Genomic DNA, 70,336 nt, shown 5'->3' with positions numbered 1-70,336 from the left:
AATTTGAAAGCTTGTAAGAATGTAAATACTCAAATTAAATTACGGAATAGTAAAGAGATGGATAAGAGAATACGGATTTTTTTTTCAAGGTATCGAGGAGTTGGTACTCTACTCTAGTCCTTGTTGGAGCATCCACCAAAGATATCGCTCCCTCTTAAGTAGTGACTCAAGTGTTCTCTCATTATTGCTACTTCTTCATCTCTGAATTGATAGACATCAAACCAAATGTATAGCTCTTTCTGAGGCTCCTATAAGAACTTCAAGAGCTCATCGAGAACACTTTCGATCACTAAGATCGGCTATGTGTTGTCAACAACTAAGAGTAATAAGCAATAGTTTCACTTAACCAAAATCAAGTCTAGATTATAACTAGATGCACACTTGCTACTCTTCAAGCATTAATAAAGTCCTTAATCTTCAATTAGGGACTTAAAAATCAACTCAAATGCTCTCTTTTGTTTCTGGATGATACACACAGTGTATGAGCTTCTCTGTGTCGTTAGCTAGACGAATGAAACTAAGTGGAGGGGTATTTATAGGTTAGAGAACCAAAATTAACCGTTACCTAACAACTTAACTTTTCTGTTAATACTGGATGATCGGATGAGTATCCTCTTACTCACACCGAACAGTCCGATGAGTTCAAACTTCAATCCTCCATTGCGCCAGCTGTCAATAACTGTTGTACTGTTAATAGTCTGGTGTATCCATCCGGTGAATACATACTCAACACCGGACTATCCTGTTAGTGTATCTCGGCCAAAACTACCCGTTACAACCCTCTCTAAAATATTAGTTGAGTGACTCATCAAACCAACACCGGACTATCTGATAGGTTGAGCTGCTTCTATCATCAAAGACTCCTCTGGAGAAAATACTCCGATGTCATCCGGTGAGTAGTTCCAATTTAAAACACCCGAAACACCCCTCTCTGAAAATATTACTCTGGTGTAGTCTCCAATCAACTCACCGAACCATCTGGTGAGTGTACAATCTTCAATTTGCCTCTAAAAAAATTAGTCCGGTGATCCCACACTTTCATCATCGGATCATCCGGTGAGTTCAACTTCATTTTCCTGAGCAAGTTCGCTTCTGCTGAAATTAGTCCGGTGATTTCACCACACTAACACTGGACCATCCGATGTAATACTTCTTAAAATATTTGGACATGTGTCAGCAAAAAATAATCGTTCGGTGATACAGGCTTTGAACACCGGATCATACTGAACATATAAGATGTTTATCTGATTTGTGCAAATAAAGCTCCGGTGAGATCACTTCTAGCAGGATCAGATCATCCGGTGCATTGAAAATACCTTGAGCTCATTCAAATTCAACTTGATCTTGAGCTCTACCTTCTCCACATCTCAACCATGAGCTTATATGAGCTACCTAGTGTTAAAGTTTTACAAGTGTGCATCAAACCAAATCTAAACTTAACTAGATCAAACTACCCATTTTAACCCCTCTTTATAGTATGGTAAAAAAAACTAAGTAAAAAAGAACCTATACTACTTTAAGTATTCTTCATCTCCTTTCCGATACTTAAAACTAGAAGATTTTCAATATTGATACACGTCCTTTGATTGATTATTTAATCGTCTTAGGGACAAGAATATCCACATATCATTATGAACTAATTTTTTTGATATTTACAGTAGGAAAACAGTTGAAAGGGGGAACCGGTGTACGAGGTTGGACAAAGACTATAATTGTCATATTTGTTGGTACTTTGTTCAAAGGCTACAAAAGACCATCGTTTCTAAGTGGAACGTTGGTATATCAATGAAAACATCCCACATATAAACGACTTCTATGCTCGATGAGTAGAAGAAAATTTATTATTAGTACCTCAGTTGTATTCTTTTTACAAGATTAAATTACAACAACAACAACAACAACAAAATCTTTCAGTCCCAAACAAGTTGGGGTAGGCTAGAGATGAAACCCATAAGATCTTGCAAGTCTAGTCATGGCTCTGACACGTGGATAGCTAACTTTCACGCACCCCCGTCCATGGCTAGTTCTTTGGTGATATTCCAGTCTTTCAGATTCCTCTTTACAGACTCCTCCCATGTCAAGTTTGGTCTATCTCGACCTCTCTTGACATTATCCGCATGCTTTATTCTTTCGCTATGTACAGGCGCTTCTGAGGGCCTGTGTTGTATATGCCTAAACCATCTCAAACGATATTGGACAAGCTTCTCTTCAATTGGTGCTACACCAACTCTATCACGTATGTCATCATTCCGAACCCGATCTTTTCTTGTGTGGCCACACATCCATCTCAGCATGCGCATCTCCGCTACACTCAACCGTTGGACATGTCGCCTTTTAGTTGGCTAACATTCTGCGCCATACAACATCGCAGGTCTAATTGCCGTCCTATAGAACCTGCCTTTTAGCTTCTGTGGTACTCTCTTGTCGCAGAGGACACCGGAAGCTTGGCGCCACTTCATCCATCCGGTTTTGATTCGATGGCTCACATCTTCATCGATTTCACCATCCTTCTGCAGCATCGACCCCAAATATCGAAAGGTATCCTTTTGAGGTATCACCTGCCCGTCAAGGCAAACCTCATCCTCCTCGTGCCTAGTAGTACTAAAATCGCACCTCATGTACTCAGTTTTAGTTCTACTAAGCCTAAAACCCTTCGACTCCAAGGTCTGTCTCCACAGCTCCAACTTTTCATTTACCCCCGTCCGACTATCGTCGACTAGCACCACATCATCTGCAAAGAGCATACACCATGGGATATCACCTTGTATATCCCTTGTGACTTCATCCATCACCAAAGCAAAAAGATAAGGGCTCAAAGCTGACCCTTGGTGTAGTCCTATTCTAATTGGAAAATCATTGGTGTCACCATCGCTTGTCCGAACACTTGTCACAACATTATCGTACATATCCTTGATAAGGGTAATATACTTTGTTGGGACTTTGTGCTTCTCCAAGGCCCACCACATAACATTTCGCGGTATCTTATCGTAGGCCTTCTCTAAGTCAATGAACACCATATGCAAGTCCTTCTTTTGCTCCCTATATCTCTCCATAAGTTATCGTACCAGGAAGATAGCTTCCATAGTCGACCTCCCAGGCATGAAACCAAACTGATTTTTGGTCACGCTTGTCATTCTTCGTAAGCGGTGTTCAATGACTCTCTCCCATAGCTTCATCGTATGGCTCATTAGCTTAATCCCACGGTAATTAGTACAACTTTGAATATCCCCCTTATTCTTGAAGATTGGTACTAATATACTCCGCCTCCATTCTTCGAGCATCTTGTTTGCCCAAAAAATGAGGTTGAAAAGCTTAGTTAGCCATACAATTGCTATGCCTCCAAGGCATCTCCACACCTCAATAGGGATATCATCAGGGCCCATTGCCTTGCCTCCTTTCATCCTTTTTAAAGCTTCCTTGACCTCAAACTCCTGAATCCTTCGTACAAAACGCCTGTTGGCATCATCAAAGGAGTCGTCCAGCTCAATAGAAGAGCTCTCACCTCCTCCATTGAACAGCTGGTCGAAGTACTCTCGTCATCTATTCTTAATCTCATCTTCCTTCACCAGAAGTCGATCTGTCCCATCCTTGATGCATTTGACTTGGTTGACATCCCTCGTCTTCCTCTCACGGATCTTGGCCATCTTATAGATGTCCCTTTCCCCTTCCTTCGTGTTTAACCGCTGGTAGAGGTCCTCATACGCCCGACTTCTTGCTTCACTCACTGCTCGCTTTGCGGTCTTCTTCGCCACCTTGTACTTCTTTACGTTGTCAACACTCCTATCCAAGTGTAGGCGTTTGAAACATTCTCTCTTCTCCTTGATAGCCTTCTGGACATCCTCGTTCCACCACCAGGTATCTTTCGCTTCGCTTCTACTTCCCCTCGTCACCCCAAACTCCTCGAAAGCCACCTTCCGAATGCAAGTCGCCATCTTTATCCACATATTGTTTGCATCACCTCCTTCCTCCCAAGAGCCCTCCTTAATTACCCTCTCCTTGAAAGCTTGAGCCGCTTCCCCCCTGAGCTTCCACCACTTCGTTCTAGCGACTTTAGCGCGCTTATCCCGCTGGACACGTATCCGGAAGCGGAAGTCAGCCACCAAAAGCTTATGTTGAGGGACAACACTCTCTCCAGATATCACCTTACAATCTAGGCAAGCACGCCTGTCTTCTCTTCTCGAGAGGACGAAATCGATCTGGCTAGAGTGTTGGCTACTACTAAAGGTCACTAGATGAGATTCTCTTTTTTTAAAGAGGGTGTTAGCTACGATCATGTCGTAGGCTAGAGCAAAGCTTAAGACATCCTCTCCTTCTTGATTCCTGCTTCCATAACCAAAGCCCCCATGCACCCCCTCGAAACCTGTGTTAGATGTACCCACGTGGCCATTGAGGTCTCCTCCTATGAAGAGCTTCTCGCCAATAGGTACACTCCTAACCATGTCCTCCAGGCCTTCCCAGAACTCCCTCTTGGTGCTCTCATTGTGGCCTACTTGAGGGGCATACGCGCTGATAACATTGAGAACTAAGTCCCCAACGACTAGCTTGACCAGGATAATCCGGTCCCCTTGCCTCTTGACGTCTACCACTCCATACTTGAGGCTCTTGTCGATCAAGATGCCTACTCCATTTTTATTTGTAGTTGTCCCCGTGTACCACAGCTTGAAGCCGGTATCCTCTACCTCCTTCGCCTTCTGTCCTTTCCATTTGGTTTCTTGGACGCATAGGATATTAACCCGTCTCCTCACCGATGTATCAACTAACTCCCGTAGCTTACCCGTTAGGGACCCTACGTTCCAGCTACCTAAGCGGATCCTACTTGGCTCGGCTAGCTTCCTTACCCTTCGCACTCGTCGAGTCAAATGCGAAGATCCTTGCTCATTTTTCACTACACCCGGGCGCCGATGTAGCGCGCCACTAAGGATGCGACGACCCGATCCTTGCCCACTTATCACCGTATCCAGATCAAGATACGGCGCGCCACCAAGGGGGTGATGGCCTGGCCCTTGCTCATTTAACACCACATCCGGGTTCCAATGTGGCGCGTCGCTAAGAGGGTTACGTCCCAACGATTTTCTTTCGGGTTTCATCTCCATAAGAGTGGCTGAGTTTTGTGTTGGCTCGCCAAGCCTATCACAACCCTCCTCCTTTACCTGGGCTTGGGACCGGCTATGTCGAGACAACATAGGCGGAGTTTTTTACAAGATCAAATTATTGAATTATAAATTATATTACAGCCTTCCAGATCAAGTAGAACCTTTGGAAAAATTGGAATTACATGGTGACCACAACATGCAACATAAGTCCAAAAGAAAACTTCATTGCAATTGAAAAATGTATCTTTTTGACAAAGCGGTAATTTACTTGCTGTTCCCTTTACTTCATTCCCCTTTGCATTTCCCACCTCATTCAAATCAAGATAAACAACAAATATTAATCAATTTCAGGGATTGAGATTTGAATGCATAATAACAGTCACAAGGCTTTCACTACATAAATGTACAAAGATGACTGTGTTTGCACTGAAATAGATTACAGGTATATCTTCATTTAGAATTGGTATTTATTTTCTTCCCTATATAATAACAACATATTCACTGATATAGAGCCATGTTATATCACTTAAGAATACGAACATTTTTCAGCATGTCATACAATTCTAATATTATGTTCTTTTTATAGGTACAAACTGTGTCTAATAGCCAGTGACAACTCCTATGAACTTGGGTTTGTTCTTTTTTATCACGTAGCACAGAAACTTATTGGGAAGGCCACACAAAAATTTCAAAGTATGTATGAAAAGTATGAGACTCCAAACGAAATATCTATCTTAGTGGGCCAAAAGTTCAGATTTATTGTTAAAATTTCACTTAAGAAGAGTGTCAAGAGTGTTTACATTGCTGAACAATTTGGAAAACAAGCAAAAACACCATCGTTCAGGATTGAAGCGCTAGCAACTCAGCGTCTTCAGCTTTCAATTTAGCTGGATGCTCAGAATCAGCCACAGTTAAAAATCGTATGGCCCTGTTGTTTGGACCTCTGTCGTATAAACATGTTGGTTATAATTATTATATGTTCCTACTTTTTTGCAACCTTCCAAATACCTAAGCAATATCAGTTGTTTGGTACTATGTACTATAAACCTGTTCATTACAATTCACTGCTGTTTGATCCCAAACAAACAACATAGGACTCTGCATAAGAAACATGATAGAAACTAAAGGTGGCAGGTCAATATTGTTTCTATCATGTCAATAATTGGTACTACCTTTAGGACTCTGCCACCAAGTTTTGAGCCAACACCGGGGATAAACAACAGCGCACATAACAATGGGGCTATCAGGCGCCACGCCATCTTTCTAGTATAATCCATACTCTGCATATATAATATTGTTTTCCACCAGGATCTGAGCAGACCTAAATTGATATTGTGGAATGAATTGGTACCTCATCTTATCAATATCAACCTCTCACACGAGCCCGACGTATTCCGGTGGAATTTGTACAAATTTAGAAAATTCTCAATTCAATCTCTATACCAGGCACTTACAAATAACGAAGAATCGAACAAAAAAATTTGGAAGATAAAAATACCGTTTAAGATAAAGATCTTCTAACAAATAATAATCTAATTAAAAGACAATGATAAGGTGGTTAAAAATGTTATTTGTGTCAAAAAATGAGACGATTAAGCATATCCTTTTTAACTATCGTTTTGCGAAATCTGTATGATTTATCATTCAAATGACTTCCAATCTTTATCCACTCAAAATATTCCAAACATGTTTAGTAACTAGTTTTATGGGATTAGTAAATAATAGAAAGACAAAATAATGGTAACAACGGTAGCATTTTGTTGATCATTGTAGTTGTGCAAAAATAATATAGTCCTTAATAAAAAGAATATTAATTCTCGTTTGCAGGTTACCTGTACATGTATGCATTTACTCTATACATAGGTTATGTTGTATCAATAAGAGAATTATATAGTCCTTAATAAAAAGAATATTAATTCTCGTTTGCGGGTTATCTATACATATATGTATTTGCTCTATACATAGGTTATGTTGCATCAATAGGAGCATTAGCAGATGATAACAACAACATGTACGCTTATGGTACAAACGATCAAGAAGATCTTTACCTGATTTGAATAGCAATCTAAATTTCAGATCGAAGATCCACCATAGACCGCGAGTTGGCCCGTTTTCTTTTGTTTCCTTTCTTTTGTTGTACTTTTTTTTTTTACCATGTACATCCATACTATACAAAATCCAAAAGTAAACTCTACGTGTTTATATCATCTTGATATAACGTTAAGAGTCAATAAAGCTTTTTTTATCGAAAAAAAAACCATTTGCTTAGTGATGGACATGACCAAAAATTTACACCCAAATAAAATCTGCCGTGCACTTGTGCTCAAGCCTCAAACATGTAAGTGCTAGTACCCACGTTCGCCGCTACGAACGTCTCATCTCTGTTGAACTTTGAAAACCATTTAACCTTGTAATGACGTGTTTTATCAACTATTGTTATAATTTTCACTGCTAAGGAACAAGGGAGAACAGGTGCTGATTGTCAGGATTGATTCTTATTTGGAGCTCAGCAGACTCTCCAAATACCTCTCAACATTGTCCAAACCGCACAGCTCCTTCACCACGGGCATGATGGCAGGGACTTTCAGGTCAAAATGTGAAGGTGAAGAACCAGATACAGAGCAGTGGAGTTCCTTCCTCGCTGCTCTGATTGCTTCTCTTGTTGCACAGTGCACTGAAGCTGCAAGAAGCAAAGGTGGCTCTCCAGATGCTGTAACAAAGGACTTACGTCAGCTACGCAGAAAATTGGGAAAAAAAACTGTAGTCATGCACAGGTGTGAGCACACATTAACGATAAAGCGTATAATGCGTGTACTTTATGCAATGTTCCAGTGAGCAGGTATCCCCAGCTGCAAGAAGTGCATGATACAGTAAAGCTACAAAGTTTTAACAATCCGTCCTGGTGTACAGAACAAATAAGAGAAGTAGCCAATCATACTATTCACATGCACTGAAGTATTGCATGTCGTTTGGTTCTTGATAACAAGGATGAATTTCATATGAAATTTTGATGGTTCGCACAACTCTACACAAATCCATGAAATTTTTTAGTACCTCTGCAACAAAGTCATGCACTTCCTGCAGATGGGGAAACCAGATTCCCCTGGGAACCATATCCTAAATATACTGCTTGATCTTTAAAGCGATTTAATCAATATGTTGAATCTATAGCCTGGCAGCCAACTACAACCTAGAAATCAAAGCAGAACTAGGTGATATGGTACATGCTCATAGATGCCCATATATTTGAAAAAAATGAATACCTTTTGAAGAGAGCACACGCTTTTTATGGAATCCACTGTTAAATAACTCAACATTGAACTGTTTTGGGATGGTGTCCACAGTTGGTATCTTGTATGTCCAAGTCCCATCCGAGACAACTAACCCATTCGAGTTGGTGACATACTCCTCGCTCATGAAATAACCAATTCCCTGAACAAATGCCCCTTCAACCTGAAAAAAAGAAATGGACGAAGTTAACTAAAACGAAAGTAGTCCGACAATGAGATTTCACAAGATACTTAAATTATCATGGCTCTGCTGTCCCTGAAGATAATTAGCATTTTTCAAGTTGGAAAAAAAGAAAAGAAACTTGAAGATTATTTAAAGTGCAACACTAATTATAATACAGTCAAACACATAATACCCACCTGCCCCAAGTCCACGGCAGGGTTTAAGCTCTGGCCACAGTCGTATAAAAGATCACTTCGCAAAATTGTGGTGGCTCCAGTGAGAAGATCAATCTCTACCTGCAATGTTAAACATGAATATCTTAACTTAGAGCCATATTAATTACAATTGTCTACTGCTACCATTCTACTGTGTATAGCTGTGCATCTTAAACCAGACTTAAGTGTAAAACAAGGATACCTCACTAGCAGCAGCTCCATAGTTTAGATAAGAACCCGAAGGGCCAGGAACGTAGTATTCTCTTGCTGATAAATCCACACCAACCATTATTGCCTGCATATCGACGATAGCAACATTTCATATGTTTAATAAATTAATTTATGGATGTGCAATGGCATTTGAAATGCTAGAAGCAGGCAATGTGTGATTTCCTGAGCATACAAAATTTTCATATCACAAAGACAGAGATGATCAGATTCATTTACATTAAGAGGAAAAGGTAACAAGATAATTCCCTACAATTGAGTAAGGAAAATCACCCCAAAACACAATGTTCCATCCGATAATAGTTGCTAAGAAAGGAAGTAGTCAATAACCTTGGAAATAAGTTCATCCCATGAAATGTTGCCTTGCTTTTCTTCAAATTGCTCCTTGACTGGTTTCAGCCTGTCCACCAAGATATTGCAGGCGCAACGAACTGCTTCACAGCTAGATTCTGATGTGGTACTCCCTGTGGTCCATCCTCCCTGTACCACACTTAACGTATCAGCTTGAATAACTCTTATTCTCTCAAACAGGTCTTGACTTTTATCAGCCCACAGTTGTCCAAGACCAAACGCTGCCATCTGCTTCACCTTTGTCCAAAGCCCCTGGCCTAACTCAATGCCTCCAACTTCAACAGCAATTGATCCATCATTAAAAATAGACACTTTTCCAGGTGTTGGTCGAGATAACACTTTGTGTACTATTGGCACAAAAGAGAGGCCTCTCTTTTTCCATTTGTTGTTCCCGTTGAAAGACTGGACCATTTCAAGACGGTGCTGGTAGTTTTCTGATGCTGTTAATTGATCACAGATAGAGGGAAGCGTATAACCAATGGCATCTTCCGCACACTCACTGTGAAACAAAGCAAGGCTCTCAACTGTGTGAAGATTTCTCTGTCTAACCAAATTAGCATCAGTAGAGAGCGCGGAAGCAACATGCTCAATAATAGCTTCAGCAACATAAGAACCTTGTACTTCTCCAGGCCCCCGCATTGCAGACTTCGTTGAAATGTTTGTTTTACAGACCTTTGCATCATAAGAAAAGGCACCCCAATTATATTTCTTCAGTGCCTCAATGAAATTATGAGGGATTATTGGGCTAACATCTTTCGTCATTCCTGCGTTTATGAACAGATCTATATGCAGTGCAGTGATCTTTCCATCTGATTTGAATCCCACCGAATAGCATATTTTCATGGGATGACGACCTCCAGTCATTATAATGTCAGTCTTGCGTTCAAGATACATTCGAATAGGACGATGCAACTTGAATGCTGCAAGTGCACAAGCAGTCGCCACCTATAAGTAACAAACATTTAATAGGATGAGTGTTCCTTTGGGAAAAAAAAGTTAGATATATCGTACAGAGCAGGCCATTCAGTTCTACTATTCAGTGTAACAGTCATGGATGACAAAAGGTGAGCATCTGGTTTTATTATTTACCACTCAGTGTGATTCCTGAACATCTTTGTTTGTATGCCTACAAGGCGAAAATATGTACAGATATTTTTCCATATTCAGGTACGAGGATACTCATACTTTTGGATTGTTGTGTTAATGACAGTAACTTCTACAGTTTAAAAGGTATGTAATAGTCGTCTACTGCTGATATGTTAGCCAACTATCAAACATAGTAGACACGAACATGCAACTTACTTAGTTTAATCACCATTATACTCCATAATAACTCAAAACGTAGACTGGTAAAATGAAAACCTTGTTTCCAGTGTTTTAAGTATAAATGATTATGGATTGACACTTACAGGTAGTGATCTAACAGCCTTTCCTCCAAAGCCACCACCAACTCTTCTAGTAATAACACGAACGTTGTGACATGGTATGCCAAGGCACTTTGCAATGACGTTCTGTGCTGTCTCAGGGCATTGGCTTGAGCTATACACTACCATGCAGTTATCCTCATCAGGTATGGCCAGAGCAGTTTGTGTTTCCATGTAAAAGTAGTACTGCGAATTAAGCTTCACCTGCATAAAGTGTTTGTCAGCTGGAGCACAGAATAGAGATATCAGAGATATATCAAAAGGGGATGAGTACTCCATTATTAGGAGCAATTGTCGGGACCAATTACATATGCCACAGAAAAGTTAGCGAGGTAGGGCAGCATTAAATAAAAAGAAAAGGGCATAAAGGCACAAGTATTCCAGAAAAGTAGCTTAGGCTAAATCACTTTAGGCATCAATGGTGGCCAGCACAAATGTAAAATACTATATTATAAATCTGTCAGATGGCATGCTGCGTGGGGCCAATGCCAAGTGGAAAATCACCGGAAGATATTCATGTGACCAATGGTTATGAAATGTTAGTCTCAAGCTCATAGTCTTTCTACCTTACATTAAAATTAATTCATTCACAGATCAAATTGATGAAGTGTACCTCAGCTGAGTAGATTTTCTGATCTGCTTCTGCCATCCCTTTTGAGAAATCACCAATCTTTTGGGGAAGAAGAAATGGCAGGGTTTCAAAATAACTGCATCTTTTAACAGCCTCCTCTATCGATAAAACTGGTGTATCCAAGTTCTCTGTGCTGTAGTTAATTACAGCTCGTTTTGCAGCTATATTGGCAAGTCTTTGTGTTTCTGCAATCTATTTAAAAAAATTCAGTAATAGTTCAATTCAACCATACCACACATTGTCATTACTAGAGGAAAAGAAATATTGCAAATTTCTTTAAATCCAAAACCATCATACAAAAAGCATACCACAACACCAAGAGGCTCCCCAGCACACTGAGTAATTGGATCACCAAACAGAGGTTCAGGTCCAAATACAGTGTTGGCCCCAACGTTGCTGCCGCCTTCAGGAATATCATTAACAGTGACAACTGCCACCGTTTTTAGCTGCTTGAGAGATGGGTCGAGTTCTATGCCCTTCACATGAGCTAAAGGTTTTGTGCTATATATAAATGCTCCATAAAGGCAGTCCTTGGGAGAAGGGATGTCATCCACAAACACAGCCTCACCTATATATGTTGGTTTTGTATCAGCACTGCAGTTTACTTTCCAAAAGAACAGATAATGAAATCCACTGCTAATATTAAATAAGGCACATAACTGAACCTTGAAAAGAGACATTAAAATATTACTCATTCTTGGCTCTTCAATATATAATTCAATCTGGGAGAAAGGAGGATAAACCAAGCAAATAAGTAGCATAAACTAGAGTGCAAGAAAATATAGCATGCTACATAATGCAATAGCTTATTAAATAAATAACTACCAATCATATCCAACATAAAAGTACTCCCACAAGAATTAGTCACGTTTTGGGATGCAGCAGCCAAACTTTTAAATTCGAATATTTGGATTGGACATCCGAAAACGATATGTGAAGATTTGTCACGGAAAGTACTTTAATAATAATTTTATAACGTTATTAGGTCTTATACATATACTTATAGTATAAATTAGTGACGGAAGTTGCATTTCAAGAAAGTATGTATGTCCAAATGTCACTTTTATGAATGGAGGGATTAAATGATTGCTAATTATTAAATAGCACTGCAAAGTGCATACCGGAGGCTTGGAGCTCCGCTCCGACTTTCTTAGCTGGTATGCCAACTGGGAGATAGTCTTTATTGATTTCAATAATCTGTTTTGAGGACTCAAGTATGCGATCATTGCTATATAAACTAGATTTCACACTATTGATCTCCATAAGTGAAGCATCAACATGTGTATCAGGTTCACAATTTGGATTTCCATTGGAGCCAGAAGTTACACAGCCATTAAAATGAACTGCCTTTACCGGCTTCAAAGTTCCTCTGGTTACTGGGTAAAGAAAACTAAACAGAAAGGAAACAGCCAAGCTTGATCTATAAGCAGCATGCCTTGTGCCTTCTTTAGGAACAATTGTATTCTTGAGAACTTTACATGCTTCAAGTAGTACTGATGCAGTAATGGGTTTACCGACCAAGAATTTCTCAACATTTTTAGCCCTGATGGCATGTTGGGTTCCATATGCACCAAAAGCCAAACATAGCTTGTCCAATATTAAGATGCCTGAAGTTTCATCTAAAGCGGCTTGAGCCGAGAAAGCAGAATTAAGATATGCAACCGCATTGCCAAGAGGGCGTGGAGCAGCTCGGCACGTCTCAAATAGCACATAAGTTCCTCTTGTACTTCCTGTCCTATTCAAGGTTCTATCACCAGATAAGACACCGGTGGGAGTCCAATGAGGAATGTGAATGCTTAATAGCAGTGTCTTGTAATCACAAGGTGGCATCTCCAGGAATTCCTCCAATGTGACAGCCAACCTTTCCGATGACACCTGCATGCATATCGACGAACCAGCAGCAAGAAGAATCGTTGCAATGTCAGAGGCAAACTGGTCCCTTTGCGCCATTATCAGATTTCCACCCAAGCTCGCTGTATTCCGGATAAACGGAGAAGCCACCTTCTCCATGTGATCAGCAATCTTACCAGAAACAACATCTTTGCAGCCACCACCTTCTCCTCTTAAAATCTCAATTACTCTAGAAATTGATACTGCAGCCCCAATTTCAACACCCCTAGCATCCTTGTTAACCGAATTCAGCTCCGGGATGTCTCTCAGGTCAATGTACCTATCGTACACCCCTGCCTCCCTGTAAACACCAGAAGCAGTGTTGCCCACAACCACCTTCGTCCTACTTTCGCCAAACAACTCAGAACCTACTAGCTTATAGTACTCGTCCACACTCCGAGGCCGATGCCAAGAGCTCTCACTCCTGACCAATGCCGCCGGCGTACACCCGTCAATCCCCAAAGAAACTCTGATCTCGGCCTTCAGGAACTCCGGGAAGGCACCGATGCTCCCCTCATTGTACCGTGGCAACTTGGAAGCATCAGCGTCCCCCTTCCTCCAGAAGGAGTTGAGGCCCAGGTCCTCCAAATCCACGTCCGCCGCGAAGCTCTTGCAGGCGTCGGCGATCGGGCGGTACCCCGTGCAGCGGCAGAGGTTGCCCGCCACCGCCCGCTCCGCCTCGGCCGCCGTGAGCCTCGAGAACCCCTCGGGCGGCTCCGGCCTCCCCGCCGCAGACTCCGCGGCGGCGAGTGCAGCGGCGAGGGACATGCACACCCCGGGCGTGCAGAAGCCGCACTGCGAGGCGTGGAACCCCGCGAGGCGCGCGTGCACCGCGTGGAGTCCACCGCCACGGACGCGGCCGCTGCTCCCGAGCCCCTCGGTGGTGGTCACCGCGCGGTGGTGGAGGCCGTGCACCAGCGTCAGGCAGGAGCTCGCCGCAGCGTGCGACACCGCGCCCGACGCCGCGTCGTAGGTGGAGAGCAGCACCACGCACGCGCCGCAGCCGCCTGCAGAGTCAATCAACCGCACCTGTCAAGCTCATGCCCCGCACCAAAACCGAGCAGGAAGGGGGGGGGGGAGCGGGTGTAAGGGTTTCGGCGCGTGCCTTCGCCGCAGCCGAGCTTGGGGCCGGTGAAGCGGGTGCGGGTGCGGAGGAACTCGAGGAGGGTGGCGCCGGGATCCACGTCGCCGCCGCGGAGCTCCACGCGCTCGCCGTTGACCGCGAAGACAACCGCCCCCGACGCCGCCGAGGAGGAGGAGGGCGAGGAAGAAGCCATCGCGACGCGGAGACGAGGCGAGGCGCGTGTCGGAATCCGATTCCCATCTGGGCGGCGCCTGCGGCTTGCTTATCTACTACCACTACTACCGCCGCCACTCTCGCTCACTGGCAGGCAGGGTCGCGGTCGCGGCCACGCCGCGAAATTCCAAGCGGAGACAGCGACCGACGCTGGCGCGAGCTCTGTGTCGGCGTGTCGCTCGCTCACCGGGAGCTACTGGGCAGGCAGGCGGAACGAGTGACACGGCGGGTTGCTCGAAGGCGACGGGCGGCTACCTCCTGTCGCTGCAGAGTGGGCCCCGTGGGTGCATGGGTTGGAGTGAATGGGTTGCTTACGCGATGAGCTTTCGGGGTTGGTTTGATTGATCGGTACATGTGGATTGATTAGTTTGCACGTGAGGGACGGCCGGGCGATGCGGCGGCGGGGTAGGCGGGTCCCGCCTCGGCGGGCCGGCCACGTGCCACTGCCCGAGGTTGGAGATATTTTTTGATGGCCGACGCCCGACGCACCCAAAGGCCAAATCTAGGGGTCCACTAGACTACTGACCGTCCTTCGTCGTCCCTGCCCTCCTCAATCGGTCTTTGGCAGTGCTCCAGACACTAGTTCTGTCGACGCCGCTCATCGCCACGATAACTTAGCGTCATTGTCTCCCCGCCATCAGCACTGTTCTATCGGCCGTCCTTCACAGCTCCACCTCTGTATCCGTCTTCTTCGCTAGACCGATCCACTTCCTCCTTAGGAAAGTATAGTGACGAATCCAAAACCTTTTTTCTGAATCCTAAACCTCACCGATTATCATCGCCTGATTCACATTTCTAAATTCAGCACTGAATTTTAGAAAGTGTAGACGAATAACTGTATATGGACCTTTTTGACCTTCTATAGTTCGTTTGTAAAAACATGTGAAAATGTATTGAAAGTAAAATTGGATAGATTCTTGAATGCGTGAGACTCTGCCAATTCTGGGGTGAAAAGCTGAGAGTTTGAGTTCTATCAAAAATCATGCATCCCTGATTTTGTATCGTTTGTTTGTTCTTTATTTTTAACTTGCTGACTATTTTTACCAGGTGCGTGCATGACAACATAGGCCGTGTTTGGAGCACTTGCCGCGGCTTGCCTTGCCTTGCTGGTAAGGTTTTACGTGTTTGGATCGCACGCTTGTTGCCTTGGTGCCTGTGCTTGTCTTGCCATCGCGAGAGAGCCAAAACCGTTCTCTGGCGTTAGCAAACTGTCAAGCGAACCAAACTGACCCATACACTTAACCTTAATGTCTCCGGGGATTAAAATTTCATTGAAATTTTGTGAATTTTAAAGGGGACAAAATACTTAATTTCGGAATTTTCTGCTACTAACATATAGGACTCATATAGTAGAGGATGAAAAATAACCGAAATTTCATAACTCTTGATCTTTTCGCCGACGAACGGAAAAAAATGAAAAACAAAATTGAAATCCCTGAATGTCTGGACCTTGCAGGAAAGGATGGAATTTAATTTTGAAATGAGCAATGCTGCACCACTCGACTTGCCGGACGCGTTGTCGTGAACGCCACTTCGGCAAAGGGATGTGCAACACCACAAAAATCATGGAGTGTATCATTCCTTGTAAGGATCTGCCCGCTGATTATTTCAAAGAAAACATTGACCTGTAGCGTTTAATGTATTCATGCTTTCTTTTGCAGGTATCATCCTTCGGGCCGGAATGCAGCGATTCCTTGAAGCTGGCCACTATTCATGCTTTCTTTTCGGAGTGTTTCCAGAAGAACCACAGGAAATCAAACAGAGGTTTGCCTGATGAGAGAAGATCTGCACAGACCTACTATCTCATTATTGTCTCCCTGCCATCGACACTGACCCACCAGGCATCCTTCGTCGCTTCACCCCTATGCATGTCTCCTTCGTTGGACCAGTCTGCTTCCTCGAGAAAGCATACCGGTGAACATGAAACCCTCTTCTCAAATCCTAAATCTCACCGACTATCATCGTCTGATTCACATTTCTAAATTCAGCACCTGAATTTTAGAAAGCGTAGATGAATAACTGTATAAGGACCTTTTTACCTTCTGCAGTTTCTTGTAAAAGCATGTGAAAATGTACTGAAAGTAAAATTGGATAGATTCTTGAATGTGTGAGACTGCCAATTCTGGGGTGAAAAGCTGAGAGTTTGAGTTCTACCAAAGCTCATGCATCCCTGGTTTTGTATCATTTGTTTGTTCTTCTTTTGTGCTTGCGGATTGTTTTTGCCAGGTGCGTGCATGACAACATAGGTCGTGTTTGGAACGTTTGCTGCGGCTTGTCTTGCCTCGCTGGGCAAGGTTTTACGCGTTTGGATCGCACGCTTGTTGCCTTGTGTCTGTGCTCGTCTTGCCATCGCAAGAGAGCCAAAACCCTTCTGCCTTGCCAATGCAAGGCGAGCGGTCAAACGAACCAAACTGATCCATATGCTTGACTTTAATGTCTCTATAGATTAAAATTTCAAAATTTCGTGAGTTTCGAAGAGGGACAAAATATCTAATTCTGGAATTTTCTGCCACTAACATGTAGGACTTACATAATAGAGGGTGAAAAATAACCGGAATTTCATGAATTTCAATCTTTTCGTTGATGAGCGAAAAAAAATGAAAAAAAAATTGAAATCCCTGAATGTCTCAACCTTGCAAGAAAGGATGGAATTTAATTTTGAAATGAGCAATGCTGCACCACTCGACTTGCCGGACGCGTTGTCTGATGCAGAATCAGTAGTCCAAGTGAACGCCACTTCGGCAAAGGGATGTGCAACACCACAAAAATCATGGAGTGTATCATTCCTTGTAAGGATCTGCCTGCTGATTATTTTAAAGAAAACATTGACCTGTAGCATGTAATGTATTCATGCTTTCTTTTGCAGGTATCATCCTTCGGGCCGGAATGCAGCGATTCCTTGAAGCTGGCCACTATTCATGCTTTCTTTTCGGAGTGTTTCCAGAAGAACCACAGGAAATCAAACAGAGGTTTGCCTGACGAAAGAAGATCTGCACGGACCTACTATCTCATTTGGGAATTGACTAATGCATTCACAAAAGCTTCGCATAGAGATTGGTAGGCGCTAACTTTTCAGCAGGAAACTACATCCAGATAGCGAAGCAGGGGTTCTTGGTGAGTTCATAGGTTTCAAAGCATGGAACTAAGCAGTTAGTTGTCAGAAACAATTCTTACTACGGCCTAGTTCAGAGAAAAACAGGGTCATCCGCAAGAAACACGACCATTAACTGAATCCGTAGGTCATCCACACAGACCTACTATTTCTCGGATCATTTCTGTCATTGACCGTCAAGATTATGTGTAGCATGAGAGTGGTGCTATTGTGGTTCTTCTTTTGTTGGACCTTTAGTCATTTTGGTTGTAGTCTGTCTCTGTGTTGCTCTCGGACCAGTTTAGCTAGGTTCTTAGTCCGCTGTATTTTTGTGATTTTTTCTCAGTTTTCTCATAAATAACTGAGTATTTCAGTCTGTCAGGTCCTTCTTACTAATATAATTAGCGACTCTCCTACTGGTTTTTTTAAAAAATTAATTGAATCCGTCAAGCTGAGCTCGATCGAGAAAGAACTCTTCCGCGAGAGAGGAGAGGATAAGACCCGAGAGGGCAAAGAAGACATGGGACTTGCAACTACAACGTTGTAATACTCGAAAATGTGAAATTCAATCGTTTATCATGGGACCCACGAGAGAACAAATTTGACCTTTTGAACCGTTGTTCGAATGGACGATCGGAGACCGCGGATGTGTAAATCTCATCGAGAGAATTCCGTTTTGCTTTCTAACATCCTATTTGGGCACTCAGTGAGTCCGTGTCGAGCCCAATAAATCTAGGTCGTTGAATAAAATAAAAAAAATAAAAAGAGGATAAGTTGGGGGATCGGTCCCAAACCTGTGTGAGGAACCGTCCAAACAATATTCTAATTAATCATTAAGCTGGTTATTTACATAATCACGACTACAATGATTAGCCAGAATATCATCTCGGTAGTCTTAACATATGTTTTGTGCTCAAGATCGGAACACATGCATTACCAACATATAGTATCACAGCAAGCTTAAGAAAGAGCGAGTAATTAACTTTATATTACAAGCCTTTAGAGGATCATCATTTTTAACAATTTTCAACAGAAGATTAGAGAAACTACGCAATGGAAACAAAACCTATTAACAACAAAAGAAGGGTGGAGCCATTTGCCCTGAGGCAGCACCCCAAAACACCGTCGCTCCAGTAGTTTGCACTACTCATTCCCACCACCAACATCGGCAGATGTGAAGTAGCCAAAGACTAACTCATCCTCACCTGCAGAACCTGAAAGACCAGTGTAAGTACAAAGGTACTCATAAGACTTAATTCATATATGGTACATATAGATAACCTAACCCTAAGGATTATGCATTAAGCCGCTAGCAAGAAAAATACCACAATGTCAAGTAAAATAATATGCGACCACAACCTAGATATATATGTGTGAGCATCTATACTTAACCAACTGTACCTTTCCAACCTGTAAATCTCAACATAAACATGAACATATGTGTAACTGGAACAACAATTAACATATCTGTAAACATAGCCATCTCAACCACATTCCACCCATCAACCCACAACGGAACTCTACGATGGTGTGCATGGACAGAAAACATGTTCATGACTGAGAACGTGGCAATTTGAATTGTTCCTACACCCTGCAGGGGTACAACTTTACCCACACGATACGAGGATCATTTGGCTTGTGCTACTCGCTAAAGTACACACAAGGAGGTGTTCGTGATAACATTTCTCATGCCCGAAACCACCACTTGCACATGCCCCTATGGCACCGGGGTTACCGCGAGCAAGTCTGCTCCGGCTCTCCAACATCTTACTTCTCCTCATTCCTTTTCTCTTACGTGTCATAGGGACGCACGATAAGTGTCACCATGGCGTATGATAATCGGCTTACCTTACCATTAGATCAGCATGTGGTTAGTACGGAAAGTGATTAAGCCAACGACGAACAATGATCAGTGCTTAACCGATACAAGGCGGTCTACGGTATCCGGGCTCCTTTTCTGAACTACCCCGAGGAACTCCTCCGAGGCAGAAAATACCCCTAACACCACCCACGTCTCGCCTCATTTTCACTAGTCATCTAGCCAACATCACAAATATAATACTTGTGAACAATACGTAAGCCCTAGGCTCGCGAACAACGGTTGCACCGTTGCTCGACTTCTACTAATTACCTAAGCATTGCTAAGCATATTGTCGGAGGATTAACTCCTGTCGCAGGGATCCCGAGAGACCCCTTTTTAGAGATTCGGCCGGGGGGATGATCCTGAATAAGTTCATCGAAGAAATAAATGGAAGTGGAAGTAAATGCAACGGCCGGTGGTGGGGGATGATCGACCTAGTGCAAAGGGAAGTAAATGCACCGGAGTTTAGACAGGTTCGGGCCGCACGGGGGCGTAATACCCTACTCCTGTATGGATGCAATAACTATCCTGGGGGTGATCTCTCAAGGATGTAACTGGTTACAAGAATATTGTGTCTAACTGAAAGCTTGAAGCCCCTTGCTCTTGGGCAGGGACTACGGTTTTTGTTCTTGGTGCTTCTGTGCTCGATGCTTACGGTCTCTTCTTCGTTGGTTGCGGCACGGTCGAACACTTGGGCTTGTTGATCTCTTCTCTTTCTCCCTGTGTGCCGACCCTTTTATGCACTCGCCGGCCGCGACATACTCCGAACGGGAAGGAAGGGGCACAAGTTCCAAGACGCCACGACTGAGAGAGGCGTCATCATTTCCTCTGGGCGAAATGACTGGGGCGGTGGAAAAAAGCGGCGCGCGTCCGGTCACTTGTCACTGTGAACGCCCTGGCAACGGGCGCCGTTGAAAGGGCCCACCGGGCAGCCCCAGAGCCACCCGGTGTGCCCGCCCTGTCTTGTTCCTCTGCCACGGCAGGGCGGCAGGCGGAACGCCTTGATCCTGGCAACGTTATCCCGAGATACGCCGGATGATACGGGATGGGACCCGTGCAATTAATAGCCCCACGCCCCTCTGCCAAAATATGGCAAGAACTGACGCCGCGGCGGGAGCAGTTGGATATGTCAAGCCACGCGCGCTCATTTAATGCGGCCTTGGACCTCTGACGGGCGGACACTTCATCTGTGGGCCCCTTGGGGGCCTTTCTGGGTCGTCGGGGCACCAAGTGCTCGGGGGTACTGCTCGCCTCCCCGAGCACTCTCTCCCAAGCACTCTTGCACGAACCTTCGGGGAACCGAGTGTTCGGGGGCTGCCACGTGCAGCCCCGAGCATTCTCTCCCGAGCACTTTTGTATGGATCTTCGGGGAACCGAGCGCTCGGGAGCTGACGCACGCAGCCCCGAGCACTCTTTCCCGGAACTTGGCTCTTTTGATCATCGGGGGACTAGGGTGCTCGGGGGTGAGCGGACACCTCCCCGAGCATTTTTTTCCCGGTACTTATACTCCGTGGATCATCGGGGAACTGGGGTGCTCGGGGACCACTGATTGTGGCCCCGAGCACCTTCTCCCGGAACTTAGATTTTCCTCATCCCGTAGGAGGGACCTCGCGGGATGGTGACACATGGCGGACGGCTGGCCTGGCCTCGGGACTCAGGGACCCCCGGTTCCTGATACACCAACAGTAGCCCCCGGACCCATTGGCAGGTGATGGCACGGAGACTGCGGATGGGCCCTTCATCGCGGACGAGGCCGAGGCTGGCGTGGACGCCACATGGCAGGCTTTCAAGAGGTGGCCCTTTAGACCCGGGCCTCTGGTACGGCCCAGTGGGGAGACAAGCGGACGTGTGTCCACACGACTCCCGAAGGGCATGACAACGGTACTGGTGGCATGCGCGCCTGCCGCGCAGAACGAGGAAAATACGCCTGGCAGCCGCTGACGCCGCATGACCAGCGGGAGATTCGCCTGGCAGTTGCGTGGACCGAGGAAACCGTCCCGCCGAGTGCACCGTTGGCAGGAAATGTTTGAATCCTCTGAGATATAAAAGGGGGAGGGGATCGATACGCCCCCCTCTTTACACTATCTTGCGATCTTGCTCTCGTTTCCTTCGTGCTCTGGAGCCCTTAGAACTCCTCTAGGCGATTAGAGCGCTTCTCCTCCTTCCTCTCCACCGCCGGACAACCTCCCCTCCCGTTGAGATGCCGAGAGCCGGAGGAGGCCGTCGTGATAGGACTCCGGACAGCATGTTGCCGGAGTCTCGCCTGAAGAATGAAGAGGCGGCTGATAAGATCAGGAAGCTGCTGGTCCCCGAGGGCCAGCAGGGAGCCTCGGTGGTGACGCCGGCGACGACCGTTCCCGGGCGTATTGTCTTGTTCACGTCTTTCGTGGCGGCGGGACTGGTGCCGCCGTTTTCAACGTTCTTCCTCCAAGTCCTCGACACCTACGGCATCCAACTGGTGCACTTGAGCCCCAACTCCGTCGTGGTGTTGGCGGTGTTCGCGCACCTCTTCGAGATGTTCGTGGGGGTGGCGCCTTCGGTGACGCTTCTCTGACATTTCTTCGTCCTGCAGCCGGCCGGGAAGAAGAGGGGGTACTCCACGGCGGACGTTGCGGGGTTTTGCAATCTTCGGCTGCGAGTCGGCTTGGGGGAGCAGTACATCCCCCAGGTGCTGCGCAGCAAATGGGAGGAGTGGCGGCGGGATTGGTTCTTCGTCGACGTCGACCCCCATGATCGTCTCGCTCTACCGGAAGTGGCGGTGGAGCCCCGGAAGTCGACGTGGGAGGTGCCGCCGCCGGAGGACGCGAGGTTGGAGCCGGTGTTCGAGCGCATCAGATTCTTGCGCGACTCCGGGCTGACCTCGGTAATGGTGGTGGCGGACTTCTTGCGCCGTCGCCTGGCGCCCCTGCGGGAGCGGGCCTGGCCGTGCTGGCTCTACACCGGGCCCGAAGATATCACCCGGACCCAAATCGGCGCAAGCTGGGACCTGGGCCCAGCGGAGCTGAGGGGCATGACCCGAGTGATGACCGGCGTGGAAGACATGAGCCGGGCGGAGCTCCCGTAGCCGGACTCGCTAAACATGCAAACTTACATAAAGCATAACTTATCAATTTAGACTCCATTGAATTCAACTGAAAGGGTACAATATGCTTAGATGCTTGCCTTACTGCTCTGGTTCCCTGATACTGCCTACACAAAACTCGCAGAAGTGGTGTGCCTCGGTGTCACCCTCGATCACACATGCGCCACGCCCCAGTTCTTCGTTCACTAAAAGAACGCATAAAAGATGCTTCACAGTGCACGATGACCTTAGAGCAATATTTTTACGTCATGAGTTTTAAGGCCTCAAAGATTTCCTAATTTGGATTAATGATAAGCATTTAATCATTTTCTGGATTAATTAAGCTTAACACAAAGCTTAGATCTAATTAGAAAATTAATTTATACTTAACATGAGGGTGATTATTTTTAAGGAGCAGGTAATCAATTAATAAGATTTACAAAATTGATTTAATCAATTTTGGAGTTACCGATATTTATTTATGAATTAACGATGCTTTAAACATATTTCATTAGTCATAGAAATTCCAGTACATATTTCATAGCCCCTAGTATTTTTATTATGTAGATTATGATCATATAAATCTAACCAAAATGGTTTCATTGTTTTTGGAGCTATATTCATTTTCCTATGAATTTTAAAACAATTTTAGCTGATTAACCATTCAGTAATAAACTGATTTCACCATTTTCTAAATAACCGAATAAAAGAAAATTGGCTCAGAAACCTTTTTGCACTAGGCCGAGCGAGCCACGGTCGTTGACAGTGGGCTCGGGCGTTTTGACCATGGGTCCAAATCGACCCGCGCCACAGTTGCACAGCACCGGGGCAGCACGGGCGGCCTCGCCGGCGCGAGCGGTGACGCGGCTCGGCCAACGGAGGGAAGCGACGGCACCAGCGTGACATGGGGAACACACCAGTGGCACATGCGATCGACGGCCGGAGGGCGGTCGGCGACGGCGCACTGCGGTAGCCTTACGGCAGCGGCTCGGTTCCACACGCCGGCGGCCAAACGACGGTGTAATCGACCTGACCGAGCACCCCTACAGCATCTACGTGGGCTTGTGAATGCAATGGTGCGGCTAGTTTCTGACGGGCCCGATGGTGGCTTGGCTAGCGGCATGCGCAGTGGGTCGGCAGCGCACGGTCACACGACAGGAGGTGCGCTGGCCATGGGCTAAGGAGAAACGAATGCGTGCAAAAGGTAGAGGGAGCGAGGTGAACCTCATCGCGGACTTGGGTGGACCAGAGAAGCAGCAACTTGGCTGCTCGGCGGTGAGAGGCAGAGGGAAGGCGCCGACGTCGAGAAAGACAGCACAGGGGTGTGAAATCTGGCCGGGAAGATTGGGGTCTCAGAGGGGAAACAATAGGGGTGCTTCAGATGCATTCTTCCTTGCTTCACACGGCTCGTGCTCGAGGGAGTTCGTTGGTGGCGTGGTGGATTTGGCGGCGACGTGCGTTGTGGCGCTCTGCTCTATTGGATCGGCCGAGCGAGAGAGAGAGAGAGGAGAGCGAGCAGAGAGGGAGGCTGAGGGGAGGAGATAAGGGTGACGCCCGACACCTCGGGAAGGAGCATGATGCCGTGACCCGATTTTCCAGCGACGTGGCTGGTCGGCCGCAAAAGTCAAGGAAAATGGCAACCGCCTCTTGAAGACACTTGTCCTGAGAGAGAGCAAGGGGATGACATGTGGGGCCGGTGAACAGTGACCAGCAGAATGAAAATATGTCATCCCATGGTCCAAAAATGATGGGGCAAATTTTGTGCGAAATTATAATTCACATGCACCATTTTAACTTGTTTAACCGTAAAAGCTTGAGCCAAATTTGAACTAAAATTATTCAAACATGCAACCTTTTGTAGCTTGTATATATTTTTTTATGCCTTCAATTTAATTTCCAAAAATTTGGGAAAAATCGTTAATATTCATCATATGGAAAGGACTAATTTCTTCACAAAGCATCACTTACTTTTAATTTTAACATTTTATGTTTGATTTAAATTGCATGCCCAAAATTGCTCAAAACCATTACAAGGATGCTAATGATGCTTAATCACCTGATTAAGAAACTTGGGCTATCACACCCTGATCCCCACTCGATCGCTCCATTCGCCTACTTGCCCCAGCCCTAGCCCGCCGCAGTCTCCAGCCGCTCGTCCAGCTGTCATCGGCCCACTGTAGCGCCACTCTCCACGTCGAGCTGCCCCGGCTACTACTGCTTGGGCGTCGATCGGGCGTCACTGGTGAAGGCCACCAACTGGGGGGTGAGCTAGGGGAGGGGCGGCCAAAGGCAGAGAGAAGGGGTCGACTGGCCAGGAAGAAGAAAGAAGGAAAGAAAGAAACAAGAGGAAAAGAAAGAAGAAGAAGAAGAAGAAGAAGGAGGAGGAGGAGGAGGAGGAGGAGGAAAGGGAACGAGGAAGAAAAAGAAAAGAGAAGGGGATTTCGCGAGTTAGCCGGATTTCACTGTTGATTCGTGATCTCACTCCAAAGGTGACTTCTTCATAGTTCTTAGTTGCTTGTAGATAGTGGAGATTGGTCGTTTTCATCGTCAGATTAGTGTTTTGGTTGATCTCATGTGTAGCAATCTAATTTGAAAATTAAGGTTTAACTGGTGTCGAATTTGACCGTAAGACAAAAATGAAGGTCGTAGGTCTTGTCGATATCATTCTGATGACGTTGGTCTTTTTCTTGTTGGATGAGCAGATTAAGAGTATTTGATAAATAGTGTTGTTGTATGATGTGCTTTAGCTTGGGCTTTTATTTTGGTTCTTCGGACCTCAACCCAACTAGAGGAGAATTCCACCCTTTTGTCTTGTTAGTCAAATGGTATATGTTTCTCCATCGTTTTTGTTATCACCTTCTATGCTGGGTTTTCGGACATATGAGTGTGTCTCCTTTTTTTTTCTTTTGTTGTTGCAGTGTTTTGATGCTAATTTATGCACTTGTTCAGGTAGTGCAACTTCGAGATGCAGCTAGTTCCTGTCTTCGTCGTCGGGAAAAGGCAAGTGAATGTAGCGGAGGACTATGCTTTAACTTGGTATTTAATTACCTCTATTTTTTTAATTTTCGCACTTAGTAATAAGTTATTAAATGAAATGTCAAAGCATTATTTACTTTCTGCCTTCTGGATATAGGATGTTTTCCTGAGGTAAAGTGTACAATGTCACTTTGTCGTATATTTGCACCCGTGTACATACACATATACATTAAAAAAAAGAGAAAAGAGAAAGAAAAGAAAAGAGAAAAGATGGGCCCTGTAGGCCCATTTTCCTTTTGGCTGGCCCAACCGTTTTCCTCCTTCTCCCGGCCAGGCTGGCCCAGTTTGGCTCCCTTTCCTCCTTATCCGCACGCTGCGCCTGCCCTAGGGGCGCGCCACCCCCTGTTCCTCTTTCTTCCACACCTCCTTATCCTCACCGCTTCTCCTGTGCGCCCGAGCGGCTGCCGCCTCTCTACTCGCGCTCGCGCCGCCTCTCCTACGCCACGCCGCGCCGCGCTCCCTGCTCCCTAGGCCCTTGCCACCCGGCCGCACGCGCCCCTTTTCCCCTCTCCTCTAGCCGGTGGGTCTTCTCCACGCTTGCCTGTGCTTATCTCTCCCCCGTCCCTATCTCTTCCCCCAAATCCGAGTGGCATCGATCTGTTTTCTTCGTGTGGGGGGTGCCCGCGGAGGGGGGAGGCCAACAGAGCGAGGTTAAGGAAAGAGAGAAGAGAGAGGAGTGGTAGAGAGAGGAGATCTTTTGAGAGAGAGAGAGAGAGAGAGAGAGAGAGAGAGAGTTGAGCCACTGCACAAGCTGCCGCCGCCGCCAATGGCCATCGCCGTTGATGCCCGATGTGGTGAGTTATTGATCTGAGCTCCCTTTACCCCTTCCTCCTTTCTGGTGAAGCCTTGTGCCAAGTAGGTGAACAGGTGGCCGTTGAGCCAGGCCTTTTGGCCGAGAAAGTTGATGGGATTCAATTTTTTTGCCGTCGAGAGGTGCTTTGGTGCCGTGTGCTTCCCCTCTTTCTTAAACTGTTATAGGTTGTGCTTTGACTGACGCTTACACCATGGCTGCTAGAGTTACAGGTTTTGTTCCAGCGTTCGTACCGTTGAAGCGCAGGTGTATGCCGGTTGGCACTTGCGTCGTGGCTGTGCGAGAGGCAGGTGCTCCGGCCGGCATTGTGCCGCGACCATCGAGGTGATGGTTGTGTTCTAGCGTGCTTGATTTTCTATGTGCTCGCCGCCGTTGAGGTGAGGTGTGTTCCGCTAACCTTAGTGTCGTGGCATCGAGGTGTTCTCGGCTGGTCTTTGTGCCATGGTCGTAAGGTGGGCAGGTGTGGTTTCCAGCCGACCGTGTGCCGTTGCTGTCGAGGTGTTATTTTTTTATCTGTGATGGGCTCTGGCCGGTGTTCACGCTGTGGCCGTGGGAGCGGGCATGTTGTTGTGTGATTTGATGGGTGTGTGCCTGTGCTATTCTCGTGTGCCATCACCGCCGAGGTGTACATGTCTTTTCTCTGTTCCGGCCGGCTTCGTGCCATCGTCGTGATCTGTCATGCGCTGGCTGCGAGTCAGAGTGCCGTTGGCTTGCCGGTAGGGTGTTCAAGCGCCGTCGTGCATGCGTGCTTTTAAATTGGTTTGATTCGCTATTTCTTTGGTCGGTGTGATGTTTGCTGCCGTGATTGTTGATGTGTGGACTGCCTTTGTGCTGGTGCATGTGCGCTGCTAGTAGGCCGTCGCCGTTCTTTTGGTTGGTTGGTGTTGCTTTGCCTCCAGTGCTCTCATTCTGATCTTTAGCCACACATGTACTCTGTGCCGCTGAGCCATTCTATTCTGTTGCTATCGCTGGTGAGCTAGGTATCACTACCGTGGGTTGTCATGCCGCTGTTGTGTGCGTTTTTTTAGGTGTTGTCGCTTGTATGTGTGTGCTGCCGGCCAGAAGTTGGAGTGTCGCCGTTTTGCCGGCTGGGCGTCTGAGTGCCGCCATGCTGTGATAGCTCCATGTGTTGGTTTACCACCTTGAACGTGTGTTGTCGGCCTCGCCTTGCTCTTACCAGATGACATGTGGTGTGACTTTCTTCTGCTGTCGCCTATCTGTCAATTGAATCATTGGCTAGAGGAGAATAATGTTGATCCTTTTGTTGTCATATGAGTTAGGATGGCTATCTATTACTTTGGCTATGGTGCTAATGCTCTTCTAGCTGCTAGCTGATGTATGCTTTCCCCTAGGCATGGTGCTAGTTCTAGTGCCTTGTTGTATTCCCACTGTTGTTTTGTCGAGTTCAGGCTACAGTATGTGTATTGTTGTCATTCGCTACTATGTTTTCTGATGCCAGATCTTGCTGCTCGCTGTCATTTGGTTGCTGGTTTGCGTGTTGGCTCCGTAATCGACACCCTATTGTCAAATTGAGGACCCTATGATCATGCAGCTTATTGCTGGATGATCTTTGTTGCATTGTTGCCGGCCCTGGTGAAGGTGTCGTCCCTAGTCACATCTGTTATGGCAAGGAGAAGGTAGTAGTGTTTGCCTCTCTGTTGTATGGTGGCTTGAGGCTATGTTTTGAGTCTTCTCTGCTGCTTGCATGCTTGCGGATATCTCCTTGGTGATGCCCGTTGCTGTACCAATCTTAAGTATATTTAGCTGCTAGCTTTGATTACCTGCTGAGGGAATTTTGTAGCCTACTATGATGGTGATCTGATATAGCAACAGGCTGTTGCCTGTGCCCTGGTGTTGTCGGCTCTAATATGTCCTTACAGAATGATGGACAACTGGTTTTGATCTTTGATCATGCTGTTAATGCCTTCATGGCTTGGTGCATTAGTGATCACCCTTTGCCTGTGTGGTTTTTTTGCAACCTTTATGGTGTTAGCCTATGTGGCTTGTTGCCTCCGGATTTGACCAATGACGCTGATATTGTTGCCTATATGATGTGGCTGAGGTCAGGAGGTGGTAGATAGGAGGCTACAAATACTGTGTAGTTCGTCGGGCTCCCACGAGGTTATAGCTGGTGAACTGCCATGTAGCTAGACTCTCTCTCCCTCTATTTCCTTGTAGTACCTGAGGCCGAGGCAGATGATGAGGGACTACAGATTTTGAGGCTCTTTAGCCGATGATGACCTGAGATATATAAACAGTCCATAAAGCTCACGCTAGACTGTTTGTCCCGCCTTTTCCTTTTATTTATTGTCTAACGCTCACTCTGCTTTGTCTTTGATGTGTGTGTCTACAGCCTTGCAGACTCGGAGATGACCTGACGATGATCAGCAACAGCTTAATTGGAGGTTGTCTGGGAAGTCGGATGTAATTAACCGGAGGTCTTGCGAGACCACAGGAACCAGAATCAGCAATCGCTAGAAGAAAAATAGTCGGTAGCGTGTGCGTATGTGTGTATGTGTGAGACATTGTATCTATGAAATTGTACTTTATGATTTCAATAATGAATGAATAAAGTTACGTGTTTCAATTACATTTTGTCTCATGTTCTTTCATATACGTTGGTATACTGGCACACCCTCGATACATATACTGTTATACAATACAGTAGTTCGAATACATAAACAACATGTTTCGGTTCCGCGAAACATAAAGGAAGTAAGATATGTCTTTTTTCTTATAGTTATTCATATTCCTCATATGTGTAGCACGGCATATATACATAAAGTTGACCAACTAGGCCGCCCGAGGCCCGTTACAGTAGGCAGGGTCCGAACACGACACGACCCAATAGATAGTCAGGCTGGGCCATGCCTGGGCTGATGCCGCGATATGCCGTGCCAGCACAACCTGGTCCGGCTAAGCCCCGCTGCCACTGTCGTGCCCCGCCCCCGCTGCCTTACTTCGGTCACCCCGCCCTTGACACATTGTCGCCGTGCCGCCCCGCCCTTGATGCACTGCAGTCGCCCCCCCCCCCCCCCGCTGCCCTGCACGAGTGCCCGGGTCGGCCCGGCCCTGCAATGTGCTTCACCATGGGCTGCGCATCCGGGACGCGGTCTGGCATGACATGGCTCGATTAGTTAGTGTCACGTCCCAAATTCCATAATCGCGTGATTAAGCTTAATCATGCATCATTAGCATCATAATTAATTTTGAGGTAAATTATTTTGGCGCATAAGGGCACTTTGTTTGAAATCAATTGGATGAGAGAAAGAAATTCGGGAGAGAAAAGAATTAAATTCGCAGTCAAACGGGCTTCTCTCTTTTGTACATGGGCCCACCGGCCGGCCCCACCATCTCTCCCTCCACTTGGGCAGCAGCCCCACCTGCTCCCTCACTGCCCCACGTGCTCCTCTCTCCTCTCCCAACCAGCCAAAGCAAGGGAGCAGCCCCCTCTCACCCCCTCTCTCTCAAACTCTCTCTTCCTCCCTCAAATCCGAGCTCAAGAAGAGGAATTAAGGTATGCATGTGATACTCACGTGATCACAAGCTCATGAGCTATCCATCCCTCCAATTCATTTTCGTTTTCCCGGAGGATTTGAGCCGGATTTGGTGTCTTTTGGTGTTTAGGGTTGAAATGTGAAGAATACCGGATTTCTTCGCCTCCCAAGCTTTTCCCTCTGTTTCCTCCTTCAATTGGCAGTCCACAACCTCGGTAAAGGCCTTTGGGTGAGTCCCCTAGACTCCCATGGCAAGAATCCACCCTTTGAATAGTTGGATTTCAAATTTTGAGCTAGGGGTTTGAAGTTCATGAGTTTTTGATGAGTTAGAAGCAATAGCCAAGTTTTGGTCGATTTCGGTGAATACATGTTGTCCTACGTGGTAGAGGAAGTTAATTTCCCACTCCAAATGTCGCCGGAATCGTCACCAGTGAACTCCCAAAGTGCCCCTGGCGACTCCCAGCGGTCTGACCGCCACCCCAAGGTCGGTCAGACCGCCAGGGGCCAAAACCCTCTGCATGAGGGCGGTCTAACCGCGTTTTCGACGGTCTGACCGAGACTCTTGGCGGTCTGACTGCCAGTATACCTGCGGTCTGACCGCTGTATACCCAGACAGCACAGTTACTGCTTGCTTAAACTTGTAAAATTTATAATTAATTCTCTGTCGCTCCAAAAATTATAAAACAAATTTTGTTAGTTTCATAATAACCTACTATACCTATTAAAAATATCTCCAGCCATGAAATAATGAATTAAATTTCTGAGATTAATTAACTAGTTTAAAGCTTCATTAATTCACCGTTAATTCATCATAAGTCCAAAATTGATGAATCCAATTTTGCTAGTTTCCTTTTGACTTGTTCTATCTAGAAAAAATAATTTCATCTATTATATGCATATTGTGATATATATTTGTACTTCATTCATACTCATTGCATTGCACGCATTGATCCTTTTTAGAGAACGTCGATCCGACGATCTCAGCGAGCGAGGGCGATCCGGAGGCACCCCACCTTTGTGAGCCAGTGCATCAAGGCAAGCATCTATCATATTGCATCGTGTTAACTTGAAAGTCTAAAGTGTTAACTATACTTATGTATGTATGCATGTGTCGGGTACCTTTGGGTAGAACCTATGCCGTTGCATTCTTCTACCTTGGTCACGAGTTCATGTATGTTCGTTGAAGCCTAGAGGTGATGTCAATGTCTAAAGATCTTCGCTATGCTTAGCAATGCTTAGGTATTTTGGTAGAAGTCGAATGACGGTGTTCTCCATTGTTCGCGAGGATAGGATCTACTACTGTTTACAATTACATGTTGTTGGTGATGGTATAGTTGGTGAGTAGTGAGTATGAGGCGAGGTGTGAGCGGTGCTAGGAGGGTGTTTAGCCTTCCCGGATATAGAGTTCCTCTGGGTAGGACGGTAGAGGAAAACCGGGCACCGTAGACCGTTTGCACCAGTTAAGCACCGATCGTCGGTGTAGTTGGCTTTAGCACTTACCTTACTCACCACACGCTGATATAATGGTAGGCAAGCCGAATACCTTCGCAGCTGTGGCTTTGTGGGCGTGAACAACGACGATGTGAGCGGCGGGCTTGTAAGCTGTACTAGTTTGCTCAGGGAGTAGTTCTAGTACCGCCGCGCCGAGCGTTGCATGCCCCACACATTGGGGCTGGTTGGGAAAGGTTGTCATGAGTATCCCCTTGTGTGCACTTTGGCCGGTGGCACAAGCCGAATGGTCCTCGTGTCGTGTGGGTCCAGGAGTATCCCCTGCAGGATGTAAAAACAGTTCAAACTGCCGCGCTCTCGGTTATGAGCATGTCTATCGTTTATCTTCACCGGTCATAGAGTCTCGGTTGTGGGCGATGGTTCGGCTACGTGTTTGTGGATTGGTTATGTTGGAGTTATGTTGGAGTAATAGTGGTGTTGGTTCGGATATGAGATGGTTGGGCATGTGATTATGGTCTGGGTATGGTGGTTGGTGGTTTGAGTTGACACTTGTTCACATTGATATACTTGTTGTTACTTTTACATATGCTCAGTTATTGGTTATGGTAGGGTAGTTTCACATAAGTTGGTTAAGTCAGTTGCTCACACCTATGTTTAGGATGCTTACCGCTTAATTAACTTAACCATATTTAATCCTTGCTACTAGCCAATGCATGATCCTTGGAGTCGAGCTATGTATATGTGCTCTATATTATGTAAGGCTTGCGAATACCTTCGTACTTAGGGTGCTGCCCTTAAGTTGATGCAGGTTCGCAGGTCGGCGAGGAAGAGGCGGTGTTTGGCTACTTTGTGCCTGCTGATCAGGGTGGCAGGCACGAGTAGCACACTCTACTCCGAACTCAGTGTTTTGGTATGGAGCGTAAGGGCATGTGGCTCCATATCCTTTTGTTGTATAGCTTTTAGTCTTCCGCTGCTTAGTTCTTTTGCTGGTTAGGAGTTGAGCAGGTTTTAGTCTCCTCCTAACTCTTTTTTGCTGTAAATTATGATAACTTATTGCATGCTTAATATTTGTAATATAAATATTTATTACTTGCTCTTTATTAAGCTATGTTGTGATGCACTATGTTGGAGGCATGTGTTCCGATCCTTGGTTACAAAACACGTGCCGGGACTGCCAGAATGGTATTCGGGTTAATCGTCGAGGTTGGATTATAAATAATGATCCGCCTGATGATTAATTGAATACTATTTGGACGGGTCCTCATAGTTAGTTGGGCCTGATGGGCTATGTCTAGCTGGGCCGTCTCGAGAGGCCCATTTGGTCAGGTCTGTATATACCTTTGTTGGAAGTTATGTCTTTTGATTATGCATAAGTTTGATGCCTTAATATTTACTTTTCTGAAGTTTACTTGAATCTTGAATTAGGAGGTGAATGAAGTGAGATATGTCATTTTGTCGTTGTTCTTTATCATAATATGCAGTTCTTGAAATATTATGCATATCTTAGAAGTTATGTTATTGGTTATGCATGAAGCATGTCATATATATGCATCTCATGCATTAGAATGGTGAGGAAGAGCATGGCATATGTTACCCGAGAAGAAGTGCGGTGCACACCTTTACGTTGCCTGTGGAGGGATAAGGGTGAGAAAAAGCATGAAATATGCATACATATGCATTCATATTAATGTCTTTACTTTAACTGTTTTGATGCTGTTCTTGTATTGCACGGAAGTCTTTAATACCGTTTTAGATGATAATGATATGGTGAACCATAGCTAGCAGCTGATATTATGGTGTTGTTGTTGTTTGTCAGGCCTAATCATATTTTCCAAATGTTGATAACTTGTTCAGATTCTAATTTTGTCATATATATATATATATATATATATATATATATGTGTGTGTGTGTGTGTGTGTGTGTGTGCGCGCGCGCGCGCGGGGGGGGGGGGTGAGTGGTCAGTTATACCTCCAGTTATAGAGGATGTGTTGTCGAATTTTTCTTTAAGATTTAGCAGTCTGTAGGTTATTTTTAGTAGCACTTCGAGCTTGTGGTAGTCCTGTGATGTTACAGGCATGGACAAACCCTTTCCCGCGTGTGTTGGGAGACAAGTGGCCGGCGCCGGCGATGAGGAGAGAGCGACGGGGACGGCGAGGGCGAGGGCGAGGGCTAGTTGTTGAATTGGGCCGGAAGGTCTTCCATTTCTCAATGAAAGCTCATACAAACCCAGGCCAACACATCAAGAGTAAAGAGTTTTTTATATATATTTTCTAAAAAAATAATTACAAAAAATATACCCCAGACGAGAAGAAATACGGGACTAGACGCCTACCGCTCTATCAAAGGGTTACAACCCTCTCAACCCTTTGAGAGGGCGATAAGTCACCCAGAGTGCAACTATGGCGCCCCTGTGGTGGGCCCATAGGCCTTACCACCCTCTAAGGGGGTGGGTAGCCCTGCCGCCCTTTCAAGGGGCGATTAGCCCCCTGTCACCCTCTGAGGGGGCGGTTAGGCCCCCTCCTACCCCCGCTCCTCCACGACCATAGTGCTGTCGAAATCCAAAAAAATATTTAAGTGAAGATATAATAACAAAAATCCTAGAAAATATTTAACTGAAGGTAGAATAAATATATGTAAGTGAAATGATAAAACCATATTGAATGTAAGATAGAATGTATATATGAGATGGGTACATGGAATTTAAATATTACTAATAGTATGTAGGCTACATCTAAGATACATACACGCCTTAGGTATTAGATTAAAAATGATAAAATCACCTTGAATTCAACAAGTTCAATAATCAGTAGTATAAACATTACGGACAAAATAGCCCTTGAAGTTGTATGTGTTTTATCTCTCGGTCCATCTATTGGTAATCGTGTTCTGAGAATTTTGGTCCACGCGATGCCGGTGTATACGGAAAATAATTAAAGTTAAGATCCTAGTCATCTGCCCCGTTGTCGGAGAATTCGTAACGACGTGAAGTTCTCTGAGGAGTTAGCATGAAGTCATCATTATCGGAACCAACCCATTCGGTTGTGGTGGAAGTGGTAGAAGCATATCTTCTTGTGGTCGTTGTCGAACGACCACCTCTTTCACGGTGACTCGAACCATCGTCTCTTTTGCAAAGGCGTGAATGTCTCGAACGACTACATCTGCATCTCAAGTTATATCCGAGTAGACAGCCATCGCCGAAAAACATATGCAAAAGAATAAAGGTTTCGATGGGTTTGTTCAGTAACTCTTAATCATAAGGGAACACCACTTTGATCGTGGATGATGGGGTTGGGAGGGGGTCTAACTGCCCTAAGGGTACGTTTGGTTGGAGGGCGAGGTGGGATGGGATGGAACCATCTCTGTTTTTAGGGATGGGATGATCCAATTTTCTGTTTGGTTGGATGGATGAGATGAACCAGTTTTCTGTTTGGTTCGTGGGATTAGAGTGGATAGGATGAGCCAATTTTTTGTTTGATTGGATGGATTGGATGAGTTGAGTTGGTTAGAAATATTTTTTATAAATGTATATAAATAAAGCATTACAAATGAACTCACATTGTCACTAAATAATCTATGATTAGAAATATTTTTATAAATTAATACATCAAATGAGAAGAATATTAATGAATTTTTACTTATTTTTGGAATTTATTTGAGGCATTAAAAATTACTAAAATTTATAAAAGTATGCTTCTTTAGAGAATTTTAATTAAATATTAGCTCATGATTTTTGGATCAAACTAATTAAAATGAATTGTCAGTGAGCTCTAGTTTGCTCATAAAAATATTTAGATTATTTAAACTATTTTTTACTTCTAGATAAAATCTAGAGTTAAATAAAAATACGAACGCACGACGAGCGTGGATGTACGAGAAGGGATCGCTTGGTCCGACCTTTTTTCAGGGATCACTCCGTCCAGCATCCAGACCGAATATTCGTGCATGGTGGCCATCCCATCCACCTGATGGAGTGAACCAAACACCGGGAAAAAGGGATGGCCATCTCCCGGATGGCCATATCCATCGAACCAAACACACGGTTAGAGGGAGGCAGGGTTACCCACGCCCTCAGAGGGTGATAAGGGCTACGGGCCTGCCACGGTGGTGTCTCCGGCTATCTTTTGAGAGAATGGTAGGTGTCTAGTCCAGTAATTCTTCTCGTACAAGTATATTTTTTTTAATTTTTTAAAAAATATAAAAATAAAAAAAACTCCGTGAGTAAATGGCTAAACCATTGGCGTTAGCACAGGCACAGCACCCCAATCCAGGCAATCCCCCAATGACGTCGCTGCTGCGCCTCCCCTCGCTGCTCTCCCCGTCCAAGCCCCTGCTCCGCCGCCGGCTGCCGGTGGCGAGGCTCGCGGCCTCCGCGTCCAGGGGCCAGGCCTCGTTGACCGCGGGTGCGCCGGCGCCGGCGGCCGCGGAGAGCCGCGGTGGGGACAGGGAGGGGCAGGTGACGCCGCGGTCGGTGGACTTCAACGCGTGGTACACGGACGTCATCGCCGCTGCCGAGCTCGCGGACTACGGGCCCGTGAGGGGAACCATGGTCATCCGCCCCTACGGCTACGCCATCTGGGAGGCCATCCAGGTTAGTGCGCTCGGTGCTCCTACTCGCCTCCATGCGACACCCTGCTTGCGTGCTTCTATGTTTGTACTCGTTGATGCCTCTGTTCGTTGGGTTGAGGTTAGCAATGTGGATCTGAAGAAGAAGGAAGAGTGGTTACTGGTGCTGCTGCCTGCGTAGTAATACTTCAATATTTGTGTAACTCAATTTACTTCCGCTGGTGTGTATTTGTGCAGTTTGATAAGTAAAGAGTGGTTGTAGTTGCAGAATATACGCTTTGGTGCCAACGTAAGTTCCGTTCCCCGGCGTGGCAATCCTCTCATTTCCTAGTCGCCTTGTGTTTTCGAATGACGTTTGGAATTTGGTGTGAAGAACGTGGGCTTTTTGTGCTGTTCCGGTGTGAAGTTTGTATCTTTCTATACGAAGTTGGTGTTCCTCGTACCATGCAGTGTGACTTTGGTGAATGGAAGCTTTCTTATACATGACGTGGAAATTTGACTTATAGCTTGAAATTTGAACATTTTTCTTATTATGGTAGACTTCTTAGTGTTGTCTTTCATCATGTCTGGATTTTTTTGCTGACTTTTTTTTGTTGTAGGACTATTTGAATGTGAAGTTCAAGGAAACAGGGCACAGCAACATGTACTTCCCTCAGGTTCGCACAGCACGACCCATCCATTTCTGTTATTCTTTTTCTGTGTAGTGCTGAGTGCTAATGAAAATATGTTGATTGATCAAGAAGTAAATTTGTTTCTGCGGCTCTATGTTGTAATGTTAGATTATCATTTGTTAATGCAACAAATTGCAGCTCCCATTGCTACTATAAGTGGAAAAAATACAGTATGTTGATTGATCAAAAAGTTGTTTTTGTTTCAGCATCTCCATTTTGTGACAGTAGTCAATAGTCCTGTGATAATGGTGGCTATGTGTTATGCAACACGTTTCACCTCTTGTTACTGCTAGAATTTAGAAAGAATTATGCGGATAAAGTTTCGTAGAGTGCTGTTTTTGCTCTAGAGGATTTCACAAAATATAACTTTTTAAAAAAAAAAAATAGCTGTGCATGTGTGCTTCCTTGTCTAGCTCTGGCATTCTGAATTTTAAACTTGAAGCACGGAATGCTAATGCTAGCTGCTGTTAACTTGCTTTTGGATGCAAAAAGACACTTAAGTTGGTAATTGGTAAATAACAAATGGCAAATCGAAGCTGAATTTTGACGTTTTGTTGACGAAGTTTTGTTCTGTTGACACTTGGTGGGAATTCAGGATAGTAAATTTGAGATACATATTCCATATAATGTAGCATATGTCTATGCAAATGGACTCTAGGGAAGTGAGATTTACATTGTCTCATATTAAGAAGAATCATGTCCACATGTTCATATTTGATGCAGTAGATCAATCTGCGACCATTGTCTCCTTTTTAACTATGTGTCGTTATCATACATTTGCTTGGTTTCATGTTACTATCTTTTCATTAAGAGATTGCCTCATGCTTTATCTGAATTAGACTCCATCATTGCTACTTCCTTATCTGTGGTTTCTTATGCTTGTTCCCTTTATTGTACCAGTTCATTCCATACTCGTTTATAGAGAAGGAAGCTAGTCATGTCGAAGGGTTTAGTCCGGAGCTTGCATTGGTCACCGTTGGAGGAGGAAAAGAACTTGAGGAAAAGCTTGTGGTAATACTTTGCTCTAGTCTTATGGGTAAATTTGCTATAGACCACAATTTTTTGTTGGAACAATGATTATGAATATTGATGGTTAATGGCTTAATGCTATGAGTAGATTGCCTCTAAAGCTGAACTTTTTGAACTTCTGTTCTTGAGGGTTTTGTAGGTAAGACCAACAAGTGAGACCATTGTAAACCACATGTTCACCAAATGGATTCAGAGCTACCGTGATCTTCCTCTCATGATTAACCAGGTAACTTTGTTGGCAAACTTAGATTATTAGAAGTCCACTATCATTCACTGCACTAAATAGTCCTTATTATTCTAGTGGGCTAATGTGACAAGATGGGAAATGAGGACTAAACCATTCATCCGAACTCTTGAATTTTTATGGCAAGAAGGGCATACAGCCCATGCGACCCTTGAGGAGGCAGAAAAGGAGGTCTGTTTTCTCATTTTCCAAGCTATTGTTGCTTCTGTCATTTAAATTTTCAGTACCATGCATGCAATGGCACAGGAAAATCAAATCTTCGAAACAATGAAAGATTCTAATGTACTACCTCACCTGCTCAAATTTTTATTGCTCTGCAGGCGATGCAGATGATTGATGTATATACCAAGTTTGCTTATGAGCAAGCTGCAATACCTGTTATTCCAGGTAGGAAATCGAGAGTGGAGACATTTGCTGGTGCTAATCAGACCTACACTATAGAAGCTATGATGGGTGACAGGAAGGCCTTACAAGCTGGAACTAGTCACAACCTCGGCCAGAACTTTTCGCGAGCCTTTGGAACACAGGTTGCTATTTACCAACTATCTTCATGTTCTGCATGCTTCATGTGCTGGATCCATTTTATACACATGGACTTTTATGTCATGGCTGCTATAATCAACTTCTATTTCAAACTTTCCAGAAGGAATTACTCACATGAACTGCATTTGGTTCCTTTGTTATTTTTTGTTTTCTGGATTTTGCTTTAGCAATTCACAATGATGTTGAGCTTTGTTCACTGCAGTTTATGGATGAAAATGGTCAAATTGAACACGTCTGGCAGACCTCTTGGGCTATTAGTACTCGGTTCATTGGTGGGATTATCATGACCCATGGTGATGATGCTGGTCTAATGCTTCCTCCAAGGATTGCACCCATTCAGGTCTCCTTTTGTTGCCTGTTGATCATTTACATGCTTTTATATGCACAAATCCCTTCTATCTGATTAAACTACTCTTCCCTCCTTTCTTTCTTGTGCTACTATTTATCTTAAAAAATGATCTAAATGGCCAACTAAATTTGTTGTTTTCCCTACAGATCTTCACTCATTGTGAATATTTGCTTTCTGTTTTCGAATCCATACACACGATGGTACAATCTAAGAGTGTTCCTATTTAACTCAGGTTGTAATAGTACCTATATGGAAAAAGGGTGATGAGAAGGCTGCTGTTATTGAATCTGTAGATTCAGTTCAAAAAACACTCAAAGAAGCAGGAATTAGAGTCAAAGTGGATGACTCAGAGCTGCGGACACCTGGATGGAAGTTCAACCATTATGAGATGAAAGTAATTGCTACTGCTCTTATAGTGGAGACCAAGTTCTTTGTGTTATTCACTCATTCTGTTTATTCCGTATTGAGATTTGTATGCTTTCATTATGAAAATCCATTTGTATCTTAATTTGATGATTTCATCAGTCTATGTTGCATGGCTATGGCCTATGTACATCAAACTCTGCTTGAGACTATAACTTTATTTTGGTAGCACATATCTGCTTCATTCTTTGACCGAAAATACTGTATTTCGTATTGCCTAAAAGTCCATAACAATGTCTAGAGGATTCTTTTGCAGTATCGCTTTCATTCCAGTTGTAGTACCAACTATCTTCTGAGGCATAATCCAACAAAATTAATATGCAATAGTTAACTTTCTGTATGTAGTCTTGTTTTGTGAATCAGATGAAATTTTGGCTTTGTTTATATAGGCATCAATCTGGATAGAGTTTATTTCCCTATATGTTTGTCTATGTGAACTTGTTTCTCACATTTCCTTGTATTGCTTTTGACAGGGGATTCCTGTAAGAATAGAGATCGGTCCACGTGATGTCACAAATAAGAGTGTTGTGGTTTCTCGGCGGGATGTCCCTGGAAAGCAAGGAAAGGAGTTTGGAGTGTCTATGGAGCCATCAATATTGGTGAAGCATATAAAGGGCCATCTAGAGGACATACAAGCATCCCTTTTACAGAAGGCCATCACATTCCGTGATAGGTATTTGTTTCAATTTAAGTATAACTTGTCTTAAATAAGCTTTCTTTCCGATCTTATGTCCATTGCTTGTTGATTGCTGTCTGCAAACCAACCTTATCCTTGGGCACAAGTGTTTTAATACCACCATAATTGTTGGCTGTATAAGAATTACTTGTTGAAGGTTCCTTATCTTCTTCGTAACTGCCTGCCTTTTCAAGGAAGATTCCTTTTCTTTTGTATCACTGCCTTTGCACTCACCCGTTTCAAACAATTACTCTAGAGTATGAGCCACGAAATTTCATTTTCACTCTTGCAGTAATATAGTCGATGTAAGCTCATATAGAGAGCTGAAGGAAGCCATTGCTGAAGGGAAGTGGGCTAGAGGTCCTTGGTCAGCTAGGTAGGTTAACTTTGGTAAACCATGTGTATCTTCTTTATCATGTTGTATAACATACAATAGTCATTATCTGTCAAATGTTGTTGGCAATTTGATTGATCTGTGGTAAACTTCAGTGATGATGATGAGCTGAAGGTGAAAGAAGAGACCAGCGCCACCATCAGGTGCTTCCCTTTCGAGCAGCCAGAGGGCACGAAGAAATGTTTCATGACTGGCAATCCGGCAGAGGAAGTTGCGATTTTTGCAAAGTCATACTAGGTCATCCAGTGTCTGTCTACTGCCAGAGATCAAAACCGATTTTTTTCCTTTTCTTTTTTAGGATTTTACTCTGTCTACCTGTTTCTATAAGGTCTGCATTGATCATATTCATGGATTAGCAGTGGAATGCTCGTACTGCTGATATTTTTCTTGTAAATTCGATAATCGATAGGTCAATTTTGTGGCATGATTGCAATCCAATCTATGCGATGAAGTTTGTTTACAAGTTTGCCTGCTCACTCTTATTTGTTTCCAACAAATTGCCGTCTTCTAACTCATGTGCATCAATGACATTGAATCACTAAACTGGATTCCATCCAAATTTACGAACGAAGGATTTAAAAACCAAGCATAATTCTTTTACACTGAAAGATACGTTGCTTTATTATGTTATAGCATAGAAATTAAATGAGAAGTTCTTAACATGTTGCTACGACAGATTACAACTGCACCTGCATATTACTCCATTACGTCATTCAAATTTCTCGCCTCTCCAGCCGTTGGCGCCGGCCTTTGGGCAATGCCACTCATTCCAGATTGCCACTGCTTGCTTGCTCCTAAATGATTCGTTCAGACATGGAAGGCAGCCGTCGGAAGAAGTTGATCACCGGCGCCGGCATCTGGTCTCGGAACATCGGGTGCCGGAGGTAGTAGAACCCAGCGACTACGGCCACCATCTTGATCGGCACCATGTACAGCACCATGGCCACGAGGACGCACAGCGCGACGAACATCCCGGTGGCGCGCGGGTCGCGCCACGACACGAGCGCCTGCAGCCTCTCCGCCTGCGTCGCGACGTCGCCGACCATCGTCTGCAGCCGTGCGCCGACCATCCTAGCGCGGTCGTACCGCACCCGCACAACCTCCGGCGGTCTCGCGCTCGGTATCGTGTCGAACTCCTCGTCCAGCTCCTCCCTGTCCGGCACCTCCGCCATGGACGCGCGCACGCATGGGTGCGGAGCCGGAGCGCGCGGCCTGCGCCTGTACTTCCACACGCCGACGGCTGCGACGTGGAGCGTGACCGTCGGCACGACGAGGTCGGGGTGCCACGCAAGGAGGACCAGCACGGCGTGCGCCATCGCGGTCGCCGTCGGGTTGCGCCACGACCGCGTGTCCTCCACCCACCGCGCCGCGTCGGCGACCCACGAGAGCGCGGCCACGGCGCGGTTCCAGCTGGCGCGCAGCTTGCGCATGCTGAACCCACGCGGCTCCGCGGCGTCCAGCATCCACGTCGCCACCTCGCGCCGCAGCGGCGGCTCCGACCGCGCCAGGTGCGCCGCCGAGATGCGCGCCGTGGCCAGCCGCAGCGCCTCGCGGTTCACGGCCGGGACGGGCCGCAGGTGGTGCATCGCCGGCAGCGCCGGCCGGCCGTACATGTGCAGCACGTCGAGCGTAGACCCCGACGTGGCGAAGCGGATGGCCAGCTCGACGTCGCCCATCCGCTTCGCGCCGGTGGGCAGCATCATGATAAGCGGGTACATGCCGCGGTAAACGCGGCCACTCTCCAGCGTGGACAGCCGTATGCGAACCTTCCCCATCGGCCGCGAGCTCACGGCGGCGGGAAGGACGCCGCCGCCGTCTGAAAGCTGCGCCGGCGGCGGGTCATCGAACACGCCGACAGTGAGCACGGTGCAGGGGTCGTACACTGGCCACGTGTACTGCTCGTTCCAGGCCGGGTCGAAGCTGTCGGAGATGGTGCGCGTGCGCGCCCACTTGGGGCCGTACTTGGCCACGGCGTATGCGTCGGTGCAGCCCTTGCCGTCGGCGGTGCGCATCGGCAGGAGGCCCTTGCACCCGACGATGCCGAGCTCCACGACACCGACGGGCGGGTTCCAGAGCTGCCGTGCCGACGGCCGGAAATCGCTGCTCGCGTACAGCGGCTCGTCGGCGACGTGGTAGCCACCGTCGAGGCACACGCGCACGTGCAGCCGGCCGCCGTGCATGTGCATGGCCGCCTTCTTGCCGACTCTCTTCGTGGCCTCGTCGGACGGGAGGAGGTCGAGCCACTTGGACGCCACCTTCCGGTCGTCGACGCGCCGCTCGACAGTGGCCAGCGAGATGCTGGCCGAGCCGACGGGGAAGGCCTCCTTGCCGTGCCGCACCTCGAGGGAGATGACGAGGCAGTCGTCATCGGTGAACGGCTCTGCAGCAACGAACAGCAGGTCCTCATTCCACGCTGGCCCACCGTTGCGTGCAACCGGTGTGGTGCGCGTCTTGAGGGCCTGGAATCCCAGCGTGGCGCGCACCGCGATGCCGGCGTCACGTGGCGGCGGCGCCGTGAGCGTGTCCTGCGCCTCGATGACGGTGAGGCGCAGGAGCCAGAGCTTAGGCGAGACGTACACCTTGGCACGCGACGCGGCGGAGGCGGCAGCCGATGACGACGCCGGGGAGTCCGCCTTCCACGCCTCGGCGAAGGCCTCGTCGGCCTGCGTGCCCGCCCAAGTGGCGACCATCAGGTCGGCGCCGGCAAGACGGCGCCCTCCTTCCAGCCTGTACCACTGCGTGGCGAGCTGCCCGTCGGGCGGGTCCCGCGCGTGCACGTCGGCGGTGTCGAAGCAGAGGCCGCCGAGGAAGTGGCGATCGTCGGCGACGGACACGTCGGCGTCGGGCGGGAGGTCCCACACGGAGACCTCGAGCGTGGGGCCCGGCGAATCGGTGGCCGGATCGCGCACAAATGCGAAGGTCTGGTCCCACTCGAAGAAGGCGCCGCGGCGTGCCTCCCTCGTGGACGCGTTGTGGCCGCCGGCGGCCACGCGCACGTGCGGGTGCGCGCCGGTGGGCAGCCCACGCGCGCGCACCACCCGGACGAACAAGTACGGCATCTTGTCCACCAGATCGTGCTTGCTCCGCTCCATCGGCTCCTCCGGTGGAGGCGGCGGCGGCCGGCGCACAGGCATCGATACCTGCCGCGGCATCGGTGTTGGCGTCGGCGGCGGTGGAGGGCTCAGCACCGGCTCCTCTTCCGGCGCCTTCTCCTCCGATGCTGCCACCGCCTCTGCTGTCATTTCGGGTGCATCTTCCGGCGCCGGGGTCGCCGCTGCGGAGTCAACCTCCGGTGGATTCTCCGTGGTGGCTCCATCCCCGGCAGCTGCCTCTGCCGCCTCCGGCGGTGGCGTCGGAGCTGCGTCCACCAGCTTCTCCGCCTTCGTCGTCTCATCCGCTGAAGCCGTAGCAGTAGCATCGGCCGGCCTTGGTTCTACTGCTTCCACCGCCGCGGCATCAGGAGCGGCGTCACCAGCGGCGGGTGGCTCCGGCTCCGGCGGCGCGAGCGGCTCATCGACGTAGTACACCTTGAGCCCGATGTCGCCGCGCACCCAGCTGAAGAAGCTCTTCTTCTCGAGCGGGAAGTAGATGAGCGCCTCCTCGCCCTTGCGCACGAACTGGCGCGCGTCGAGGCGGACGCGGCCGAGGAAGTTGTTCCGCCTGCTGGGCCCGACGCGGACGTCGTGGAGCACGGCCACCTCGAGCGGCTCCCCCACGACGGGGTCGACGCCTACGCCGGCGGGCGGGAAGTTGAACTCGAGCGCCTCGTTCCACGCCGGGTTGAGGTCCCGCGTCACGGTGCGCGTCTTGCGGCGCTGCCCGTCGAAGTCGGCGCGCGCGTACGGGCTGGACGTGCCCGTGCCGTCCTTGGGCAGCAGGTTCCGCGCCTCCACCACCTCCACCACCAGCTTCCTTGCCGTCCCCGCCATCGCCGTTCGTTGATCGATCAGCGCCTCCCACTGATCCTCTACAGCTCCCGCCGGTGCAGCAACGCCGAGGCGCCTCCGAGCTTCAGCTGCATGGAGCTATGGTGAGTGTGTGTCAGTGTAGTGTGGGTGTGTGTGTTCTGAAGAATAAAAAGTGAAGCATTATATATAAAATAGAGAATGGCTGCATGAGAGAGAATTTCATGGCACGCGGTTCTGAAATTAAATTATTAAGAGGAATACGTACTGACGATGCAAATTCCTTGCTTAAGAATACTCAGTAGTTTATGTGAAGAAAGGAAGTACGTAGATGATAGATTTAGAGTGTAGGGTGTGAAGTAAAAGGTGCTTACCTTCATCTGCAAGCAGCTGTTTTTATATTGTAAAGCACATTATCCATGCTAAAATAATAAAGATCAAATTTGTGTAGTTTAGTCAGTCCTGTATTTTTTTTCATGAAAATGTGCATAATGCTGTGGCACTGATTCTTTCATGATTAAATTTCACGAGGGCAAATGTTGTGTGGTTGAGTTCACTTGAGCATTCCCTAGCCTTGCCACAGCAAGTTATACTGAACTAATCTAGTTTGGTCTATGCTTAATTAGTGCGAAGAAAAGGCTATATATATGTATGTGAAGGAAACAAAAACATATTTACAGAACTGGTACGAAAATTTGAAATCCAGGTCAACCTATAAGAGAGAAGATAACTTTCGCTACACAATCATTTCTACTTTTCCGCCATCATGTCTTTTTTTCGCTTAATTCTAGTCTTTGTGTATATTTCATTGCGCTGAAATAAGGATTACTTTTAGCTAAGTTTGCATCTCTATTTTTGTCACTTAGAAAATATCCAACCTTTTTTATTCCATCTGTCCCAACAAAGTAGTTTTTTTACATTAAGAAGAAGAATTGCATCCAAATTCGGATTGAAGATTGCTCGAACATCTGAACTCTAGGCTCTAGCGCGTACCACTTCGCTGTGGCCTGTGGACCTCCATATAAGCCACTAAACTTTTTTAGATAATGGAATAGAATTATCATGCAACCAAAATTAATCAGGGCAAATCAACCCAAATTGAAAAACAGCATCCCCCACTGAGGATCTGGAATCCACCAAGCAAAGTACTTTGCTACTTTTCTCCTATGAACACACACTGTAAAGTTAGATGAAGATGAGGATTGGCGTGGAGATGGAGATTCCATGTCCCCTTGCGTATGTGTGTGAAACGATCAGGGCTACGTAGAACAACTTATTTGCATGCCTTTTGGGTTGTTGCTGTTTGGCCGCAAGATTAGAAAAGCAAAGCATCGAGTCGAGTCACAAAAGCGAAAAAGGAGAGGAAAAGGCCAAGGCCATCCCCACCGACCATTTCGTTTCGTTGTCCCCATCCTGCCGCCCACGGCCGGTACCTGCTCCTCACGTGACGCGCACATGACCGATAATTCGCCGCGTAAATTGTAATACCCAAGTATTAAGGAAGTAAATCACCATTTTTTTTTTTGAAATAAAGAGTTTGACCAGCTGAAGTTCCGAGAGGGCGGAAAAACAATGACTTTTACATCCACAGCTCGGATGGAACAGTGACACGAGTTGGGATGTTGGCATATCGATTGAAATTATCAAAATTGATAATATTCCATGTTTTCATGTTGCAGAAGTATCTGAGGACCCCGAATACAATATAATGTTGGAGCTGGTGACTATTGAGTAAGATTTGACTTTTGAGTGTCCTCTTGTAAGAATTTTAGAGGAATTGGAGAGAGTGTTGAGACATAGAACGAGCTCGAGCACATCAAGATTTTTTTGGACGGATTAGACGGAGCGCGAAGCGACTTGGGAGCTCAAATCGTAAATGTGGGAGAATATCTAGAATTGTTCACATCGGGTGAGTAACTTAAGTTATCATTTACATCAAATTGATTTCACTTCATGAGAAATGCGAAATAAAGAATTTAAGGGCGAATTATGTTCGGGAGAGAATGTAATACCCCGAGCATTAAAGAAGTAAATCATGATTTTTTTTAAATAAAGAGTTTACTTAGGCGAAGTCCCGATAGGGCAAAAAATTAACTTTTAAATCCACAGCTCGGATGGACAATATGATGTGGATACGTAGAATTCACCGAAATAATTCTATTTGACTATTTAAACACTTCATTTATACACAGGTGAATCTGTAACGGCCCAATAAAATTTATACGTTGGTTTATCAATTAAAAAAAAAGGGCCGATCTACAGAGTCGGACTCGACTCGGGCAGCTGACGACGTTTATGTGGACCTCGAGCCCACGCCACCCAGGCCACCCAAACTCTAGAGCCGCCGTCGTCGCCGACACTGCCGCGCCGCGCCGTTGCTCTGCGTCGGCCGCCATCGTCGCCGCTCTGCCACAACGCCGCGCCGCCAGCCGTCTGGTCCACGCCACAGCAGCTGCCATCGGTTGTCGTCACGGTGAGCCATCAGTTACAGGCATTCGATGCTCAGTCGCCCACATTTAGTTAGTCAACCTGAGAGCATCTCCTTAACAAAATTCAGTGTACTGGGTGGGCATCATGCTTTTTATGGTTTACATAGCTACGGATATGGGTTGATGGATCACGACCAATAAATTAGCAATTGTTTAGCAGCTGACAACTTTAGCACATAGGAATCTCTTGGTAGATCAGTAAGTATACAGAAGAGGCTTTCCTGCAATCATTGTTTCTGAAGAAGAGCAGCCCATGTACAGCTAGTTGAATCATGCCATCTCTCTGCTAATAGGACCAAAGCAGTGCACCATTAGGATCACAAACCCTAATACCATTAAGATGTACATTCTGCTAGTAGGGCATGCATGTATATAAATTAAATTGTGCTTCATCTCCTCCAGCTCCTTCTCTCGTACGTAGGTGCTTAGCTACATGTTGCAGAGCCAGGGAATCTGAAATCATACAATGCTGTGTACTAACATTCATCAAAAGAAATTTTAAGGGCGCTTGCAGGAATGAACCAGGCTAGCTCCTACTTGATCTGACAGAATAGCACGCCCTAGTTAGCAAGTGGAGTAACAACCTTGGTCACAGTTCTACCAATGAAAATTTCAAAGCTGCAGGAACTTGATCAATAGCTCACCTAAGTAACTGCTCGTTGGTTTGGAGTATCAAAATTAATGCTGGCTGTGTTATGTGGTCAACCCTGTAAGCAATTGCAATAGGCCTGTCCTTTTTTTTAAGAACTCCAGGAGGGAATCCCCTACTGACGAGAGATTTTATTCAGAAGTTCAGAGACAAAACAGTTCAAATATACAGTACCTAAGTCAGGCACGACAAGAACGAGCAGGTAGAAAAGCAAGACACTAGATAAAGCAGTTAAGCCATTGAGATAACGAGGAGTGGAGAGGGCTATTAAATTTGTGCAGCTGCAAGCGCACCGTGTCTATAAAGTTTGAGTGCCAAAGATGAAAAGAAGGATTTGCTCGTTGAAAGATCTTTGCATACCTTTATTTCCAGATTTCTCAAGCCGCAATGACAAAGACATCCATGAAGAACTGGTGGTGGAAGGCTTGTGCTGCTTCATGAACCATATCAAAGAAATCATTAGATAGGTTCCAGGTAATTCTAAGAGAAGACCAACACCTAACGCTGAAGGGGCATGCAAAGAAGAGATGGAAGGCTGTCTCTTCAACATTTAGATTGCAAAGAACACAATTGTAGCTGTTATCTTGGATTCTTTGTCTTTTCCTCTTGAGCAAATTACATGTGTTGATTCTATCTTTAAAAAGAAACCAGATGAAAACCTTGATTTTTTTTGCACTTTGATTTCCAAATCCCAATCAAGGGTGTTGGTGGTGTAATGGATTTGTATGGGAGCTCATAATATTTGCTTGATGTATACTTGTCGTTTCCCCAACAGTAGATCCAAATATCATTTTGCATGCTCTAATTCTAAATGCTCTCCATTTTTTGGTGCAAAACACGGAGTTCTTGAAACACCTATGTGAAAAGAGGGGTGTGAAAGTTCATGAGTCGCTTTCCCTGTAAGCTGCAATGGACATATTTTTATTTCTATCAAAGGAGTAAAGATGAGGAAGGCTCTCCTTTGAGATAGTTGACATTTCACACGTCATGCCAGAGCAGAATAGTGGAGCCATCACTAGGGTACCCTGAAGCAATACCTCTGAAATAATCAATAAAACTCATAATATTCCTCCACCAGAAAGAGCTTTTTGCTTTGAAGATATGGGGTATGAGACCGTTACGACAGTGAGGGTTTTAGATTAATTGAACCCAAGGGATATCCGGACCATTGTAGAATTTGTGCAGGTGCTTTACTAGAAGAGCTTTATTCTGCGCAGCCAGATTGATGACCCCCAAACCCATTTGCTTTTGGGGAATACACACTTGTTTCCAAGCAATTAGAGCTTTTCCTCTTGATGAGTCTTTGGGTCATTTCCATAAGCAATTCCTCCTAGCTCTGTCAATGACCTCAATAGCCTTCTTTGGGAGTGAATGTGCATCTATCCCCTAAATGTGATTTTGGTAATTAATGACAATACATATGGACTAACAATTATATTAAAAATTATCAGTAGGTTGTTCTATATATGATGCATGGAGGATTGATCATGTATTCATTAAGGAATATCATATGATCAAGAGAGATGCATTAAGATGAATGAGCTCTAGATGATGCTCGGGTAAGTGATGATAATACCTATGGACTAACAATTTTGTTAAGAACTGTTAGTAGGTTGTTCCATATGAGATACATAAGTGATAAATCATGGATTTGTTGAGGAATTCCATGAGGTCATAAATCATGAATTCGTTGAGGAATTTCATGAGGTCAAAGAAATGCATCGATGTCATTGAGCTCTAGGTGATGCTCATGAGATAAAGGAGGAGCTCAAGAAGATTCACGATAAGCGTGAATGCAAAGTCACTTGTGGAGATTAAGTGACTAAAGGTATGGGATTATCAATTGAGTTTTATAGACTAATCCATATGCTATGTGTTTGAGAGTGAGTGGGGTTAGGTTCTATATGAAGATTGACAGTAAGAGGAAGGCCAACTTACATGTGAAGATCAAGTGATTTAAAGTATAAAATTGTCAATTAGATTTTATGGACTAACCCATGTGCTATGTGTTTGAGAGTGAGTGGGGTTAGGTTACATCTGAAGATTGACAATAAGAGTGAAGATCAAGTTACTTGTGAAGATTAAATGACTTAAGATATAAAGTTGTCAATTAGGTTTTATGGACTAACCTGTGTGCTTTGTGCTTGAGAGCGAGTTGAGGTTAGGTTGCATAAGAATGCATGAGTCGAATTGAGATATTCAATATACCAAGTTGGAAGAGCAAGATCAAAATAAGCTTAGTGGACAACTTATATGCTTGATGCTTGCGGTTTATGTCTTAGTGGTGAACCAAATGAAGATGACATGAAGAGTGAAGTCTCCTATGCTTGGTGCGTGGGAAGCTATCAAGAGAGTTTCATTAAGCTTCCGGAGATCGAGTGAAGATCAAGATGGAAGTGAGGATGATCATCATCATGAAGAGAAGAGGAGTTGATGATGAGCCTTGAAGAGTTACGAGAAACGTTGGGGCTTGCATGATACGTTCGTCAAGTCCGATGGAATTGCTCAAGGCAAAGCTATAACTAGAAAAGGTTTTCTAGTTTTTTCGGTCTCAAGAAATTGGGTGTGAGACCGGGTTATAGGATCGATAGCCATACTATCAAGAGAGGCTACCGAAAGTGTTGCTCGATTGTTGTGTTGAGTGCTCAAACTATGTGCTTAGTACGAGATGAGTTTGTGTTGAGAGTTCATTTTAGGAGCTCGGGTTATCTAAAAGGTGTTTTTGATTTAACCCTTTATTGTTGTCAGGCTTAGTGGCGAAAAGTGGTTATGGTCAAGTCTTAGTGGTGTTTGGTATGTTCCATGTGGTACCTAGTTTAATCTTGGGGGATTAAGCTTTGTACAATATGTGAAAGTGTATGAATCGGCTTTCGTTTCCAAGTTTTGATCCAATGTGGTTGAGATCATGAAATAAGTTGGGATGTGTAGCTCTCTGAGTAAGCTTTCCGTAGAGTCTGAGATCACCAATCGGACATCGGATTCAAAAGTTATCGTTATTTTTCTGAGTGCCAGTTGTACTGATCCGATGTTCCGATCCTGATTTTGGATGTTCCGTTATGTTCCGTTCTATCGGAACATCCGAGATAGTTAAAAACGGGGTTCTTAGGTCCGAATGGTTTCTGGATCGGATGTTCCGATCCTAGCATCGGATGTTTTGATATGTGGTTTTTATAGATCTCGGAGTGAGTTTCTCCCGTATTCGATTGTTGGGATTCATAGGATCGAAAGTTTTGATCTATGCAGTTTGTGTCCAACGGTTAGTTTTTCAAAGTGAGGTATAAATTTCCCTTGGCCTCCTTGTGTGGGGTTGGTTGCTTGGTTGTCTTTGTGATGCTTGTGAGAGGTGTTAGAACTTGGTGTTCCACCTTTAAGTGCTTCCCTCCCTTCTCTATCAAAAATTTGTGAAAATCAAACATTTGTGGCTTAGTAAGGATAGAATGAGGTGTGTGGAGCTTGGGTTGCTGTCACATGTCACATTAGTTGCATGTGTTTGAGCACTCGGTGTTGATCGTGTACGAATCCCGGAGTTTGTTACTCTTACAGATTACCGTCTCCTAGACGGTTTGGTGGTGGATTGCCGGTGATCTCCTCAAGTGAAGATTATGAGGAGGTTCGGAAGTGGTAGCATAACTCACCATCTCCAGAGTGGAGGAAGTGTTAGCCATAGTGGAGATGAGGGGTGCATTGTGCAACCTCGTGAGGAAAAAGGTTGAAAGAGATCCGACTCAAGTGTGACTGAGCTTCCTTAACGGAGACGTAGGATATCGGTGGATTTTTGAACTTTGGTAACAAATTATTTGTCTTTGTATCTCTTTACTTTTGTGTATTACTTTGATATTCCTGCTTGTATGCTTATTTGTATGTATATTGTGTTAAATTCATAATATTCTATCTAGTTATTTTTACCTGCATTGGAACATTTGATGAATAGTATTGAATCTTCTGATTAGAGTTTCTTGCATATCTTGCTAGAATTGAATAATCGTTTATCACCTATGATTGTAACCTTTCACATTTATTTAGGGTGACTGCGCACTAGTTAAGGCTAGCATATTTAGGTTTTTCACTTGTGAAAATTATGTTAGTTTATTTTCGTTGCTAGTTTAGATCAACTATTGAACAAGGGGACAAAGTTTTCAAAAACACCTATTCACCCCTTTTATGCGATATCATTGTCCTTTCAGGGAGCTTGAAGGTGCACATGCTATATGTTGGGAGAGAGGGAAGTGCAGAGTTCACCAATGTGAGCCTTCCTGCAATACCCAACAGCGAAGAGGTGGATGTGATTCTTCTATCAATCCTATTCATGATGGGAGTCATGTCTTCAAACTTTCATCTAGTGATAAGTGACGACCAAGGGAAGGCCAAGATAAGTGAAGGGCATGCGGCCCACTGAGCAACCGAAGACTCTAGCCATAATCTTTGTCTTTTCCCCAGTCAGGTTGATGGGGACCAGACAAGACTTAGCAAAGTTGATTTTCAGTCCAGAAGACTGCATGTAAGTGTGAAGGATACCTTTGAGGCAAAAAAACTCCCTCTGATGGTTTGAGAATAATGATGATGTCATCCGCATACTTAATGACCTAGAAGTTTGAGGTGTGTGTGGCAAATTTAATGGTAGAGTAAGAAGACCCTTTGACTTTCACCTCACTGATGATATATTGAAGAAGCTCTGCAGCAATGACAAAGAAAAGTGGGGAGAGAGGATCTCCCTGCCTGACTCCCCTTTTACAGGAAAAGGTCTTGCCCAGAATCCTATTGAGGATCCACTTCTGAGTGAAACCTAGCTTGTTCAACATTTGAAGGATTAGATCATAATCCACCATGTCAATAACTTTTTCAAAATCCAACTTGAGAATGACAACCTCCTCTTTTGATTGGTGGCATTGGTGAATGTACTCAAAGGCCCACCCTCTTTTTGATTGGTGGCATTGGTGAATATACTCAAAGGCTCACCCGAGGAAATCTTGTATGGCTCTTTCTTTTTAATGAATCCATATTGATTCTTGTGGACCAAATCAAGGATTCTGGCCTGCAATCTGTTGGCTAGGAGTTTGGTGATAATCTTGAGAGCTGAATTTAAGAGGGAGATAGGCCTGTAGTCGCTTGTTTTCACCGGATTGTTCACATTAGGGATGAGAGTGATGTATGAGGTGTTCAGGGGGTATGAGTTGTGTCGGGTCATAGTTTTAAGCGGTGATGCTTACTTTCTGCTTATGAATATTATGCTTGAGGAAAATGCATGTTTTTGTTTGTCTGAGAAAGTGACAGTTACAAGGGAAACTCTGTTGAAATTTCTAATAATTTTCGGATTTGGTAGGCTTTTAGATGAAAGTTGGTAGCATCTGGATTTATAGAAATCTGGGGTGTTACATAAATGTTGCCCAAAATTGCCAAAATTGCAACGTTGTCATGTTGGCAACTTGAGGACATATTTGGATTACAGAAACTTTGCAGGAATTCAACAGAAAACGGATTAATTCATGTAAGGATTGAAAATAATTCCTATATTGTTTCTTTTGACCACTTCATCTCGCCGTCTTGAACAATAGATCGATAACGTTTGCAGGAATTCCACGAAATACAATAGCTCCTTAGGGAATTTCATGGGGTTCTTGCGCATTCAAAATGAGGACTAAGGTGTAATATTGGTAGGAACTCGGAGTCTCCAAAGAAGGTTTTAATTCTGTTAAGAGAAAGTAAGCTAGATCAATTGTGCCTATAGAATGAATATTTTTGTTGTTGGCATGTTGCCAAAGGGTTGAACAATATAATTGTTGTTGGCAAAGGCTTGATCATACTGCCATGTCCTACATGATTGCCGATCCAAAAGTATGAGCTGCAGCGTTCAGCCAGGAGCCCAGTATTAGCGTAAGCGAAGGCAAAGAAACCAGTTTTGATAAGGGTAAAGATAAATTATGCCCCCATAGATATATAATCAGTGTGCAAGTAAGAGTATGGAAGCACATGACCTTTGATCCTCATGTCTATCTGTTCTCACTTTTAGTGCAAAGAAATATCGACACCTCCCCAATAGCCCTAGGTCCTGCTCTTTTGACTATTGTACAAAGCTACCGTATGTGCCACTGTGTAAAACTGCCAAAAATACATGAAAACAAAAGGCCATGGTTGGTGACCTTCTTATTTCGCAGCCTTGGCTCCACAAAATGAGAAAAATATTGCGCAAAAATAGTGAGAGGTAGATCAACTTTTCACACCAAGCAGTTTAGTTGAGTAGCATTGTCCGAAAGATAGAACTTGCAGTAGTATGCAGCTGAGAAATCTATCAAATTTTCACACCAACCAGTCAAGCAGAAGATCGTGGGGCAAATGCCGAAGTGAGGATTGAATAAATGAAAATGGCAAGCGCCTGAGTGCAGACACGCCACAGTTTATGAGCTTTGATTGCAACAACCAAAGATATTTTGGTGGGAAAAAACATTTGCAGAAGTTAAACCAAGCAGGGTGATCTCACATGACCTATACATCCATCTGTCAAAGCTAAATGAGATCACTTCTGCGAAAACGAAAGCAAAGGGTGCTTTGAACTTTATTCAGCTAAATGAACCTATGGTGAACGAAACTGACTGTACATCTCAATGTACAATGAACCATTAGAATGCGAGGTGAGCCTAAACGGGATCAGTAACTCTTCAGAAAGGCCACAACCATCACTGGACCTGTGGCTTGACGATCCTCACGCTGCTGTAGAAGCGCTTGAAATCCTTCATCGCCTGCTCCTCGATCTGGATTGAGCGGATGGAGGATGGAGCATCAGTCTCTGGCTTGAACCAGCGGTTGGGAACGTTATCCTTCACGCCACCAACCTCTGGTGATGTGCCCTGGGATGGTATGGCGAAGCCTGATGTCCGGGTTTTCGGACTGTGGGAGATGCCATGGTGCCGCTTCTCCTGATCAAAAATATAAATTTATTGTAAGTATTTTCATCAAGGAAATCACTATTCCAGCCCTGGATGACAACACTACCTGCTGTATCTGTATGTCCCTGAGCGAAGGCCGCAACACATTAGGTGAAGTAGCAGACGAGGACCAAGGTGGTGTGCTCCTGTCCCCTTCAGAAGCAGGTACTGCACGAGCAGGCGTGACAGCTATTGGGCTTGAGCGTGCATCTGGAATAAATGAAGAAAGTCTCACACGCCCAGCAGCATCAGGTGAGTTTTCAAAGCGATCTTTTGCCTTGGTGGTGATCGGCTCATTCGTTTTCCTCTGCTCGCTTTGGATATCCCGAAGGGAGGCAGGCCCCTTCGTTATCTTAGCACCACCCCAGGCAGGTCCTTCATGCTTTGGGGTGGCAGGCACAACAGGAGTAGGCGGGCTTGGTTTTGGGGTGTCATCAAGAGCACCACTCAGAAACAACGACAAGCCACCTTTCCTATTCTTCTTTTTTGAAGTTGGTTGGGAAGGTTTCTTCTCTAATGGACAGGCAATGTCTTTTGTGTTACTGAGAGAGGCATCCTCTGCGTGTTTGATTGGATCAGCAACACTCGCTTCCTGCTTCAATGTAGAAATAGTTTTGTCAGCAACTATGTTTACTTTAACATAGTAAGCAGAGCAAAGAAAAATAAACATCTAAATAAAAGAAAGCAGCTTGAAGCACTGTGGATGAATGAAATCATATCCGAGTAACCAAACACAGGATCCTACTCTGAATTAAAAGAAAAACAAGATTCCATACAGAACCAAATACTTGCCTTCCATGCAAGCAACGCACAGAACAGGTACCAAAATAATAAAGTAAGGCATGGCCTCTCAGCTTTGGGTCTTATGACTTGTATGACCATACAAAAAAGTCGGTCTCAATAAAGCTAGAGACGCAAAATTATAGTCAAATGTCCAAAAGAACATAATTGCTAGCATGTACTAAAGTTGCTAGAGGACATGAGACCTCATAATAATAAGCATATCTGCACAGAAGAAAAGGTCCAAAGAACCTAAGAAAGGCAAGAAACCATATAGAAATAATAAGATAAGGGTGCAAATATGACAGAATCTAACCTTTTCTGCGAAGACATTGGCTTGTTCGACTTCTTGAAGCTCCTTACTGGAGTTTTGCTGCTGGCCCTCACCTTTTACAGGAGTATCAGATTTTGCTGCTTGCTTATTCTTTCTCTTCTGTTTCTTAGAAACCTCAGGTTTTCTGTTTGTCCTACCTTCTGCTTGACAAACAGAGGAAGTTCTTGAATATGCCTCTGAGGGAACGCCAAGTTCAGCAAGTTCACCTTCAAGGTCAGCCCTAGACTCGAGCTTTGCTAGCTGCTGATTGTCAAGCTGATGACCTGCAAGTTGTTTAGCCTCGAGAATCTCAATTTGTTGCAGTTTCTTACGAAGTGCCCTGATCTGCTTAGAGACAGCTTGTTCAGCATTGCAGTCTTTTTTAAGGAAGTTCTCATAACTTGACATTCCATATGACCTTGATGCAGACTTCCTACAGTGCCGGGGCCTGTGGAATTCTCCTGCTTCATCTTCCTCTCCATCACTATCAATGACAGCAGGATAAGTAGCTGTCATTGTGGGAAGACGGCGCTGACTCCAGGGCTCTGAGGATTTTTCATCCAGAAATCTCTCTAAGTTCGCAAGAATTTCAGGAGAAGCATTCATAATTGAAGGAGCTGCTACTGTGAAAATGTAATCAAGGTTGCGAATAGCTATATCCTGCATCACATTAAACAATTGAGTATCAGGAATAACTAGATCAAAATTAACAAGGGACGGGCAAAGGATGAATAGAGTATGTGGTTGTAAGGCGCAGCCCCCCAATGCACTATGCCATTACCTCACAATGCTTCTTGAGCTCCTTGGCTTCCAAGGAATCAGCAACTTCAAGAAGTTGTATTGCATTCTTTGGCTCCATTAAATACTCAATTGCAACCTTCTCACAGAGGCTTTTCAAACTAGGTACGCCTGTGCTCATTTGACCGCTGCTTCCGGATACACTACTGTCAGTCTGGACATCATTAAACATGATATCTTCATCCAACTCTTCCATCCCACCATTCCATTCTGACATGGATTTTTCACCTTGGATTTTAGGTTTGGGCGGATACTCAGGGTGGTATATACTAGAGAGCACAAGCATATGTGTTTCACCAACACAAACTGACGTTGCTCGCTTAACACCATGCACTCGAGTAAAAACTGGGGTTTCATCCTTACGTTTCTTTGCATCCCACATGAAAACATCACCAGTTGATGTAGCCAGTGCAGTCCAGTACTTTCCTGCCGAGATGCTTACAACATTCCTTGCACACATTGAAAATATCTGTACAGAAACAGTTTAAATGTAAACATGAACCAACTACTTAGCTATACAGATTATACCTTAGTAAGTAAAAAACCTAACCTGCTGGCATTTTAAATCAGGATCTGACGAAACCCAGTAGAAAAGAGCACCATCAGCTGTTAACGCAGTACTGTGAGTCATTCCAGCAACCACTGAGATCACCTGAAGTCGCTCCATACGATGAAACTTCAGGTTTGTATTTCCACCCTTCTTAAGACATCTAGCTACTACAACGCGGCGCGGGGTCACGAGGCGATGACCCCAAGTGAACACCTGAAAAGAAGATGGCATAAAGGATCTGTTAAATTTCTAGATGTTAGAACAATGCGTATAGAATATCGAGCTTCAGCCCAGTACCAACTTACCTCACCATCAGCTCCTAACACTATAGTATGGTATTTTGCTGCAGATACACCTCTAAATAATTTTCCTTTCAAGTACTCCACCATTCTTGGAATACAATTGGATGCTGAGTTTGAAGTGCCATATCCTAACTGGCCCTCCTTATTGCAACCCCAGGTGAATACTTCACCGGTCTCAGCAACCGCAGCAGAGTGCTTGTTTGCAGCAGCTACTGCAACTATCCTTTGTTTGAGGGAACTAACACGTCTTGGTGTTGATTGGGTATCAACAGAAGGGTAACCAAGCTGACCCTCTGCATCATTCAGAGCATTTTGTTGTAGGCCATAAGGAGAAAATAATTCAAACAAGGACGAAAAGGACATGACATGTGTGCCTAAGATTCATGCTGCTTGAAATGCATGAGATGCATCACACATACCTCTATTTGATCCCCAGGTAAACAATTCCCCGGCCTCAGTAGCAATCACAGTATGATGTTTGGCTGCAGCCACAACATTCACTCGTTTACGGCCTAATCCTACTGTCACTTGTTGAGGGGTAATCACAGCAGTAGTCTGGCCACTGTAAACCAATGGTAGTTGTCATAAAATTCCTTAACAGCAAGGAAATTTTAACACAGAAAAAGAGACCTTCCTGCTCAACTACTGTTGGCCCAAAATTAAGCAGCTTTAGTTTTCACTAACAGCTTGTTAAAATTTATAGCCAAGTTACCAGGGAAACCATTTTCATCCTCTGTTAAGAAACAAATCATTTAGAATAACATGTGATTGCTCACCTGTGAATATCCGGATGACCAAGACGACCACCTCGACCAAATCCCCATGTGTATAGTTCACCATCAGAACTAACTGCTACACTATGGAACTTTGATGCAGCAACTGTTTTGATATTCGACCCATGCAAGGCATCTACTTTGCATGGCAGTTTTTGTATGTGGGCATTGCCAGTTCCCAGCTGATAATTTGTCCCACTTCCCCAACTGAAGACTTCCGTTGCAACTAAAATAGAAAAATATATGAAAGATTTTGTAAAGCAAACCCTAAAGAGATATTGCCAAAAGGGCATCAGTACCAAAGCGCTAAATAAAATAGGAGACAACTGTTTCCCGGAATAAAAGAGAGCTACCTGAATCAGGGGAATCCCCGCTAGCCTGTGATACAGGGCAGGAGAGAAGATCAATAGGTGTACGACCCTTGGTGTCCTCCAAAGTGAGGGAAGCACCAAACTGCAGTAGAACACCAGCAACACACAGGTGACCAAAATGAAGCGCTCTATGCAGGCTGCTCCAGCCAGATTCTCCATCCTGCAACAATGGAACTTCTAGTGAGAATTTACAGACAAAACCAAGAGCTGGAATCCAAGTACACTAAGCAAGTTAAGCTCCACGCATATAGAAATTTGATTGAGCAATTTCAAGCTCACACCAATACGTATTATTAGAATGAGTTTATCTGTAAGATGTCTAGTACAAAGCAAATCACACTATAGAAATCCATTTTGTTTCATATTTGTGTACAAGCGTTTCCCTACCAAGGCATAGAATCTGTAGAATGTCCAATGCGATATCAGCTTGATACAACTAAGGCTGTTACTCAGGTAACAAAAGAAAATAATGCTCAATACAAAGGTAACATAAGAAGCACAATACAAGGTATAGTGTATACCCTTGCATCTGGATCAGCACCGGCATCTAAGAGCCTTCTCAAAATAGGTAGATGATTTCTCCATGTTGCAAGGTGGAGCGCACTAAGGCCAAATGAATTTCTACCATCAATGTTCCCACCACTCTTTTTCAACAAGGCCAAAGTAGATTCCACTTCAGCTATTGACCCTTGTTTCGATACAAGACACAGATCCTTAAGAGAGCTCCCAGGAGAAGGTCTGCGAACAGCTGATTGCTTTGATGTCCCTGGCGGAGATATCGAAGTCTCCATGAAACTTCAGGAAAAACAGTATCTACAGGGTTATTGAGGCAAATCAGTACTCCATCGAAATAACATCAAACATCAGATTTGTTTATTTAAAATATCATTGACTCATCGTACCTAAAAGAGCAAGCCACCTGCTGAACTTCTTCACACAAATTTCGCAATGGCAACACTATTAAGACATTTCGACTACTAATGTTACAGCTATAGTGGTTACTAAAAAAAGTACAATTCTGGCGTAATTACAGGTCTATCTCTGCAGGGAGAAAAGCTTGGATGGACATAATCTCCACTAAGACTGTTTTGCTATCCTAAGAAACTATCCAAATAATCTAAGAAAGCGTGATGCTAGAGCTTCATTTTGAATAAAATTGTTTTTATTAGAGTGCCGTGAGGCTAGGGAGCCATTGCCACGTCAAGATGGGATGCTAAGTAAAGAACCATCATAGAATATAGATCAACCTGCAAAATGAGTAAATGGATCCAAATGAGTAAAATCATGTACTGGGGAAAACAACAATATCACTAAAATAATGCACGCTCTGATTCTGCAACTGATAAACTGGAAAATGAAAGTAGATCTTTAGGAAGTGCAAAGAAAAAAACAATCCTGTAAAATATAAACTAATATAAATCTATTTGAGAATGTGCATCAAGTATTAGAAACAATACTTGCAACATGGAAAAAGTACCAGTGAATGATATTGCTGATTATCAAGCATAAACACAACGTTTTTGATAAAAAGGTCAACTTCGAAAAGGCTTTGCCTTCAAGTCTTTGGACTATGCGGCCGTATACAATTTCATATTTTTAATCAAAAGTTGACCTAACCCAACAAACTTTTAAATATGCACCCAACTTCGACAGAGAAATAGAACTTTCCCTTGACACCGACCTGTGTCATTGTAATCATGTTCTTCTTATTTCGAGGAACTGGAATCATATCTAGCGCTGATGTGAATGACAAACTAACCCATCGTGGACTATGGAACAGCACAAGTGGGAAATTCAACATCACTAATAACATTTCTTAGTCTATAACATCGAAAATGCAAGCAAAGACAGTTGCAGGGCAAAATTCAAAAGAATAAAAAAGCAGAAGAGAAATGGAAGATACCTGTAAAATGTCCCCGACCAAAACTAACCAAATACTATTACATACACATTTACATATAACTATATAAGACTTAACGATAATACTAGTACTAGGAAGAATGTCTCAAAATACTCATATCGATTCAGAACTCAACTGTCAATTCTCCAGGTACAACAACCTGATATACACTGCCCATCAGAAATTTTGACACAAAAATAAAAAATTTGACCAGTATTAGTACTTCGCCACGCAGCAAAATAATCCACAACAAACTAGATAGATCGGAGCATCCACCCATCCCTCCCAGGGAAGAAAGATTTGATTTTTAGCGCTCACGGCAAAGAAAAGATCCCGCAGAACAACATAATAATCCGTCCAGGAGAGATAGGGCTTCCTTACCGACAAAATGATGCCTGGATCTGGAAAAGCCGCGCAGGGAACGGTTCTGCCTCGTCAAGAACGCATCTTGCCCTCTCCGTCCCTCCTCCTGCCTCTCCGAGAGGGCTGCGTTTATCAGGGGAGGGATGGGAGGGAGGAGGGGACCCTGGCAGGGAATATGCCCCGGCCGCAGGAACCTCTTCTTCCAAACTCCACCGGCACCAACGCCTCTCTCTCTCTCTCTCTCTCTTCCACAATATATCTCTCCTCCCTCTCTCTCCTCTCCACGATCTCTCTCTCCTCTCTCTCTCTGCTTTGCTCGTGCGTGTGATCTATGGGGTGGGGAGTTTTTTGAGGAGAGAGAAAGAGAGAAATAGACGATGATATACGTGAACGCAAAGAGAGAAAAAAAAAGGGAAAATGAGATTATACACAGTAGTACGTCGGTACGTGACCGAAAATCGGGTGGATTGGGAGGTGGGGAAAACGTGGTTGTTCGTTGGATTTTAGTTGGGGCGTTTTCTTTTGCGCTACGGTCCTCCGGCTTTATCCATGTTGCCACGTATTTTCCCGGATGTCCTCAAGGCAGCGAAGGAACCAGCGGCTTTTCTTTTCGTGATGAAGCTGCAGGTAGGCTGGGTGGAGCGGATTTGCACTTCGATTTGGCAATTTATCGCCATTTATTTAAAGTTATTAGCTTGTATATAAACTTTTAAGAGGATTTTGTTGAGCATTTTTTTCTCCATTTGAACTCTCATGCCTTTGTCCATTTACTTAAGTATATCACTGCTACATGTTTCCATTCTTTTAACTAGTTTATGACCTAGATACATCCTCGCAAAAAGAAAAGGCAAAGTGCGGCGTAAAACTTAGTAACTAAAAAAAGTGAGAGGAATCAATATTGAAATGGGAATTTTTTTTAAGAGCATGCTAACTAATGACCAGTGACAGACTCAAATAAAAATAATCGGGTGTCCCGAGTTGATCTGCTAGGGATCTAGATGTCCTATTTATTAGGTCAAGAGATATCACATAGACTGCTACATATAATGAATCACTAAAAATGAAAATTTAACCGGTGTCATATGCACTGAAGTGATAACGTGAGTCCACGCCTACTTAATGACCAATTGCAGCTGAGTAATCCTTGAATTGATTCTTTGGATCATAATATTTGAATATATCATCTAACTTCTCACCAAACGATATCAAAGGATAGTCTATTTTTATCTAGAAATAGAAAAGTCTTACTAAAAAATGTTTAGATAAGTTTAGGACATGTTCTATACCCAACATAGACAGTGAAATGTGAGGGGATCAGGGAGAAGTCTTTTCTTCTCAAGAGCCCCAAGAATCGATCATAGCTTGAATTTCTGAAACGGCGATGGCTTACACGTAAATGATTGCTTCTTTTTGTTCGTTTCCGTTGAAAGATGATTGATTATTCTCAAGGGCATATGTGGCCTATGGCACTTGGAACCGTCCGATTGGCCCTGTCACGCCACTTTTACAGAAACGCACCTTTAGATATGCAGTTTTTGTGCGTTAAGCCGGCTTGGTCCTCTCACAGAAGAGAGCATGGGGGGGGGGGGGGTGCAGCCATTGCAAGGAAGAGTATTCAATATTTGTGGTTCTGTTTTGCATCCATAGAAAAATTGATGTGTAATCAAGGTCGCAGCTAGCCATATGAAACTACAAACATCGTGATTGTGCAATAATTGTCTTGGCTAAATCTAGTGACACCAGTGAGATAAGTGATATTTTTTTTAACGAACAAGCACAAGATTGTGCTTATTTCATTGATAAAGCAGAAGGTTTACATTTAAGATGTTTTGGGAAGCTCCTACAGAAAAAAACAAAAGGCTATACAGTGTGATCATGAAAAACTCTTAGGCACGCTGCTCCCACCACTTTTTCTTAGGCATGTTGCTCCCACCACGCGTCAAGTTTGCGCTTCCTCTCCGATCTTGTTCTCGAGGTTTGTTGCGGATAGGTATCGCTGTTGGAAGACGCGTGCATTCCTCTCCTTCCAGATCTCCCACGAAGTTAGCAAGACCAGACTTTGGATGGCTTTTTTCGGCATGCCAAGAGCTATGGCGATTGATGTCCACCAGTCTTGGACTGATTCACTTGGCGGCCAATGTACCAGCCTGAGCTGCGGGTACCCAAACTAGGTCACGATTACATCCTAGATGTGTTTTGTGAATCTACATTCCGCGAGCAGGTGGTGAGCCGTTTCCACTGAGTGGCCACACAGCGCACAGACCGGGTTGTGTGCCCAGTTTCTGAATGATTAGCCGTGCAAAGAATTTGCATTTCAGTGGCACCCATGTTTTCGAAAAGAGTGCACGGTAAGTGACGCTTATGGATCATAGGAATTGAGCCTTGTATGCAGAGGCCGTCGTGTACTCCCCGTGTGGTGTGAGCCTCCATGTTATATCATCTGGGGTGTGTTCCTGCAGCTAGATGCCTTGAACCGCCCCCCAAAGTTTTATAAACTCGCCCAAGCAGTCTATGAAGAGGTTTGCATGTAGGTTTAGGTCGTGGATCCAGTTGCCATTACTGAGTGCATTTCGGAAGGTTGCCTTTTTGTTCTTTGAAATGAGGAATAAGGATGACGCTATGTCTTTGGGGCATTCTCCGTTCAGCCAAGCATTGGTCCATAAGGTTGTCGTGTTCCTATGTCCTATTGTTATCTTTGTGCATGCCGCAAAGAGGAGCCTATCAGTTTCTTTGCATGGTGACTCTATCCCTACCTAAGACCTGTCCGGGCATTTCCATGCAAGCCAGAGCCATCTGAGGCGTAGTGCCCTCGCGAACTTTCCTAGGTGGAGGACTCCCAGGCCTCCTGTGGTCATTGGTCTGCAACATCTCAGCCAGTTAACCTTGCATTTGCCCCTGGTGAGTTCTTTGTCCCCTGCCCATAAGAAACGTTTCCTGATCTTGTCAAGGTTGTCGAGGACCTCATCTGGCATGCGTGGGGCAGTGAGGAAGTAGATCGGCTGTGACGATAAGACAGCCTTGACTAGCGTTGTGCGTCCATCCTGGTTCAGGTTCTTCTCGTTCCATTCGGTTAGCCTGCCGATCACCTTGTTAACCAAGGGTTGGTAATCAATTTTACCCAAGCGGCGTAAGGAGAGCGGCAGGCGTAGATATTTCATAGGAAAGTTAGTTCTAGTGATTGGGAGGTCAGCGAGGATATCTGTCGCATCCGATGGGTGCCACTTGTTTCTTCTGTAGGTTCGTGCTGAGACCAGTGACCTGCACGAATCCCTGTAGGAGTCGCACCAGGCCCTGTACGTCATCCCTTGTTGCTTTGATGAATACCGTCGCATCATCAACGTACATGGACGCCGTAAGCCTAGGCATTGGACAGAATTCCCATCTCAGTCTCCTTAGAGAGCAGCACTTATAGAGGATCAATTGCGAGGACAAAGAGGAGGGGGGATCCCCCTGTCGTAGCCCGTGTCCATGTTGTATGGAGATTGATGGAACGCCATTCAGGAATACTTTGGAGGAGGATGTTGATAGTAGTGTTGCGATCTAGTCATGCCAGTGAGCTGGGAAGCCTCTTTTTCCATAAGTCTAAGTAGGTAATCCCACCTAACTGAATCGAAAGCTTTTGAGATGTCAAGCTTGAGGAGAAGGCTAGGTCGTTTGCAACGGCGTAGGCGTTTGGCCACATTTCTAACACATAGGAAGTTGTCCCGGATACTTTTCCCTTTTATGAAGGCGCTCTATCTGGAGGAGACCAGGCTATTCATGTGAGGTGTAAAACACAGGGCAAGGATTTTTGTGATGATCTTCGCAATTGCATGTATGAGGCTGATCGGCCTAAAATCCGTGATCCTGTCCGCTCCCTCCTTCTTTGGAATGAGCCTAATGTTGGCCGTGTTGAGCAAATCGAGATCCCTGGTTCGCAAATTTTGGAAGGAGTTCACAACCAGGATGATGTCGTGTTTGATTATGGGCCAGCACGACTTGAAGGAAGCCCTCGTGAATCCATCCGGGCCAAGAGCCTTGTCGGAGGGCATATGTGAGATTGCACGGAGTATTTCCTCCTCCGTGATAGTTTCACCCAGGGGTGATAGGTCGATGGTCTGTAACTGGAGTGAGTCCCAATTGAAGTCCCTACTGCTCGTCAGGGGTTGGCCCATGATGTCTATGAAATGTTCACTGATGATTGTTTCTTTATCTTCGTGTGCAATCGTCCAACCACCTTCTATTTGAAGTCTTTGGATGTGGTTTTTCCATCGCCTCCCATTCTCTCTTAGGTGGAAAAAACGTGTGTTGGCATCTCTCTCCTTGAGGTGGCTTATTCTAGAGATCTATTTCTTGCGAGCTCTTTCAATGACTGCAAGACCAAGCACCTTCTTCTTCAACCTGGCCCTTAGGTTGTGTTCGTTCGCTGTGAGCGCTATGTTTTCCTGGGCAGTGTACAACTGTAGGATAATTTATTGGGCCATATGTAACTTGAGTTTAGCCTTGGAGATGATTGTTTTGCTCCAGGCTTTGAGATGCCTTGCAGTAGTGAGGATCTTGGAATGTAGTCTGTGGAAGGGCTCCGTGTTCTAGTTTGGTTTGTTCCAAGCTGCTTGGACTGCCTCTTGAAAGCCAGGTAGGTTGATCCAAAAATGCTCGAATTTGAAGGGCCGGGGAGGTCTGGGGCCACTCTGACTGGAGAGAAGAAGCGGGCAGTGGTCGAAGAGGGAGAAGGAAAGGGCGTGGACCACATAGTTCTCGAAGGAAAGGTCCCATTCTTCATTGTAGAAGATCCTATCAGGGCGGACTAGGGTGGGGTTTCTGCGCTCGTTGCTCCAGGTGTACTTTCTGTTTTGCAAGTTGATCTCTCGGAGTTTCCAGAAGTTTAGAGTTGCTCTAAAGCGCCGCATGAGGCTGAGGTTTAGGTTTCTATTGTTTTTGTCTCGCGCACGTAGATTTGGTTGAAGTCTCCCATAATGAGCAATTTTCCATCGTCATCGGGTCAGGCTCGTCTTATCTCTCTTAGGAAGGAAGGTTTGGCGTTGTCCCTCGTGGAGTCATAGACCACCGTGAGGAAGAAGGATGTATTAGATTCTTTGACCATCATTGTCGTCATGACTGAGTGGCGCCTAATGGTCACTTCTTGGACATCTATGTTTGTGTCATTTCAAAGGATTAGAATTCCCCCCTTGTTCCCTTGGATGGCTTGAAGGTGAAATTCGTTAGGCGTTATGCACCGAGAAAGCTTGTGAGTTCAGCGTCAACATTCCTTAGTTTAGTTTCCTGAAGGCAGACTATGTTGCATGGCGTTGTTGCTATTGTCTCATGGATCGTGTTGCATCTTGCCACATAATTTAGGCCTCGCACGTTCCAATAGATTGTTTGAAGATTGGTGTTATTCATTGATAGTCTTTGGGCGCTCTCGATGGCATCGTTGGCATAGCTCATGTGGCGGGAACGGAGTGTGAAACTTGATCTCAGTGCTAGGATCATGGTGTTGGCAGTTCGAACTGCTGCTGCAATGCTCATTGAGCAGGAAGGTGTCACAATGCATGTAGATGATATTCATGGGTGAGTACACATCTCTGGTTGCGGATGGGGGCGCTCTTGATCAGGTCGCGTCTTCGGCGGCCTGCTGTCCGAGGTCGGCCATGCTCTCTCCTGCGTACGCCAACAACGCGTCGTCCAGGGCTACTCCTTCATCGTCGATGATGTCAAACAGGCCGTGAGAGCCGAGATGATGTGTTGCGGCAGGGGGCCCTGGAACATAGCCAGGTACTGCGCGAGGACGTCTGCTACCGGCGCTTCTCCTTCACTGAGCAGGCCCAGGCGACGCCATAGATTGCATTGTGCACGTTCCATGGCTGGCATGGCCGGCATATTGGCGAGGCGAGCGCTGCGTCGAAGCGTTGATGTGTCTAGAGACGCTGCACATCGCCGTCTTTGTCGCTGTGGATTGTGCTTGTGGGCCTGCTGCGGCTCCTCACGACGCATGAGGTCCGGTTCTGGTCCCACGAATAGCCGGTCAACTAGATATGCCTTGGTTGCAGCTGGCGTGGCCGGCGTCGGGTCGGCGGCCGGCAGGGTGTCTTCGGCAATTGGTTTAGAGCTCTGGATTGGCCCTGAGGATGCGGCTGCGACGTTGCTTGCTGCACATGCGGGTGTGAGGTCGTCGAGGGCGGCCTCCACGGTCGCCCTGGAGTTGTCTTTGGGTTCTGCCATGCCGCCGCTGCGCTTGGCCTGATAGAGGTTTTTATATCATGGAAACCATACTGATTTATGTTCAATATGTCAATCGCTTATGTATCACTGTCATTTTGTTTCGTTTCGCCTCCTGATGTGTGAATGTGGATTCTAAATCTGAATCTGCAATCTGGATGGACAGACTGGCAATGTGTAGGGAGGGAGGAATCATCAACAGCAACCAAAGATCGAGAAGATGCCATGGCTGTTAAACTAGTTAAAATTTACTAGTTTAATTAGGACCTAAGCACTAATTTATTAGTGTGCCTAGAGCCCTAAACTAGGCATGTGCATGCCTAATCAACAGCCAAATTAAGCCATGGTGTGTGGTGAAGCAAAGCCGATCGGTCGGTCGAAAGCTTTGGCTTCAAGTCATGACAGGGTCAGAATCCTCCATGCATCTCATAGGTACACATGGCCAAACTGTACATGCATGCATGGACAAGTTGCTTGTTTATCACTGCTACTAGAAGTGGCAGTATCTCTCGCGTATATACATGTTGTGCATAGAAATACAAGGATGCAGTTGCAGACTTGCAGCTACACGCATTGAGGAACAGCACATACATCGTCGACCCAACAACTGAACTGACTACCAATGCAATATATTAACCACCAGTTGATCGGGCAAGCTGTCCTGTTTATCTATTATCTATATCTATATTCCTATAAAATACATAAGTTATGACAGATCTAATTGTTCTTTATTACCCATCCGAGTTGATAAATAGTCACTACGTAAATTTAGAACCCGTTTCTCCTTCCAAAATATATTTAATCTCTCATTATTTACTTTCCATACTTAGACGTTCAATATCTATCTTTTATACATTCCAAAAGTACATTTAATTTCTCTTTATTTATCTTCCATACCTAGACGTTTAATATTTATCTTCCATACATTCACCGTTAGATTTTCTCCAAAGAATATGCTGCCTACCAAACTTCGTTTGGAGAGGGTGCGCCGTCAATCGCACGTCACTTTCACCTCCATCTACTACAGATGTCGCTTTCATCGTACTATCTTTACACCAAGATAATACGTGGGAATTGTTTTCATCCCATGAATCACTCACCATCTTAATCCCCCTCGTAGCGTTGCTACAGACGACCAACTCTAGACGGTACGATTCCCTCCATCCTCATGTTTAGGTACTCACCATTCTCCTCCCTCCTGATATTACCGAATCATGTTGTGAATTTCGTGTATACAAATATTTCTTTTGCTATGCTATATTCTTTTACTTCTTTAGATTGTTATATATTGAATTGATTCCACATGTATGAAACACATGTTCAGTTACTAGTCCTATAAAATAGATGAGTTGTAGTAAATCCAAATAATCTTCACCTTACATCTTACACGATCAAACAGTTTATAATCAAAATTGATCCTTTGTCTTCTCTCTCAATTGTTTGAAAACTTTCAATCAATATGGGAACCTACAATTAATAGACTCTATAAGCATTAGAAAATATTAATATACAATTATTTTCTTTTATCTATAAGGGTGCATCCTTAGCTTTTTATTTTTTAATTATTTTTTCCTGTGAATTTTTTTAGCCCCTCGAGTCATAATATTATTGATTTCACGAATATGAAATATATGCGTGATTGCTAGTCTGGTAAAAGTTAATTGTCGTATCTATTCTACCAGTTACCTACGTCACTTTCAGGGTTAATTTGTCCCGAAATACCTTAAGCCCGAAAGAAAGAAAACGAAAAAGACCAGAGTCAAAGGGTCTGATTGGTTGCCTATATGAGACCAACCTAGTCTAGCGATGTGTATAATTTCAGAGAGAAGTATATTTAGTTGCTCGTATGAACTATTCCAGCAGGTCCAACAGATATAAATGTACGTCCGCAGTCTGGCCCGGGAGGAAAGCTCGCCGTAGCCTGGTCTGGCAGATGCAGGCTCCTGCATACGCTTATAGCGGATCCATTTGTTAGTGTCACAAAAACATCTTTATGCGAACAATCAATCACAATCTCAACTCTTACATCCACTCGAATAGTCTCAGATTCAATCAACCAAACAGAAACTAATTCAATCTGTCCAGACAGATAAACCTAACTAAATATTCTTTTTTAACAAATATAACTCCGCTCAGCTTATTTTCTCTCAGTCTATATAAACAATCTATACTAACAATCAATCACATTCAAATAAAACATGGATCAATGTATATGCAGATCACGGGTCAAACAAATACGCATGAACACATGCAAAAACGTAACCAGGAGATGCATGAAACAAACAAGCAACCCATACATGCGTGCTGCGTGCATGATACATGTGACGTTGGGTACTACGCACACCACTACTAGTACTTGCCGTAAACGTATCAACGAAGCCCCGTATAGCTTAGTTCTGATCGTTGAATACGGCATTGCATATATAAATGCTATCTCCAAGATGTGTATATATATTACGTATCTAAGTTTAACTCTAGTTACGGTTACACCATCTTTAATTATAATTAAAAAATAGAAGTTACAATTAGCTTGATAGGAAGTTATAACCAGACGTAAATAAACAAAATATAATTACAATTACGTTATGGATGAATATAACTCCTAACAAATTCTTTATCTAATGATATACAAACTAAATAACACGATTGTAATCGTAGTACAATCTAAAATGTAACTTGTTAGCTTCTTGTGTTACCATTATATACTTCTGGACGTACGTGCGGTTGTAACTGGTCCACCGAGTGGATTGTAACTCACAGTTATTTAAGTTGTAACTGTAGGGTAGCGTAACAGTAAATTACAGTATGCCTAGACGCAGAATAGACTCGCTGTGTGTATATATACGGTAGCGCTTTCTACACCCGCCTCCCCCACCCGTGCCCCGCCACGTTCCCTGCATCCTCGTGTGCCCCGCGCCACGTGTCCCTCTCGCGCCCCCAGCCCCGCAACGCGTCCCCCGCGTGCACCTCGAACGACTTGGGTCTGATGAGTGCATGCACTGGGCGAGCCCACGTCGCGTGTAGGTGATGGCGTGCGCAGTGCGTCAAGGTGTGAGGCGGCGTGGCGCCCTCCCGCACCGCACGTCGACCACGCCGTTCGAATGTGGGCATTGCCTAGATATGTGTGGGCGACGTGGTATTGCCTAACGTTCCCTCTCTTTGCAGTCGCAGCAAAGTTGGTTGATTCCAATTGTTTTATCTTCACACAAAGTGTTGCTGCACTGCTATTTCTCATGTAGTGTATGCATGTACTTTACCAATAAATACTATTTCTCTGCATAGAATTTAATTCTAAGAGAACGATAAGCATTCATGTCAAGTCAGAGACTCGAATACAAATACGCAAAATCTCAAGCTAGAACCCTAACCAACTGAGCATGTCTCACAACTTGTTTAACAAAATAAACTATTGAACAAATTCATATCAGTACTGAATTAAACTACTGACACTACTGAACAAACCTACTGAGCAAATTTACTATGACTTGTAATTGCTGAACCAAAACTACTAACACTACTAAACAAAACTACTGATACTACTAGCAACTACTGACATCTGCTAACACTACTGACACAATCTACAGAACAAAATTTACTATAACGAGCTTTTCGTCCAGCCCTACACGTGCCCATCCAGCCTGCACAGCCGCGCTACCCATCTAGTGCGTCCCCACGCCACGTGGCTGTGCTAACCAAACGAGCTGGCTCGTGAGCATAACAAGTCGAGCCGAGCTGGCTTTTTTG

General features: G+C 45.1%; 4 protein-coding genes and 1 long non-coding RNA gene across 6 annotated transcripts; 2 read left to right on the top strand and 3 right to left on the bottom strand.

Moving 5' to 3' along the window:
- Positions 1 to 5,198: 5,198 nt before the first annotated feature.
- LOC133893703 (uncharacterized) lies at positions 5,199 to 6,089 on the top strand. Its single transcript, XR_009904550.1, has 3 exons — positions 5,199 to 5,352; positions 5,445 to 5,535; positions 5,680 to 6,089. It is a non-coding gene; the product is annotated as an uncharacterized LOC133893703 (long non-coding RNA).
- Positions 6,090 to 7,089: 1,000 nt separating this feature from the next.
- LOC133893701 (indole-3-acetaldehyde oxidase-like) lies at positions 7,090 to 14,705 on the bottom strand. The gene is made up of 10 exons (XM_062334792.1): positions 14,391 to 14,705; positions 12,517 to 14,292; positions 11,704 to 11,963; positions 11,378 to 11,587; positions 10,750 to 10,968; positions 9,320 to 10,285; positions 8,964 to 9,056; positions 8,744 to 8,842; positions 8,357 to 8,546; positions 7,090 to 7,803 (listed from the first exon to the last, which is right to left on the bottom strand). Exons 1-10 carry the CDS (start codon positions 14,560 to 14,562, stop codon positions 7,589 to 7,591), a joined length of 4,200 nt encoding a protein of 1,399 aa, XP_062190776.1. The 5' UTR covers positions 14,563 to 14,705; the 3' UTR covers positions 7,090 to 7,588.
- A 20,906-nt stretch (positions 14,706 to 35,611) lies between these two features.
- LOC133892628 (proline--tRNA ligase, chloroplastic/mitochondrial-like) lies at positions 35,612 to 40,705 on the top strand. The gene is made up of 11 exons (XM_062333518.1): positions 35,612 to 35,977; positions 36,552 to 36,608; positions 37,524 to 37,634; positions 37,792 to 37,878; positions 37,954 to 38,067; positions 38,217 to 38,423; positions 38,642 to 38,779; positions 39,021 to 39,182; positions 39,685 to 39,884; positions 40,180 to 40,263; positions 40,377 to 40,705. The coding sequence occupies exons 1-11, from the start codon at positions 35,612 to 35,614 to the stop codon at positions 40,516 to 40,518; spliced, it is 1,668 nt and encodes a 555-aa protein (XP_062189502.1). The 3' UTR covers positions 40,519 to 40,705.
- Positions 40,706 to 40,708: 3 nt separating this feature from the next.
- LOC133892627 (multiple C2 domain and transmembrane region protein 16-like) lies at positions 40,709 to 44,526 on the bottom strand. Its single transcript, XM_062333515.1, has one exon. It carries the CDS (start codon positions 44,208 to 44,210, stop codon positions 41,076 to 41,078), a length of 3,135 nt encoding a protein of 1,044 aa, XP_062189499.1. The 5' UTR covers positions 44,211 to 44,526; the 3' UTR covers positions 40,709 to 41,075.
- Positions 44,527 to 53,646: 9,120 nt separating this feature from the next.
- On the bottom strand, positions 53,647 to 60,883 carry LOC133892363 (uncharacterized). Of its 2 annotated transcripts, none has more exons than XM_062333084.1 (12): positions 60,413 to 60,883; positions 59,034 to 59,378; positions 58,653 to 58,944; positions 58,114 to 58,291; positions 57,764 to 57,986; positions 57,407 to 57,549; positions 56,991 to 57,280; positions 56,686 to 56,898; positions 56,119 to 56,604; positions 55,341 to 55,997; positions 54,312 to 54,839; positions 53,647 to 54,235 (listed from the first exon to the last, which is right to left on the bottom strand). In XM_062333084.1, the coding sequence occupies exons 3-12, from the start codon at positions 58,920 to 58,922 to the stop codon at positions 53,996 to 53,998; spliced, it is 3,228 nt and encodes a 1,075-aa protein (XP_062189068.1). In that variant the 5' UTR covers positions 58,923 to 58,944; positions 59,034 to 59,378; positions 60,413 to 60,883; the 3' UTR covers positions 53,647 to 53,995. The 2 variants fall into 2 exon arrangements, with proteins under 2 accessions (XP_062189068.1, XP_062189069.1); XM_062333085.1 differs by having other exon boundaries at positions 54,312 to 54,836; positions 60,413 to 60,882.
- Between the last annotated feature and the right edge of the window lie 9,453 nt (positions 60,884 to 70,336).

This window comes from Phragmites australis, chromosome 15, assembly GCF_958298935.1.
Source record: "Phragmites australis chromosome 15, lpPhrAust1.1, whole genome shotgun sequence".
Taxonomy (NCBI): Eukaryota; Viridiplantae; Streptophyta; class Magnoliopsida; order Poales; family Poaceae; genus Phragmites; species Phragmites australis.
Note: the sequence above shows the minus strand (reverse complement) of the source record. Positions and strands in the feature narration are given on the sequence as shown.

Bases quoted from the DNA above. Each gene is read 5' to 3' on its own strand.
- LOC133893701 (XM_062334792.1), bottom strand. From the start codon at position 14,562: ATGGCTTCTTCCTCGCCCTCCTCCTCCTCGGCGGCGTCGGGGGCGGTT. The intron at 14,293-14,390 runs GCACGCGCCGAA...TTGACTCTGCAG, and splicing joins CAAGCTCGGCTGCGGCGAAG to GCGGCTGCGGCGCGTGCGTG. The intron at 9,057-9,319 runs GTTATTGACTAC...GTCGATATGCAG, and splicing joins GGGATGAACTTATTTCCAAG to GCAATAATGGTTGGTGTGGA.
- LOC133892363 (XM_062333084.1), bottom strand. From the start codon at position 58,922: ATGGAGACTTCGATATCTCCGCCAGGGACATCAAAGCAATCAGCTGTT. The intron at 57,281-57,406 runs GTATGTGTGATG...TGAATGATGCAG, and splicing joins TACCTGGGGATCAAATAGAG to AGGGTCAGCTTGGTTACCCT. The intron at 54,840-55,340 runs GTTAGATTCTGT...TCTACATTGAAG, and splicing joins CCAATGTCTTCGCAGAAAAG to CAGGAAGCGAGTGTTGCTGA.
- LOC133892627 (XM_062333515.1), bottom strand. From the start codon at position 44,210: ATGGCGGGGACGGCAAGGAAGCTGGTGGTGGAGGTGGTGGAGGCGCGG.
- LOC133892628 (XM_062333518.1), top strand. From the start codon at position 35,612: ATGGCTAAACCATTGGCGTTAGCACAGGCACAGCACCCCAATCCAGGC. The intron at 37,635-37,791 runs GTAATACTTTGC...AGGGTTTTGTAG, and splicing joins AACTTGAGGAAAAGCTTGTG to GTAAGACCAACAAGTGAGAC. The intron at 38,424-38,641 runs GTTGCTATTTAC...TGTTCACTGCAG, and splicing joins CGCGAGCCTTTGGAACACAG to TTTATGGATGAAAATGGTCA.